General features: G+C 27.8%; 12 protein-coding genes across 12 annotated transcripts; 4 read left to right on the top strand and 8 right to left on the bottom strand.

Moving 5' to 3' along the window:
* Positions 1-12739: 12739 nt before the first annotated feature.
* Positions 12740-14024, top strand: OCT59_001581 (uncharacterized protein; the record flags this gene model as incomplete). Its single annotated transcript, XM_066139681.1, has 3 exons — positions 12740-13075; positions 13146-13287; positions 13477-14024. The coding sequence occupies 3 exons, from the start codon at positions 12740-12742 to the stop codon at positions 14022-14024; spliced, it is 1026 nt and encodes a 341-aa protein (XP_065989069.1).
* A 4453-nt stretch (positions 14025-18477) lies between these two features.
* On the bottom strand, positions 18478-20179 carry OCT59_001580 (uncharacterized protein; the record flags this gene model as incomplete). Its single annotated transcript, XM_066139680.1, has 4 exons — positions 19636-20179; positions 18717-19554; positions 18585-18641; positions 18478-18497 (listed from the first exon to the last, which is right to left on the bottom strand). The coding sequence occupies exons 1-4, from the start codon at positions 20083-20085 to the stop codon at positions 18478-18480; spliced, it is 1365 nt and encodes a 454-aa protein (XP_065989068.1). The 5' UTR covers positions 20086-20179.
* Positions 20180-22477: 2298 nt separating this feature from the next.
* OCT59_001579 (uncharacterized protein) lies at positions 22478-23902 on the bottom strand (the record flags this gene model as incomplete). The annotated part of the gene is made up of 1 exon (XM_025332098.2): positions 22478-23902. One exon carries the CDS (start codon positions 23900-23902, stop codon positions 22478-22480), a length of 1425 nt encoding a protein of 474 aa, XP_025177216.1.
* A 1792-nt stretch (positions 23903-25694) lies between these two features.
* OCT59_001578 (uncharacterized protein) lies at positions 25695-26517 on the top strand (the record flags this gene model as incomplete). Its single annotated transcript, XM_025332099.2, has 4 exons — positions 25695-25733; positions 25802-25920; positions 26020-26045; positions 26123-26517. 4 exons carry the CDS (start codon positions 25695-25697, stop codon positions 26515-26517), a joined length of 579 nt encoding a protein of 192 aa, XP_025177217.1.
* A 3285-nt stretch (positions 26518-29802) lies between these two features.
* On the bottom strand, positions 29803-30213 carry OCT59_001577 (uncharacterized protein; the record flags this gene model as incomplete). The annotated part of the gene is made up of 3 exons (XM_066139679.1): positions 29803-29861; positions 29941-30043; positions 30127-30213. 3 exons carry the CDS (start codon positions 30211-30213, stop codon positions 29803-29805), a joined length of 249 nt encoding a protein of 82 aa, XP_065989067.1.
* Positions 30214-31044: 831 nt separating this feature from the next.
* On the bottom strand, positions 31045-31971 carry OCT59_001576 (uncharacterized protein; the record flags this gene model as incomplete). Its single annotated transcript, XM_066139678.1, has 7 exons — positions 31045-31208; positions 31298-31340; positions 31416-31435; positions 31479-31564; positions 31647-31660; positions 31821-31901; positions 31969-31971. The coding sequence occupies 7 exons, from the start codon at positions 31969-31971 to the stop codon at positions 31045-31047; spliced, it is 411 nt and encodes a 136-aa protein (XP_065989066.1).
* A 5251-nt stretch (positions 31972-37222) lies between these two features.
* On the bottom strand, positions 37223-37528 carry OCT59_001575 (uncharacterized protein; the record flags this gene model as incomplete). Its single annotated transcript, XM_066139677.1, has 2 exons — positions 37223-37426; positions 37499-37528. The coding sequence occupies 2 exons, from the start codon at positions 37526-37528 to the stop codon at positions 37223-37225; spliced, it is 234 nt and encodes a 77-aa protein (XP_065989065.1).
* A 5343-nt stretch (positions 37529-42871) lies between these two features.
* OCT59_001574 (uncharacterized protein) lies at positions 42872-44551 on the bottom strand (the record flags this gene model as incomplete). Its single annotated transcript, XM_066139676.1, has 1 exon — positions 42872-44551. The coding sequence occupies one exon, from the start codon at positions 44549-44551 to the stop codon at positions 42872-42874; it is 1680 nt and encodes a 559-aa protein (XP_065989064.1).
* An 825-nt stretch (positions 44552-45376) lies between these two features.
* OCT59_001573 (uncharacterized protein) lies at positions 45377-45751 on the top strand (the record flags this gene model as incomplete). The annotated part of the gene is made up of 1 exon (XM_025326214.2): positions 45377-45751. One exon carries the CDS (start codon positions 45377-45379, stop codon positions 45749-45751), a length of 375 nt encoding a protein of 124 aa, XP_025177221.2.
* A 1334-nt stretch (positions 45752-47085) lies between these two features.
* On the bottom strand, positions 47086-48664 carry OCT59_001572 (uncharacterized protein). Its single transcript, XM_025317955.2, has one exon. It carries the CDS (start codon positions 48636-48638, stop codon positions 47247-47249), a length of 1392 nt encoding a protein of 463 aa, XP_025177222.2. The 5' UTR covers positions 48639-48664; the 3' UTR covers positions 47086-47246.
* Positions 48665-50990: 2326 nt separating this feature from the next.
* Positions 50991-51821, bottom strand: OCT59_001571 (uncharacterized protein; the record flags this gene model as incomplete). Its single annotated transcript, XM_025309329.2, has 3 exons — positions 50991-51013; positions 51086-51399; positions 51481-51821. The coding sequence occupies 3 exons, from the start codon at positions 51819-51821 to the stop codon at positions 50991-50993; spliced, it is 678 nt and encodes a 225-aa protein (XP_025177223.2).
* A 10148-nt stretch (positions 51822-61969) lies between these two features.
* On the top strand, positions 61970-62239 carry OCT59_001570 (uncharacterized protein; the record flags this gene model as incomplete). The annotated part of the gene is made up of 1 exon (XM_066139675.1): positions 61970-62239. The coding sequence occupies one exon, from the start codon at positions 61970-61972 to the stop codon at positions 62237-62239; it is 270 nt and encodes an 89-aa protein (XP_065989063.1).
* Between the last annotated feature and the right edge of the window lie 824 nt (positions 62240-63063).

Here is a 63063-nt window from a genome sequence, read left to right as displayed (position 1 = left end):
TAACCCTAACCCTAACCCTAACCCTAACCCTAAACTCCAACTCCTAACCCCAACTCCAACCCTAACCCCTAACCCTAACCCTAACCCCAACCCTAACCCTAATCCTAACCCTAACCCTAACCCTAACCCTAACCCTAACCCTAACCCTAACCCTAACCCTAACCCTAACCCTAACCCCAACCCTAACCCTAACCCTAACCCTAACCCTAACCCTAACCCTAACCTAACCCTAACCCTAACCCTAACCCTAACCTCCCAACCGCTTAACCCTTAACCCTAACTCCTAACCCTAACCCCTAACCCTAACCCTAACCCTAACCCTAACCCTAACCCTAACCCTAACCTAACCCTAACCCTAACCCTAACCCTAACTCCTAACCCTAACCCTAACCTAACCCTAACCCTAACCCTAACCCTAACCCTAACCCTTAACCTCCTAACCTCCTAACCCTAACCCCTAACCCTAACCCTAACCCCTAACCCTAACCCTAACCCTAACCCCTAACCCCTAACTCCTAACTCCTAACCCTAACCCTAACCCTACCCCAACCTTAACCCTTAACCTTAACCTTAACCCTAACCTTAACATTAACCTTAACATTAACCTTCATAAGGGTGTGGTAATTTTGATCGGAATGATGCGATCTCACCTCTTCGGAAAATTTTTTACAATCCATTACTTCGTAGCTATTCATACAAGCAGCAAATAACAAGTGGTACGAAATAGTAAATAATAGACCAAACATTCAGGATCGATCACGCAACAATATAAAATAAGAGTACCAGCTATAACTATATGCATAATACAAGCTGATGTATACGATAAGAGTTCAAAAGATCAATTAATATACCCACACAATTCTATTATCTCTACGTGTGGATATAATGGAAAAATCTGAGCGATAGTAAAAATTAAATTACCTGGTATGAGTTATATATCAATATCAGACGCGATAACTCAAAGGTGCCTAAAACAGAATAAAAGAGATGCGATTTTTGGTGTATTTTTCTTTCTTCTAATTCAAAAGATCCATCAAAAGACTTCAAGATATAATTGAAAGATTTTTAAATCATTAGAAAAAACGCATTACAGTGGGACATATTGCGTATCTTATTAATCACGTTCTTATTCCAAGAGAGTCAAGATATATGTACCCAATCCCAATGACATTACAGAAAATGAATGGAATCATTTATTTACCTCGAGTGATTTCAAATTAGGTTAGGAGCAGGCGATAGGCTTTAAGCTATCCAACATCAGCATTATATCATCGATATATTTTAGGAATTAATAATCCATGGGATCAAATATGTGCAAATCGATCACTGCTTTTACATATCTAATAAATAGTAATTCACGCATCTAGATCTATAATGATAAGATGTGGGCTGCACAGTCGCGCAACTGGCCATACATGATAATATTTTTGAACATGATTCAGGGATCATTATTTCTGGGACATCGAGAAGCAAAATCTAACTGCCTTACATAATATTATTACAGCCTAGAAATTAAATATTATCATACAACAAGATTACATAAATAGGTCAACGCATCATTAGTGGTGAAATATCACTGTAAATATTATAACGATGTCGTACGTTCTAATTTACTACGAAAAATTGGAACTTCAAATTCATATCCACTCATATACGCTAGCCAATTAATACTGCCTTCTGGACATACTATGAGATATGGACGTGTTATCGTTTCATTGCAGGGCTATCAGCCAAAGGGGCGCATAGCTAAATGGTTTCAATTATTAACTCGATGCCGACAAGAAATATCAGCACCAGAAATGTCTAAACATTCCTTGTTTAATTTTCCGAGTAATATATTACAACCAGTATCAAGTAAAAACAAAGCGAAACACCCAGTTACGTTATAATAAAAGATAAAAACAACGAAGTCTCAATAGGATTTGTTAAGAAAAACACATATTAAGAAAAGAAATGGGAAAAATGAATGTTTAAACATAGAAGTTTGCAATATTGAAATATATTTAGATAACCCTCAAAAAGCAATTATTCAGAAACAGGAACATCCAAAAATGATCACAATAAATCAACATAATCGCATTTATTACCAATTTTTATTCGCTTTTCAACAGGTGCAACCACATATTGACTGGTATTATATAGGGAATCACTAAATAGAGCCCAAAAATATTTCAGAAAATATTGATATACAACAATTGGAAAAAACACCCACAATTAATTGAATGGAGACAATTTAGCCCTAAGAGATTAATCGTGGATAGTAACAAGATACACTTAAACAAGAACTTACAAATATAAGACATCAGTTTAAAGATGTGCCTGTAATTGATTGGCCGATGCCGTAATATTACAGCATACAGCATTACAGTTATGGACACTTTTCGTAATACTGTATTAGGCCGTAAGCTCGTAATTGGGTCGATGTTGTAATTAGGGTCGCAATGCTATAATTAAATAGAATGTCATAATTTTTAATTACATAAAAATTTAAAATAAAAGTAATGAATTATAAAAGTAAATTACAATGTTTATACGTCGTGTAATTTTAATTTTAGGGGGTAATATAAGACGCGCTAATGCTTTTTTTTTGTATTTTTGTATACGCTCGTTCAAGAAAAAAAATTATATAATCAACTAAAACTTTGCGTAGGGGGCGGGGGGGAAGGGAAAATATTAAGTTTTTTTCAAAAAATTTATATTAAATTAAGATAATATCTTTAATAATTAGATGTATTTTATGCATAATTTACATATAAACTTTTTTACAAAAAAAAAATTATTATTATTATTATTTTTGATATTATTTACCCCTTAAATTGAAATTACACGGTACATATTTCCTAAAATCCGAAACCGAAATCCGAAATATAATTCCGGCCGAAATTAACGTAATTTCACTTAAAACATGTAATTTCAGCCGAAAATCATAATTCAGCCAAAACGGGAATGCAGATCTTCCTTTTTTATGATAGCCGTTCCACGAAAATTGATTTTAGTGGGAACGACACTGGAATTTTGTGTAACAACACTTTCCTTTTTAGGATATTTGTTAATTTCTCGCTAAAATTAAGGCATAATTCCTGGCCGAAATTACATACGTAATTTCGGGAATTACGACATTACGGATTAGTTACGGCATTAATTCCAATTACAGCTAATAATTCCACTACGGCATTACAACCTAATTACAGCATTACAACTTTGCTTTTTAATGTGATAGGTTGTAACCTATTACATACGACACTCGTGTCTTAATATTACAGTTACGGCTAACATCTTTACATCGCTAAAGTCATTAAAAAATATTGAATATTATACGGACATCACTAGTAATCAAACTATAAGTAATAACAATCTTTCACATATAACGGATAATACTACTGTGGATTTAGGAGCAGCATTCTATACAAACAATGAATTAGAATTTTCGTATACCCACGTCTATCTTTATGGCTATCATCAACCGGAAAGTGTAAATAGTAGCTATTTTCTTAGCATTGACAGCGCACTTAAAATTCTAATGTAACTATTTATACGTACAAAATTTTGTGCGCTATAAATTCAATTAATTCAGCTTTTAATTCAACAACTACTGCTTAAAAGACTAATAATTTAATCATTATTAAAATAATTATTGCCATCAAAGAAGCAGCGTGCAATTTAAAGCCGGTTAAAAATAAAAGATCATATTTATTAACAGGCATTGATATAGCTGATAAATTAAAGCAAAGAAAAGGCCAATGCGAAACAATTTATTCAGGAATAATGTAGATTTTATTAATAATATAATATCTTACTTTCCTGTTTTTATAGATAATCCTATCGTTAACATTAGAAGATTTATTTTGAAAATATTAGCTACAGGTGAAGCTACTGAATGGTCATTATTAAAAAATAATCAGGAATTATGGTATGCAATGTTAATCAGATAGACGGAAAGTTACTTGGCTTATTTTCCATTATTGCAAGGGATTTCACTGCATTAGCATGCGACTTAACTATTTATGGACCTTTATAGCAAAATTATTTCACAAAATCCTTCCTTTAGATCTATTCTAGCAATTAGAAAAACCAAGAATTCTCATACAAATGAATACATATGTAATAAAAAGAAAATTGGAATCATTTATTCGAATGTTAGGCATATGGAGGTGGACTGGGAAAAAATATTGGAGATTACAACAAAAGAATCTATAATTATATGCTTGAAACAAAACAAATTAGAGGACAAGGTGAAGATTTTATTAAAAAAGTATTACAAAATATATTAGAGTTACAGCAAAATCAGAAAAATTTCAAAAGTTTCAACAGTTGGCATTAAGTGAAAGTTGAAACTCTTTTAACAACAAAATTACAAAAAGATTTTAAAATATCTCTTACAGAGGCACAGACACTTATGGCTAATATTTTAATTAGATTTATCTTAGCATTTAAAGAATTAATATGGAAACCAAGATATGAACAAGTTATTTTATGGGAAAAAAGAAGAGGCATTTCCAGGACAGATAAAATTACTTCAGAATCCAAGGAAAAGGACAATTCAAATCAACCTTCAGAATCCAAAGTAAAAGACAATTCAAATAAACTTTCAAATAAAGTTAAAAATCTACAAACAGGAAAAATAGATCAATTACAGAGGTCAGTCTCCTTGGTAGAGAAATCAATGGATACCTTTGTAAGGAAATACATATGTACAGGTCATGGATTCCGATAAAAAAGAAAGTTGATAAGGTTACATTATACATAAGCGCAAATTACTGATTGATAGTCTGCAAACAATATTTTATTCTGTTCTCAATTATATTTATAATTTCAGACATATATTCTATTACTAATTTTATTTTATTAATATTTTTATTTTTATATTTATTTTTGTTTTTATTTTTTGTATTTGTTGGTGTTTTTTATTTTTATTTTAATTTTTACGTTTATAGTTTATAGTAGGTTATTTTGGTTTGCTTTTAATTACTTTTATTCTTAATTCTACTAGTAGTATAATATCTAATGTTTGATCGTACTGGCTCTGGGCTGATATCATTCATAGAATATTTGTGATTATTATGTAATCTGAATATATTCTAATAAAATGGTACATGATTCAACATTTAAAAAAAAAAAAAAAAAAATAAATTATAATTGAAAACTAAAAAATAATATTTAAACATACTTCATTTAAAAAATTATTTAAACTTTCATTTGAATTATTAAAATAATTAAGATATTTCATATATTTAAAGTACTACTTTTAAAGCTCCGAACGGTTCCGGTTTAACCCGAAAACCGGAACCCGATCTGAATCAAAATACGGTTCGATTCCAATAATTTTAATCCAAAATTTTCGGTTCGGCCCAGTTCAGTTCAGTTTTTTTTTAATAAACCGAACCGAACCCGAACTGAACTGATAAAAAAATTTAAAAAAAAATTTTTTTTTTATTTTGTATTAGCTTCCTTTTCGTTTTCCTTTGCACACGGAAAGGTAGTTTTTTTCGTTCTCTTTTTTTTGTATTTCTTCTCGCCTCCTTTACTAATGTCGTACGTCTCCCTCTTCTTTTTGGTCTTTGTTTTTTGCAGTTTTTCACGGAAAGTCTCAGGCTTTTTCTTTGGCTCTTCATACGGTTGGTTTTTTTTGTTTCGATTTTTTTTTGGGTTTCTTTTACTAATTTCGTTTGTCTTCTTTCTTTTTTTAGGCTCCAGTTCTTTGCGTTTTTCACGGAAAGGTATGCGTTTCTTTTTTTTAGTTTTTCAGTTATTTTTTTTATTTCCTTTGCTAATTCCGTTCGCTTTCTTTCTTTTTCCAGATCTTCGGTTCTTGTTCTTCGCGCAAAAGGCAGGCGATTGAAATATTTCTTTTTTTCGTTCTTTATTTTTTTTTATATTTCTTTGCTAATTTCGTTCTCCTTCTTCCTTATTTTAGGTTTTCAGTTCTTGTTCTTCGTAAAAAGGCAGGTGATTGAAATATTTCTTTTTTCATTCTTCGTTTTTTTATTTTTTTTTGCTAATTCCGTTCTCCTTCTTCCTTATTTTAGGTTTTCGGTTCTTGTTCTTCGCTAAAAGGCCGTCCGGACAAATTTTGTTTCTTTTTTTTCGTTTTTTCATTTTTTTTTTATTTCTTTTACTAATTCCGTTCTCCTTCTTTTTTATTTTAAGTTTTCAGTTTTGTTCTTCGTGAAAAGGCAGGTAATTGGAAATATTTCTTTTTTTCTTTCGTTCTTTCATTTTTTTTTTATTTCTTTTGCTAATTCCATTCTCCTTCTTCCTTATTTTAGGTTTTCGGCTCTTGTTCTTCGTAAAAAGGCAGGTGATTAAAATTTTTTTATTTCTTTTTTTCATTTTTTTGTTTTTTTTTATTTCTTTTGCTAATTCCGTTCTCCTTCTTCCTTATTTTAGGTTTTCGGTTCTTGTTCTTCGTAAAAAGGCAGGTGATTGAAATGTTTTTGTTTTTTTTTTTCGTTCTTTCGTTCTTTCATTTTTTTTTGTTTCCTTTGTTAATTCTGTTCTCCTTCTTCCTTTTTTTTAGGTTTTCGGTTCTTGTTCTTTACGGTGTGTTTCTTTTTTCGTTTTTGGTTCTTTTTTTTGTTTCCTTTGTTAATTCCGTTCTCCTTCTTCCTTTTAGGTTTTTGGTTCTTGTTCTTCGTGAAAAGGCAGGTGATTGAAATATTTCTTTTTTTTTTCATTCTTTCGTTTTTTTTGTTTCCTTTGTTAATTCCGTTCTCCTTCTTCCTTCTTTTTAGGTTTTCAGTTCTTTGCGGTACTCCACGGGAAGGTAGAATATTTTTTTTTTATTATTATTCTTGCTTCGTTTCATTTTCCTCTTCTAAATTCGTCCCTCTCTTCGTTTAGATCTTTGTTCTTTTTGGCTTTTCACGGAACTATGTGGAATTTTGTGTTCTTTAACGTTTACAGTTGTTGAGTGCATGATTTTGTAATTAAGAAGAGTGGCTTTACATCCATCAGAGAGTAGGTCATCAAATAAGACATCAATGGCTTCGTAAGTACAAAGCCGTGACTTATTTCCAATAATATTTTAATATTTGTTTCTAATTCGTCTTTTTCTTTAATTTTGCAGTTCAGGTATATGTTTAGAACTTTTTTTCTTTTTTTGGTTTCTTTCTCCGTTTCCTTTTCTAATTTCGTCTTTCTTTTCTTTAGTTTCCAGTTTTTTGCAGCTTTTCACAAGAAATCAGGTATTAATTTCATTCTTCGTTTTTTTCTTTGTTCCTTTCTCAAATTTCTAACATCTTCTCTCCCTTTTTAGGTCTGTTCTTTACTGCTCTTCATGGAAACGTGTTTTCGGGATTTTTTTTTTGTTTTTTTTTTCGCTTTTCCTTTGCTAATTTAATTCATTACTTCTTTTAGTCTTTGTTTCTTTACAGCTTTTCATGGACACATGATTGTTAAAACTGTATTCTGCTAACAACTCGAATTAATAATTTGTTAACATCGGAATTCGGAAACTGGGAAAATTTCCAAAAAAAAGTTAAAGCAAATAAAAATTAAACATATAAAAAAATTTAATTTGAAAAATGAATAAAATAGGCATCAAATAATCTGATAAAAAATCAATTTATATTAGTCATGATGATATCATTGTTGTACGTTGATATAATTGTCATTTGATACGTACCATTGTTAGATTTTTGATACGTTGATAACGATCCTAGCCCTAGCATCGCCACTGAAAAATGATAGACAGTTACACATACCGGTTACATGGATAACTTTTGGTATCGTAGAGTTGCAGAATTAAACAATTTATCGAACTTTAAAAAAAGTTACCGAACTTTATTATTGGTTTTTTATTTACAAATAAAAAAGAATTTTTAATTTTAAATCAATACGGGATGTGCAATATTTTAACTTGTTTCTACATTGTATTCTATAGTATGTGTAACTGACAAATAAATCCGGCTACCATTTTTGGTGACGATGCTAGAGTTGTTTTAATATCGTCATTTGACACGATACTGTTATTTATTTTTGACATGATTGATTGAATTAATACATTTACGTATCATTTTTGTTATATTTAAATTCATATTTTATAAAAATAAAATAAAATAAAATAAATCTTTGACACGATACCATGGTTGATTTTTGACACGATATAATGGTTAATTTTGATACGATGATACCATTGGCATCATTAATTTTTTGATATGAAGATTTTTTTGATTAAAATTATATATATAAACAATGGGTATATGGTAAAAAATTTCAAAAAATTTCATAAGAAATCTATTAAATATTTCAAGATGAGTAATATTACTGATATAGATTCTGAAAGTGATAGTATTATATCACAAGATATAACACCTCAAATTAATGAACCAGAAGATACTTCACAAACTAAAAAGAATAGTAAATCATTAGTTTATACCCATTTTACTTTAAATGAAATAAATAATAAATATAATTGTAATCACTGTGTTAAAAGTTATAAAGTGCCTAAAGATGGCTCAACATCTAGTTTATGGAAACATATTAAAAGTAAACATAATGAATTATATTTAGAGGTCAATCAAATAACTGAAGCATTAAATAAGCTTGAAATCTCAGAATCTTTGGTATGATGTATTTTATCTTATTTATTATTTTATACTATATAATAATATAATAAATTATTAAATTAATTATAGGCATTTACTCAAGAATCATTTCGTAATGATTTAGTATATTGGATTATTGTTGATGATCAGCTATTTACCGTAGTTCAAAATACTTTTTTTCAAAAAATGATAATCCGGCTTAATCCTGAAGCTATTATACCATCATCAGATACAATTCATAATGATATTATAAAAAATTTTGAAGATGAAAAGGAATTTCTTAAAAAAAAATTACAGGTTTATTATAAATTTTATATAAATTGTTTCTATTATTTGCAAATATTTTATTTAATATATTTATAAATTGAATTTTATAGGAATTGTCTGGAAAAGTTTTCTTAACTCTTGATGGATGGACATCAAAGAATCAAATTTCTTTCTTAGGAATAACAATACATTGGATTGCCAATGATTGGAAACTTAACAGTACAGTTCTTGATTTTTCTCACATAGAAGGTCCACATTCAGAAGAAAATAGTATTGCATCTAAATTATTTGAAGTTTTAAGAGAATTTAAACTTTTATCAAAGGTAAATATTGGTAAATATTTTATTTAATAAATTTTTGAATTGTAATTAATTTTTTTTTAATATACAGATCTTAGGCATTAGTACTGATAATGCATCTAATATGGATAAAATGTTTAGTAAATTTGAATATATGTGTAATTATGAGAGTATTAAATTTGATGTTAAAAATCAACGGGTGCGTTGTTTAGCGCACATCATCAATTTAGCTGCGCAAAATATACTAAAGGTATTAAAAGGAGAAGCTCCTGAAAATGAAAATGAAATTTTACAAGAAAATATAATTTCTAGTAATTCCTTAGGAGTTGTTGCAAAAGTAAGAATATATTTTAACATTTAAATAATAAAAATTAATATATTTATTATTAAATTATTAATTAATTATATTAATTATATTTTTATTAATAGCTTCGAACATTAATAATAAAAATCTGAGCATCTCCTCAGAGGAAGGAACGTTTTAAGAGACAATGTATAGCTCTAAATATGAAACCATTAGAACTCATTCCTGATATTAGAACTAGATGAAATTCCACTTTCTATATGATAGAAAGAGCATTTTATTTACGTGAGGTAAAATAATATTTATATATAATTTTACATATTTATTAACACTAATTTAAATTAATTTCATTAGCCATTATATAATTTGGCTGCAGCAGATAAAGAACTTTCTCCATATTTATTAAATAGTATAGAATGGAATAAACTAAAAGAAATACAAAGTTTATTAGAAGTAAGAATATAATATTTATTAAATATTATTATTAAAATTTTAAAATTTTATAATATACTAAAATTTAATTATTATTTATTAATTTTTAATTATTTAATTAGTGTTTTCAAAAAGCAACAATTGAAATGAGTTCTGAAAAATCTCCTACACTTGGTCAAACAGTACCTATTTACAATTATTTAATAGATAATATTGAAGATTTCTTTACTAAAAATGGCCAATTTTTTGAAATGATTTTGTAATAATTTTAAAATACTATAAAAATACATTTAATACATCAAAATGTTTTTATTATATTTTTGCTATTATTTTGTAATTGTATTGTATCTAGGTCTATAAAAATAACTCAAAATAATATCACAATAATTTTTTAATGTTTTTGTTATTATTTTATTATTATAATATAATTAACTTTGATATTATTTTAATATTTTAATCTCAAAAATACCTTAAATATATCTTGATATATTTTAAAAATTTTACAAAATAATTGCACAATTGTTTTGAAAGCCATTGTATCTAGGTCTATAAAAATATTTCAAAAAATTGGTCATTTTTAGTAAAGTTTCTTGAAGAAGCCACAAGATCAGATGATATTATAAATGCTGCTAATAATGCCAAAAATAAATTGCAACAATATTATCCAAGCTCAGACGGACTTGTCTATGTGATTGCTACTAGTACGTAAATGTATATATTTGGTTTGTTTTTACCCAAAATTATTAATCAAATTATTTATTTATAGTAATAGATCCACGGCATAAACTTCAGTACTATATAGATAACGAATTTGAAGTTGGGTATATAGATACATATAAAAAACAAATTAAAGAATTATGGTTAACCAAATATAAACCAAAAAATAATGAAAATGATAATCAAAATAATAATAATCAAAGTTCTCTTGCAGCTCATATGTTTAAAAAGCGAAAAACATCTTTTACTGATGAATTAGAAGCATACCTTAGTGAACCACCAGAAAATTTTGATATGGATGTTTTAGCATTTTGGAAGGTAAATCTTAAGGTAATAACTATGACTAACCACTGGTTATTATAACCATAAAATTTAAAAAATTTAAAATTTTTAAAAAATTTTAAAAATTGAGATTTACGTATTAATCACGTGATATGATTATGTGATGTACATTTAGACTATTTTTATACTACCTGATTATCTTTTCTAGCTTACGCTCTTTCTCACGCTCTTTCTTACCCTCTTTCTCACGCTTATTCTCTTTTTTTTACCTTATTTATTTTATCTACCTCATTTGTTTCGTATCATTTATTCATTTATTTCATTTATTTCGTTTACTTATTTTCTATAATAAACTTTTTTCACTCATTTTATATTACTATCCCTTGATATTTATTCATTATGACCGAGGACTCTGATATAGGTGGGTCTTTTTTTTAGTTTTTTTTCGTATTGGAATAGTTTAGGATAGTAAGAAGTTAGCGATTAGGGTTAGGGTTAGGGTTAGAGTTAGAGGTTAGGGTTAGGGTTAGGGTTAGGGTTAGGGTTAGGGTTAGGGTAAGGAAAGTTTGTTTAGGTTAGGTGCGTTATTTATTAATCAAGTTTGTTATTTTTTTTTTAGGTTTCCTTGATAATAGTTCTGAAAATGATCATTATGAAGATTATAAAAATGGATTTGAAAGTGAACATGAGGAACAAGTGTTGAGTACTGGTAAAGAATTTGATTCATGGGAAGATGTTGATAAATTTTTTGATGAATATGCACTATCAAAGGGTTTTGCTATAAGAAAGTGCCGGGGAGATTATGTTACCTTGGGGGATGGTTCACAACGCCTTGTTAGAAGGACTTATTCATGTACTTTTTCAGGTAATTACAAGCCAAATAAAGTAACTGATATATCAAAGCAACGCCAACGTACTTCAAATTCAATTGGATGTCCCTGGAAAGCTAGCTTGAATTGGCCTAAAACATCTCCCCTAATTCATTTGACTTCGTTTAACGATGATCACAATCATTCATTGAATCCATTAATACATAAAATTTCACCTAAATACCGACGTTTTTCTGAGGAAATAAAAGCTGATATAAAATTTTATATGACATAGTGGAGGGACCTTCAATTGGTGCTAAGATTATTCGAAATTTACTCAATGCGAAAATATCCACAACAATATATACATTAAAAACTAAAAAACACTTTATAATTATTCAAGAATGCAAACCTTTAACACCTACCTGTATTACTATCACGTATGCAACAAATTTACTTAATTTGCTGAGAGAACTTCAAACTAAAAATCCAGAATGGTATTATCAAGCTCGTTTTGATGAAACAGATGGAAGGCTTACTTCAATATTTTGGATGTCTCCAATGCAAAAACAGCTTTGGCTACGTTATCATGATATTGTAGTTAATGATTCAACATATAAAAAAAATCGGTATGATTTAACTTTAAATATTATTGTTTGTGTTGACTGTGATAATCATACCAGATTGGTTGCATGTGCTTTGGTTGATGATGAAACTGAAGCTACGTTTAAATGGATTTATGAAAATGTAAAAATTGCTACAGGAAATGTTGTACCACATTCAATATATACCGATGGAGATCCTGCAATGTTCCGAGCTATTAAGGGTGTTTTTGATACAACAGTACATTTTATCTGTATTTATCATATTGATCAAAATATTCAAAAGAAATTAAAGAGTATTCTTGGATCAAATTTTGCTCAATTTCACAAAGAATTTTATAAGGCACGAAATAGTTTAAATGTTGAGAAGTTTAATTTCTATTGGGAAAAATTGAAAAATGATTATCCATTAGCAGTTCCATATCTAAACCGAGTTTTAGATCAAAATCGGGCTGCATGGGCATTTTGTTATAATCGTAAAATGTTTACTGCTGGCATTCAAAGTACTTCAAGAGTAGAAGCGATGAATTCTATTATTGCATCTGATACAAATCGTAGTACTGGGCTTTGTCAATTATTTAATGTTCTGATGGGTCGGTGTGATTTGGAAGCAGAAAGTGTGTTAATTAATCAGCAATTGCAAAAACAACCAAATATTTCATTGCCAACAGTTTATAATACAATATATAAATCAATTGATGAAGAAATTCAGAGTTATTTGTTGCCTAATATGCATAATAGAGTTCGTGATCAAATTTCTGAAAGTTTTTTATATACAGCTCAACAATTTAATGGCAACCTTGAAGAATATATTAATGTGAGTAATAACTTTTTATTTACTTTTATAATTAAGTATATTATAAACTGATTTGTAATCGTATATTTAGTTACAGGGTGATATTGATAATACAACCGAAGGTTATCTTGAAGAAATGTATAAAAAACCGCAAATTAACTTGAAAACACTATTGGAATGTGTTGAACAACAATCTATTACTTCTTTATGGATCATTAGACCTATGGTTTCAAGTTGGAATCATTATATTTTAATTTTAAATGATGGGTCCTTCTTATGTACATGCTTTACAATTATTAACTTTGGCATACCTTGCCGACACTTTTTTTGCTTAATGAGATATACCAGTAATGCACAATTTACAATGGCATTAATTAATCGTAGATGGTTTAATGATGATAAAGTTTTTGATTCAACAATAGATACTTCAATAACAAGATCTATTAGTATTGTTCAGGAAGAATCTTATATTGATAATCCATTAACACCAAAGTGTCAAATTTTAAGTATATTAAGAGGAAAAGTCATTGATACAGAGCCGGTAAAAAAATTATCAAAACAAAAGCAACAGTTTATTGAGGGACATGAATGTGTAACAAAAGCATTAAATTTAGCAATTAAGACAGATTCTGTTGATGAATTAGTTGGGTTGTGTAATAGATTTATGTCTTCTCATATTCATCTTAATACTCAGCAAACTAATGGAACATATCAAAATGATCCTAATCATATTCCAAATCCAATTGTATACAATGTTCGTGGACGTCCACCTAAAAGATTGAAGAGTGCAGTGGAAATTGCTAGAAATAAAAGACCTTTTAAAGAAATTACAAATGTAAGTCATAACGATGAACAAAATGCAGAAACAAGTGCAGCTGCAGCTGAAGTAAATCTTAGTCGTGGACAGCGAAAATGTAAAAATTGTGGGAAATTAGGTCATTATCGAAAGAATTGTGGTAATAATGCATAGATTTTTATTATAGTGTAGAGATTCTGTTGTAATAATATTAATATAAATAATGTAGTAATAAACTAGTGATAATAATTAATATCAGTATAATAAAGAAATAAAATTTACTAACGAGTTTATCGTCGAACGTAATACAAATTTCATAGATCACATGACATACAGTAGAGTGGTGTTTTAACCACGTATATATGGTTATAAAACCATGAAAGATGGTGAAATAACCAGGGTGGTTGTAATAACCACGGTTAAGTTTAGCAATGGTAAAATCTTAAATAAATGGTATTGCGTATAAGAAATTTTTATTAAAATGTTAAATTTCTTTTATTAGGTTCACGAAAATAAATTTCCAAATTTATCCAAAATGGCCCGGGATTTTTTAGCAATTCCTGGTATATATTTTATTTTTAATTGGTTAAATTTAATTATTTTATATTAATTTTGTAATTTCAAATAGGAACAAGTGTACCAGTTGATAGAGTATTCTCTGGTGAAACGGATTTGATAACTCAAAGATGATGTAGTTTAAATCCGGAAACGATTAGAAAATCGATGTGCTTAAAAGCATGGTTAAAACATAAAAATACGAATTAGTTACTTTTAAGGTTGCCTGCCGAAACTAAAAAGGAAATTCTGAAAGGTTTCGGCCAATCAAATCAAATGCCGAAAATGCCGAAATTAGGCCGAAACTCGGTCTTAATTTTGGCCAAAATTAAAATTCGGCCGAAATTATGACATTGTGTCACGTGACGTTACACAAATTCCAAAAAAGGAAATTTTGTTTCCCAGTAAAATCGGAGAAATGTGTCGCACAAATGTTACACAAAATTCCATAAAAGGAAATTTACGTGTCGATCATTATTCCGGCCAGAATTATAGTATTAATGTTGGCCAATAATTTCGGCCAAATTTCGGCCTTTCGGTAAAAGTTTCGGCATTATATAATTTCGGCAAATTTACTTTTAATTGCCTAAACTTTCGGTTTAAAAAAGTTTTGGCCTTGGCCTAAACTACTTGATTTCGGCAAGCAACCTTAGTTACTTTATTATTTTTGTTCATTAAAAATATTTTATATACTTGTAGTATTTTTTTTATATTGCTTAAAAACGTTATATTATTTTATATTTACTTATCGTTAAATAAAATTAAAATTATTAGAAATATTAAAAATTATTTATTTATTAAAATGAATCAAAATCGCTGATCTTTTTTTTTGAAATTTTTTTTTATAGATAAAATATTGACGAAAAATAAAAAAAAATAAATGAAAATTAAACAAAAATAAATGAAAATTAAACAAAAATAAACGAAAATTAAAAAAAAATAAAACAAAAATAAAAAAACCAAAAAAATAAACGAAAATTAAATAAAACAAACAAAATTAAAAAAAATAAAAAAATAAAAAAAAAAAAAAAAAAAATAAATGAAAAATTACGAAAAATCAAAACGAAAATCAAAAAATAACCGAACAATAAAAAAATAGACAAAAAAATAAAAAATTACGAAAAATCAAAACAAAAATCAAAAAAATAACCGAACAATAAAAAAATAAACAAAAAAATAAAAAAAATAAACGAAAAATTACGAAAAATCAAAACAAAAATCAAAAAAATAACCGAACAATAAAAAAATAGACGAAAAAATAAAAAAAAATAAACGAAAAATTATGAAAAATCAAAACAAAAATCAAAAAAATAACCGAACAATAAAAAAATAGACGAAAAAACAAAAAAAATAAACAAAAAATTACGAAAAATCAAAACAAAAATCAAAAAAATAACCGAACAATAAAAAAATAGATGAAAAAATAAAAAAAAATAAATGAAAAATTACGAAAAATCAAAACGAAAATCAAAAAAATAACCGAACAATAAAAAAATAGACGAAAAAATAAAAAAAAATAAAATAAAAAAAAGTTAAACATTAAGTTCATCAGAATAAAAAGCAGTCTGCTGAGTCTATTGGGGAATTGCATAATAAACAACATACTTATGATCGCGAAGCACCAAAAACTTAAAAGTAAAATATGAAATTAGTAAAGGAAAATGAAAAAATGAAAAAAAAGAAATAAAAAAATTTCAATCACCTGCCTTTTCATGAAGAACAAGAACTGAAAACCTAAAAGGAGGAAGAAGGAGAACGGAATTAGCAAAAGAAATAAAAAAAAAATGAAAGAACGAAAGAACGAAAAAAAAGAAACAAAAACATTTCAATCACGTGCCTTTTCACGAAGAACAAGAACCGAAAACCTAAAATAAGGAAAAAGGAGAACAGAATTAGCAAAAGAAATAAAAAAATGAAAGAACGAAAAAAAAAGAAATATTTCTATCACCTGCCTTTTCACGAAGAACAAGAACTGAAAACCTAAAATAAGGAAGAAGGAGAACAGAATTAGCAAAAGAAATAAAAAAAATGAAAAAACGAAAAAAAAAGAAATATTTCAATCACCTGCCTTTTCACAAAGAACAAGAACCGAAAACCTAAAATAAGGAAGAAGGAGAACGGAATTAGCAAAAGAAATAAAAAAAATGAAAAAATGAAAAAAAGAAATAAAAAAATTTCAATCACCTGCCTTTTCACGAAGAACAAGAACTGAAAACCTAAAATAAGGAAGAAGGAGAACGGAATTAGCAAAAGAAATAAAAAAAATGAAAGAACGAAAAAAAAAAGAAATATTTCAATCACCTGCCTTTTCACGAAGAACAAGAACTGAAAACCTAAAATAAAGAAGAAGGAGAACGGAATTAGCAAAAGAAATAAAAAAAAAGAAAAAACAAAAAAAGAAACAAAAAAATTTCAATCACCTGCCTTTTCACGAAGAACAAGAACCGAAAACCTAAAATAAGGAAGAAGGAGAACGGAATTAGCAAAAGAAATAAAAAAAAATGAAAGAACGAAAAAAAAAGAAATATTTACCTGCCTTTTCACGAAGAACAAGAACTGAAAACCTAAAATAAGGAAGAAGGAGAATGGAATTAGCAAAAGAAATATAAAAAAAAACAAAAGAATGAAAAAAAAAGAAATATTTTAATCACCTGCCTTTTCACGAAGAACAAGAACCAAAAACCTAAAATAAGGAAAGAAAGCGAACGGAATTAGCAAAGGAAATAAAAAAAAAATAACCGAAAAATAAAAAAAAAGAAACGCACATCTTTCTGTGAAAAATGCAAAGAACTGAAACTTAAAAAAAGAAAGAAGACAAACGAAATTAGTAAAGAAAACCAAAAAAAAATCAAAACAAAAAAAACCAACCGTGAAGAGCAGAAAAGCCAAAAACCTAAAGGACCTTTCCGTGAAGAACTAAGCCTCCATAAGAAAATTGGCAGAAGGAGGTTACTAAAAAAAAAAGATTATCTTTAGATCATCTAATTGATATTGGACTGAACCGATAATATCGGTTCAGCTCAGATTAAAAATTCGGTTCCAGTTCCGGTTTGGGTCTAAATCAGAAAACCGAACTGAAACCGGATGGGATTTTCAGTTCAGATCCAGTTCCTTACTAAAACGGCACCGAACTGACCCGTTCGGAGCTTTACTTAAAATTAAAATAAAGTTTTATTATATTTTTTTTTATAAAGAAATATATAAGGCTGTTTATTTTATGAAATTGAATTGCAATAAATATTATATATAAGAAATTTGCTAGAATTTGAAGTTTCTCTAAAGTAAATAATTAAACAAACACATTAAAAGTATAATTTTTTTTGTTTATTTATAAAAATTTCAGCTAATTTAAATCATTTTATAAAAGATTTTTATAATCACTTAAACGACACAAAGTAGTAAAAATGGTTTTCATAGTCTGGCTGGGTCAGTTTTGTTAAGTCTTAAAAAAAATTTTTTTATATTAGGGAACTGCCAGAAATGACGTCATTTTCTAAGGGGGGAGGGGGGTTAAGACCATGATGATGTTACACATCTTCCATTTTTAGACACTTGTAGTTAATATAATTCTAGCCAGAATTATGTTTTAATTTTACATTTCCTAAAATGAATGATGACATGGGGAGGGAGGGGGGTCAAAAATCCTAAAATTTAAATTACGTCATTTCTGGCCATCCCCTTATTACTATGCCAGGTGAGAATTTTTTAAAAATTGAAAAAAAATTTCGCATATAAAATTTTTGAAAAAAAAATTAAAAGCCGGGTTGCCGGGTTATTGATGAAATTTTTATATTATGAAAACCATAAAATCAAGTTTGTATGGCCTTATTTAGGTGATTTGTATTTATAAATGCATTTTATTATAAAGATTAACTGTTAACTCAAAAATTACATAGTAAAATTCTGCATGTGATCAGTAAATCAAAAATTAAATAAACAATTTATCTAAATATAAATTAAAAATTTTATTGTTATATTGATTTAAACTTATTAATTTTGTTGCAATATAATAGGTTATAACTAGTAATTTCCAAAAAAAAAATAAAATATAAAATGAAAATAATAATATTATTTAGTTATCATTATCTTCATCTATTAATAAAAGTTAGTAATAAAGCATTAATATATTTTTTATCATTGTAAAATTAATATTATAAATATATAGTAAATTATATTTACCTTCTAATATTAATATGCTAGAAATCTTTAAGTTGATTAATTGAGAATCTTGACAATCTATTATAATAAATAAAATTGGTTATTATTATCTTAATTATTTTATAAAATTTAAAAAATATGATATCTTATTACCTTCTTCATTAAGATATGTAGTACCAATAAAAGATGAATTAATGGGTTTTGACAAATTTTTAAATGTAAATGCTCTACTAGTATAAATAGCATCAGGTTTCTTTTCATATAAGGTTGAAATATTTAGTATTTCTTTATCAGCTTCTTCAAATACAGCTTTAATTTCTTCTCCTTTATATCCATATTTTTCATTATTACTATAACACACCCAATCATCTAATATATTATGTAATTCAATAGCTGTTGGTCTTTGATTTGGATTAGCATTCATACATCTATGAGCTAATTTCTTATAAATTTCAGGAGTTCCTTTTCCAAATCCTGGTCTGAGTCCATTACATATTTCTAATGCTAAACTACTATCATGATTTCTTTTATAAAAAGGTGGTTTTCCAGATGATACTTCAGCCATAACTACGCCAAAACTATAAATATCTGAAGATAATGTATATGGTTTTCCATTTAAAACTTCTGGAGCAATATATGGCAATACACCATATACTTTTTTATCTGATTTTTGTTCATTTGATGGTCCAGATAATCCAAAATCTGACACAAAAGTTCCTTCGCCAATATGTAATATATTTCCACTATGAAAATCTCCATGAAAATATCCTAATTCATGTAAATTTGAAAGATCCATTGCTGACTCACGTAAATAATTAAGTTTTGGTTTCCATAAAATTTTGTTAAAATTACTTGCAAGTTTATTTCTCAAATTTCCATCTGTTGCATATCGCATAATCATAATAAATTCTTTAGTTTTTGGGTCTTTAGTCATTCCATAAAATTTTAAAGAATTACTTTGTGAGCAATTTAATTTCCAATGTGTTTTAAGCTATTATACAGATTAAAATAAATTAAATATATTTTTATAGTTTTTAAAATTATAAATAAATACATATGAAAAAAAAAATACCTCATTTATAAAACCAGGTGATATAATCTGTGATCCATTTAGCCTTTTCAAAGCAATTTCCAAAGGTGCAGGTTCTCTTTTTATCCAATTTCCATCATCTTGTTTAGTGTATTTTGCATCACCATCGGTCCAAGTTGCAGAATACGCTTTTGCAAATCCACCTTCACCTATTTCTTTCATATCTTTAAATCTATCAAATGGAACCCATTCAAGAAATGATGGGCCATATTTATATTCACCAACATATTTCTCACATGCATCATAAATCGTATCCTTGATAAAATTATCAATATCATCACTTCCACTAGTCCATCCTTCAATTATGCAACGAGGAACACATTCTTTACACCAATATTTTTTATTATCTGGGTTATAACAATTTTCATGATCAATTTTTACGGGATTAGAATTTTTATCAGATACTAATTGGTTTTCATTAATAAAGCTCATTTTTATAATGTAAATTCTGTTGAGAACAAGTTTGTGTCAAATCTGTAAAAAACCACGATTATAAAAAAAAATTTGGTGCGGAAAAGAATTCCACGGTTATAAAAAAAAAAATTGGTGTTACCCACCACATAATTTAATTTGGATACTTAATGAGGATAAAAAAGGATCGGTATAAATTTATCCGATATAATCAAGGAGCAAGTTTGTGTCATGGTTATAAAAAAAAATTGGTGTTACCTACCACTTAATTTAATTTAGATAGATAAAAAAAGGATCGGCATAAATTTATCTGATATAACAATCATCGGGAAGAAATTTAGCCGAACTCTGCTTTTGCCAAATTGCTAAAGGATAACTGTCTGTGGGTTGTGTGAATTGTGTCCATGTGGGAAATTGAATAGTATATTATTAGGAGTACTAGTTTTTAAGGTGCTTAAGATCTAGTTTACTACTAACTCAACGGATGGTACAGTACTTTGACACGAAATTTTAACGTATGGTGTACTGCACACAGACATAAAATTAGTCAAAATAAGTTTTTTAGTTAACGCAAATTTAGTTAACGTAAGTTTTGGTTATAATGTAATATATTTTCTAGTAGTTAGGTATTTACTATATAGTTGTATTTTTACAGGTGTATATCGATTGGTACTGCAGCAGTACAAATTGATGGTGATTTTCATACTGAACTTAGACGCTAGAGTTTCACTTTATAATTTAATAATTCCAAATTAAAAAATTTACCTATTAATTTATTGATAAAAATAGGAAAGTTTAATTTATTATACTAGGTAACAGGAACTGTTTGAGCGTCCGAAGCGTTATATTCACATGATCATCTAAAAAAAATATATCACTAAACTAAAAAAAGCAACGGTTTATAGACTGACACTTTAAAAGCAATGGTTTATTTACACTTAAAAGCCAAAGAGATATTTTTTTCGAATTTTTATTTATAACAAATTTTTTTACATAAAATCACAAAAGTATTAGTTTCTTAAAAATATGCCAGCTATTGGGCGTTAGCATTCGTTGAAATGTATATTATATTTAATGCTAATAATAATAAATAACAAAAATTACTCCTAACAGATTTTAGTACAATATTATCTTTTTTATTACATAAACTTTGATGTTCAGTTATTATAAAATACATTACATTGACAGGATATTAAAAGGACTTAGCATTAATGTAATTTTGTTATGTCACTTAATAACTTACTATGTTCACGCAATCTTATAAATGATATTAGATTTTACATATGCTATTCCACATGTGTTACGTAACTACAAGAAGTACATCATTTTTTATCTTTTACAAAATAATTTTTAAAAAAATTTGTTATTTATTTACTTTCGCCAAAATCTACTTCGTCGAAGCCATTTCGCTCGAAGAGATGCTTTGCCAAAAAGGTGTTTCACCGAAAGGAAATACCGTTTTGCCAAAACTCCATCTCAACGAATTCCACTTCGCTAAAACCATTTCACCGCCAAATGAACATTTTGCGTTGCCAAATATAATGTTTCGCCAAAAAATTATTTATTTCACTTGGTTATTTTATTGCCTTAATACTAAATATATAGAGAAATCTTTATATCTAAAAAAATTATTGAATTAGATGATTTATCTCATTCTCATAGATTGGTTGTTTATAATATATTAATCTTTTTTTTTTTTACTTACTTTTTCGTGAATTTATTGCATAAAAAGATTAATATCAGTTACTTGAATGTTAAAATGATAATATCATGGAAAAAAATATTTAAAATAAGAATTTTTATTTTTTATCTTCATTGCGTGTTGATTTTTGGCCATTCGGTGACAATTCGGTGAAATGGATTCGATGAAATGTACTTTCGGCGAAACATCACTTTGTTGAAACATCACTTTGTTGAAACATCACTTTATTGAAACATCACTTCGTTGAAACATCCCTTCGTTAAACATCACTTCGTTGAAACATCTCTTCGTTAAACATCACTTCTTTGAAATATCCCTTCGTTGAAACATCCCTTCGACGAAACATCCATTTGGCGAAATGTACCATAACCGTTCTATTTAATTCTTTATTACTCATATTAATACATCATCGATATGACCAAATTTTAAATGACATACATAAAAAGACACTTTATTTTTTATGAATACAAATATTTATTTATTTATATAAAAATTGAGATAAAATCATAAAAATGATAGAAGAAAAGAATTAAATCATAAAAATAATAGAAAAAAAAAATTTAGATAAAATCATAAAAATTGATAGAAAAAAAAATTTAGGTAAAAACATAAAAGTAATAGAAGAAAAGAATTTAGATAAAAAATACGATAAATTTAAAAGAAAAGATCTTGACAGGATGTCTCCATTTTTCGTTTGCTTCAACCATTCAATCAATTAATCAATTGGATACATTCAATTTCGTCAATACTACTATTAACGCTATAATTTTTAATGATACCTTTTACCTTATACATTTGTAATAGGTCTTTTAATTGCTGCAGTTGATACGATTCATATTTTAATGGAATTGTTTTCAATCTTATAGGACATCTATCCTTCCAACCATCAAGAAATAATTCTAAAGCTTCTATCATATTCTCTACATTCATAGTAAAAAATTTAAACTTGAACAAATTAGTTGAAGAAGAATTCACTAATATTTTCATGAATTTACTCCAATCATGTTTGTTATAAGGATAAAAACCATTTGATTCCATAATTTCTAGTCCAATTAAAAATCTACAGTGAATTAATATCTTTTCAAATTCTGCAATATTTATATCATTCAATGATAATTGAAGATAATTAAGATTTGGACAATTTCTATAAATTGCCTGGATAAGCTTTTCATTATCTTTGGAATGTTGGAAAAGAATTCTGATTTCAATAAGCTTTCCTTTTGTATTTACAATTAAATTGGCTAAAATTCTAGATGGGATATATCGAGCCTTAAGAATTTTTAAATGAGGTAAAAATACATTTTCTAAATATAACCAATTTGCATTGCGAGCACCTTGTATTTTTAAACTTACTAAATTTACGAGGTAAGAAAGATAATTTGTAGTAGGTATCCAATCTATTTTTAAATACTGGATAGTATCTGCACAATTAATTAGTGATTCTTCAAGTGATTTACAATAGAACTCATTACTAAATAAATTATTTGAGTTGACGATAACCTCCTTTAGGTTTTTTTGAGTTTCAATTAATCTAATGATTCCAGGATTTTTCGTGATGTTATTGATTTCAAATCTCAACTTTTTAATTGATGAGTTTATCATAGCCAATCTCTCTAAAACATTACTATTGATTTCAATATCACAAAAAAAGTATTCAAGTTCTGAAATTTCTGAGAAACAATGCTCAGTTCCTGTAATATAAATATGGGATAGCTTGTGGATAGCAATAGAAATAAATTTTGTATTCATATTAAATAGATTCAATATTTCATTTCCTACAATATAAATTTTGGACTCAGGGTATTTGAAAAAATCGTGCATGATGCGATCTAAAAAACATAGATCCAAGTATTTCCAAAATCTGATATAATTAAAAAGAGTTTGCTGATATGGTTGTGCAATAAGTTTAACCCCTTGGTTCATCAAATTATTTCTTGATTCTTCCGACAAATGTGAAAGTATTACATTAAAGAAAACACGTTCGTTAATATCTTGTCTATTGGGATTTTTCCATAAAATTGGAGTAACTGCTTTACACCAAGTCCTATTAATCAAAAGGCATGAATAAAGAGTCTTGTTATCATTTTGCAATTCCTCCAATATTAGGAGCATTACGTCTTTGTTAAGCCTTGCCATTTTTTTTTTTTTTTAAAGAGATGAAACTTGGTCTTTTTTTTGTCTATTTATGCTATTTATGTATGAGATGGAATTATGGCGTAAAATGTACAACAACAAACAAATGATCAATAAAATGAATAAGAAGTCATTCATGCAGTGTGTAAATCTTGAGTCTCGACCAAAAAATTATCGGCTCGTATTTCATAATTTGCCGTGAACGTGAATATATTAACTGGAGAATTGATGAATCAACTAATTTAATAGAATTTTTTTTTAAAAAAAAAAGAAAACAAGAATTTATGAAATTTGGTAAAATTCGGTAAAAAACTAAAGTAGAATTAAAAAAACAACCGGAGATTGGAACGTTATTTTCAAAATTTACCATATGTAAAGCATGCAGCTTGCTTCACATGTAGATGCCACGAATTTCCTTTTTTTAACATTTCTAAAAAAAAAATGTTTCATTCAATTAAACGTTAATATATCTATAAAATACACAAAAGATTTTGGCGTTTCATCATTTCGTTTTTTTTTTAATGTATGTGTTGCATAAATAAGAACTTTTATAAATAAATTTGAACGGTGTTTACTTTCCGAACCAATCAAATTACATTTTATCGTAATACGTTTAAAAAATTTTAAAGTTCAGTGCCTGACAATTCGTGCATGTGTTTTGAATGATGAAATGTGGAATAAAAAAGACCAGGATCGGAGGCTATTTTTTTAAGTTCATTACATGTAAAATATAATAAGCGATTAATAATGCTACTAATTTATCATAAATAACAATAAATTAGCGACCAAAATTGGCAAATTATTTTGTAACTTCTCATTCAAAAATTACTTCATAAGACTTGGCGTTTCAATAATGAACTTCCTAAACCAATTATCTAACGACCAATAAAAAAAAACTAAAAAAAAAAACTAGAAAATAACAAGTATTAATAATTTTAGACGGAAATGTTCTCCGAATCACTAGATTACGTTTTATCATTGTGTAGAATTAAAAATGTGCATGCTTGCGATCTTACTATTTTTGGTCTCATCAATATATTTGATATTGTTTATATGCTGATCATCGCACATGACCCTTACAATTACGGTCTTATTTTTTTTCCAGAAATAAGGTAATTTTGTTATTTTATATTTCAAATCTGGCTTTCCGTGGAATACTCTGTTAATTTATGTTCTTGTTACTTTGTTAAAATGCCAAAACCAGCATATTGACAGAGATGCATGATGTAACATAATAAAAGACATCATGATCAAGTGGTATTCTGTACATGGTCGTACATGGTCGTACACACAACAAACAAAAAAAATTAAAAAATTGTCATTATTTATTTTTTTACGTAAAATAAAAGAAAAAACGATACATTAACACATATCAATGTTATGGCTTGAACTTGAGAAAAAACTTAGTTACTTTATATGACGTTTCCATATCGGAATTTCGTTCTTTCTTATTTTTCAGTTTAATTTTCTTTGATCCGTACGTTATATTGAAGTGCAGAATCCGCAGTACCCCGATTTTCATAATATTAGACAAAAACGTAACAATGCATATTAAAAGAGTTTACAGCCTTTGACAAGTATCAAAGATGATAACTCAAAGAATTATTTCATAATGGCTATTTATCAATGTCATAAAAAAAATCATTATACGTAGTTATATGTTTAGTCAGTTTTAATATCTGCGTGATTGTGTAATAGGTTTTTTTTCATGGCTATATAGAATTTAAGATATAAATATAGTTGAAATGGAACATTCAAAATAATAAAAAAATTAAAATTTTAAATTCATAAAATTATGAATCGTCAAAGCAAAAAATCTAAGATTGATCTTGATGTATGTTAAATAATTAGGAATTTAATTTAATATTTTAATTCTAACTTTTTTTTCATTTTTTTTTTCAGAGCGAGAAGATTATTATTGAACATATGCAGCGATACATCAGTGGGGGAAAAATTGATCGAAAACCGTTGACTCAATTGAGCAAAATTGTTCCCTATAACTCAAAACAAATATATAATCTGTAAGTTTATCAGCTAATGGATTTGAAATTTTTTCTTTAATAAATTTTAATATTACAACTTATACCGAATAATTTCCATTTTATAAATGTAAATTTTAGCTGGGTTAATAAGCTTGATCCTAATTGTAAGGAATTACAACATATATTTTTTTTTATTAAAAAAAAGAAATAATATTTGAAATAATATTTTTTTTTTATATAGTATGTTTACTTAGCGATATACCCATCGCTTCCTACGAGAGGGACTACATTTATGAATGGGTCGAACAACAAATTGACGCTAATGTTAAAAAGATTTCATGGAAAACATTACAAACTAACATGAAAGAAAAGTTTGGGAAATTAAGGCCTCGAAACGACCTAAAGAACATTTGGAGTGCAAGAAAAAAATATAAAAAAAATCAAAAAAATCAAACAAAAAGAGTAGTTAATTGTGAAAATGAAATTGACCCTTTAAATTCTCCAATGTCTGATGATTTTAATTCATTATTTTTTCAACCAACAGAAACAGAAATTTCAACAACAACACCAGAAGTTGAAAACAATATGATCCTGGATGATTTTGAATGGGCTTTAGATTTTAGCTATTTGGAATAATTTTTAATTTGTCTTACTGTATAGTATAGTATTAATTAATTATTGATAAGTTTTTAAATATAAAATATTTGTGAAATCTAATAAATAATACGTTCGGCCGCATTTTCAGGTCACACATGTTTATATAATTTGAAAGAAATTTAGAATATTTATTTGAAGAAAAAAAATTTTTTTTTTCTTTTTACAGAATTCAGGGTTACATCCGAAGTGTTCTATTTACTATTATGGATTAAGCTAGGCCTTGTATGTCTAAGATCTGCTGAACTTTAAATCGTGATTGTTATCTACTTTTGGCAATTTTATTTTTTTTATTATTGATTTTTATTTTAAAAATTAATTTTATTACAAACTCCGTGTGAATTACTTGAAAAATATATTAATTCTTAAAAATAAAGATTGTTATATATATAAAAAATTCAAATATTCTCAAGGAATCCTAATGGTTAACCCTATTTATATATATCAGTAGTGCATCACACCAAATATAAAATTTTTTTTGACAATCATTCAACAAAGAAAACTATTTATAAAATTTTTTTTTACAAATTATTTGTCATACTAAAAATATGGCGTTTTACTATTCCAGATAAATATTTCGGAGTTCCCGGATTATATTCTAACGGGCGTAGTAAGGAAATTTACTTGTTCATATAAATTTTAACATTCACTGAATGTCATAATATTAAGAAACTTATATTTTATATTTTTATCTGTTTATATGATACCGCTAACGAAAATGTTAGTGCATTTACCGACACTAAAATCTTGTCATTTCATCATCAGTTAGCTGCGCCTACTTACTGCGCCTTAATTTCGACTATAGTATGTTTCTTGTTGATTTTTAAGAAGAATCGTTCAGAATATTTTCTTTGTAATTATAATTTTTTTACTGCTTCTTTTAAAAACAATTACAATATAATAAATTAATATTTATTCTAATTACAAGCTCAACTGTTAACAATAAACACTAAATAAAATAAGCAGTGTTACAAAATCATCAGTGTTACAAAAAGGTAATCAAAAAAGGAAAATGTAGGGGTGAATAGGATGACGTAGATGGATGGAATATTACATGGGTTAACTACCAGATACAGGAAATGATTTCAGGTTTTTTCTAATGTCAAAATTATTATATCTTTCAATTCAAATATCTTGACTTTAATTAATTCAACCATTCCATGATTAACTTTCAACCGACATATCTTACATTTGATTGATACCATATCCAAAATCTTGCTTACTGTAAAATATTAATAATGAAGTTTTTCTTTATCAGAAGATCAAATGTGTAATATAATTAACCCACCATTATTTTAGCGTTATAAATTAATCGACATTTAAAAATAATATATATCCGCATTTAATAAGTTTACAGTATGATCATCTGGATCAGCTGGTCATCACTTTAAACGTGGCTCAGCGTCGGCCGAAATGATAAAATCTATTTTTTTGTAAAATATGTTATTTATTTTAAAAATTTTAAATAAAAATTACTATGCAATTAATTTAAATGTATAAATATGTGTGAAACATGACAAGAAATTTATCATGATTTTGCAAATGAATACTGTAGTTATACATAAAAACGGAACGTCATTAGAACCTTCCTTGTTTCTAGCAGGCTTCAAATGAAAAATTTATTATTAATTCGGGAAAGCCAATGTTATAATTGGTCACTTGTCAGTTGTATCAACCTTAATATACTAATCAATGAAAACAAATTTAGGATATTATTTTGTTTTTAGGTTAGTATATTATTAAGGTTTTAATTAATTATCAGAGTGGCGTAGTGTTGTATCACTCCACAACCGAAATTTTCACAATGCAATAAGGTTACATAACCAACAACGCGGCTAAACACCATTGGTTGCTTTTGTTCTCAATATTTACCAATCATTCTAAAATCGACGTAATCAATCTAACTCTTTTTATTTTCATTCGTTTAATCTTGTCTCACTTGTCTCATAATTAATCTACAAAAATTTTTTCCAAAAATATAATTTTCAAACTCCGAAATGTTTACGTATAACAAGTATGCATAATAAATCATTGTAATCATTGTAAACCATATACGATTTTAAATCCCCATTCTTGTGTATCAAAATCCATAACGCCATTTGATTTAATTTCATTGAAATAAATTCTCATGGGATTTAATTTTATAAATGATATATACGAAAATATCATCGGATAAAAATAATATTCTCTAATCTGAATAAATAAATAAAAAATTATCGACCATTAAATATCTTTTTTTTTTATTGTTCTTGAATGATTGAGCATAAAATTAATATTTTATATTTTCTTTATTTTTAAGCATTAAATATGCTAATAGTCATCAATCATAAATAATAAAATAATTCTAATTTGTGACTTGATATCTTATCGTTTTGCTATAATATCACAATTATCACACCATTTTTTTACGCTATTTTTTCGTTCATACTTGATCACATGAAGTTATAAAAACAATTTAAAACTGAATAATCTGCCATTATTTTCTTTATATGTTTACTCATTGTTTCTGAATTCAGTTTTCTGTACAAATAATTAATGATAGTACAAATGATACGGATTAACCAGCTGGTACAAATTATACATGAATAACAATATGCAAGTTGGATTGTCAAAGAAATTACGCAATAAGGTCGGCTAAATAAATTTCCTGAAATATGCTGTATTACCCTGCTAATTTAACGAGTAACCTTGGATTTTTTTTTTTTTTGGTAACAAGACAATTTAAAAATAGAAAAAAATTGTGAAATGTTGAATCAAGAACTGTCAAAGAACCTTTCGGAATTCCAGGGACATTCAAAGAAGAGAAGCCCGCTCTCAAAGAAAAACCAGCTCCGAAAAAGAACCCTGTCGCTTCAGCTCCGAAGATTTTAAGCGCGTGTATCAAATGGCAATCTATGTAAATTTTCAATGCATTATTACATTTGTAAATAAGTTCCATCTTAATTGCTGAGAGATTTGAAATAGGGGCTGCAAGTACTTGAAGCATGAATATTATATTTCTTTAGGTTAGAAAATGTATTCTGATAATACTTACATAAATCTACAAGATATTGATTAATAGATTAAGAAGGTCACAATAAGTGTATATTTTTAAGAAAGACGAAAGTATGTATGACTTAGATTAATTATTTCACTTACGTAAGTACCATTAGGTCAGCTATTTTCATCATTTTGATTTGCTCTTCTCGTTCAAAAAGCGTCGATGACAAAGTTGATTATTGCCTTACCAATGATGAAATAATTATTTCATAAGCTAATTATTATTTCTTACTTTCTGTTGGACTTTTCATTCGAAGATTCATTTGGGATTATACCATAATTTGCTACTACATAAATTGTTTATGATTTGATAAGCTTTGGGGGAAAAAAAATTGTTTTTTTTAATTGAAAAATAAAATCACCAACTTATTTGCGGCTGTACCACGATCCCGATTTTTACGACCTCCATCACGCACACTACATCCGTCGCGATCTCCTCCCCGGCCACTTCTCTACCTACAGAAGGTTTCTTTAATCAAAAAATGATTGCATCATCGTCATCAGGAATGTGAACTGTTTATAATTCTAAAAGTAGACGTTAAAACTACTGACCATTTCATTAGGTTTATAACGTATTTGCTCATCTTTAAATTTCGTGATGGCGTCGAATTGTTCCTTGGTTACTATGTATTGATCCATAATTTATGACACAATCATTCAAATCAATTCTTTGATCAATAAAGAATAGTTCACGAACTTTACTTCCATCATCGGAAATTTTAATTCGAATGTAACTTTGAATTTCTTTCAATTGATGGTGAATCTTTGCTTAGAATTTCGTTCTAGCCAGCTTGAAATCAACTTAATATTCTTTACTATCTTCCACGAGATTTTGATGGTATTTTTTATCCATGATTGTGTGGCGTTTTAACAAATTTTGTAATAGGAATTTTTGATGTTTGTCTATAACAACTATTTCCATTTTCCTTGGTCCTGGATCTCATCCGACTACAGCATTAAGCTAGGCCGTAATGCAATACAACCCTCGTGGCGTTTTACGAAATTTTGAGCTTCATCGCGGTCCATTGATTCTTCACCTGAAGTATTTCTTTTAATTCTGAGATCATTGTACAAGAATGTTGAACAAGTATTATATAAACCTTCTAATTAATGTGCAATTAAACACCCAGATCAAAAAAAAAAACGAATGTGGATGATAATGATGGAAGGAGTAATTAAGTTCAAGGTGAATCAGCAGTGATCAGTATTAGGCGTTTCAATGGTACGATTACTAGAAGATTTATAGAACATTTCCTTTTCATTTTCTTGAGAGGCGAAAGTGGTCTGATTCTTCTCCTGATATAAAATCGGCATCATCATTAATCTTTATTTTGAACTATTGATTTTGCCATTGCTTGCTTCTGTAACATCTAGGAGTAGTAATGTCCGGAGTTTCTGCCTTTCTGAGGTACTTTATCATCAATTTCCATCGGATAAATCATCATCATCATTTACATTAGAACGCTAACGTTAATATTTCAAATTTTGAGATTTTTTGATTAAACCGTGTTGATTGGCGTGTGGTTTAGAATCAGAAGCAGATTTCCTAGGGACGTCGGGTGATGAGGATCCAAACCTCTTCTCATTACTGGACCACCATGATGAGGCGTAATTGCCATCTGATGGGGGAGATCCTGATTACTTCGATCGATTTATAATCTATGCGAGATCTAATCCACCTGCGGCAGGAGGATATGATAGGGAATCAAATGATTGCTTGTACCAATATTGGAGGCCTTGTGATCACCAAGTTCGATATCTGAATTCTGGCCGAATTGGAATTATGACAAGAATTAAGAATTTTTTGTGTTTCAAAGAACATTTGTTTATTTATAACTTACGTCATTTTTAAACTTTAAATCTTAAAAGATTGTGCTTTTTTGACATTCTAAAAACAAAACAACTTTCGTAGAAATAGGGATTGGTCCAGCCAATTCTTGCCATGAAAGACATTGAAAACATGAAAAGCCTCATAATAATGTTTTCGTACCTGTTAAACAACCAATTTAGTTCGAAAAAATATATATAAAATCTCCTTATCTTATGTTTATATTTTTAAAATATGAACGTACCTTATTTTAAGAAGCTAAAGGATCGGTCCAACCTAATCGTTTGTTGAGATTTAATAAAAAAAAGTGTGGAGGAAAACATATGGATATCAGATTAGTATGTGTAACTTTCTTATCATTTGGTGTAATGGTGTATTGATTTGGCAAATATGTACAGTATGAAAGTGTCACCTATACCTGTTGTAGAGTTGTTTTCAAAATTACTAAATTACTACTGTATTTCTTGCAAGAATTCTCTTCGGAAATCGATACCCTTTCCTACCTAAAAATCGCAAATTTTGAAAAATTAATTTCTTTTTAGGGTGACATGCAGTTAGAATAGGACCATGTTTTTTACCTGGTCTATTATTTAACCGTATAAAGCAGATTTTTACTCGTATCGTTTATATATGTTATCACAAATACTAGTGTGAAGCCTATTTTATTTATTTGGCCGTTGACGCATACTTCATGATCTGAGGCACCGTTGTATATTTACAAGTAAGTTTAAATTTTCAAATTAATTTTTAATATTAATTTATTTTATTTATGTATTATCGTAAAGATTCCATCACAAAAATCCCCTCCAGTAATAATTACTCTGATTGCTAAATTACATTATAGAAATTAATTCACAGCTTATCTATCATTCGGATCAGTAGTGCGTGCTATTGTTGAATTTCAATTGCGGCAACAAATACTTTTAAGAACGGCTTCAACTTTGATTCAATGTACGTGATCAGAATCATAAACATGCTATGGAAGGCAACAAAAAGTGCTGTGGATTGGCGGCGCTCATCTCTTAACATTTTGCACAACATCAATTCAATACTTTAGATGCCAGATCCTTAAAAAAGTGATGAACTGTCAAGATGACGTCGCAGCATCGCATACAAAACTTTTTCATCAATGTTTAAATTATAATAATGGTACTACATATTGAAAGGACTCTTTGCCCAACTTTGTAAGGGTAATTATTTGACTACTTATTCGTAATGATGATAACTTCTTACATTTATTGTGATTTCACTATAAAGTAACCTGATTTTATTGAGATTTTCGAGTTAGTGGTAATATTAAACCCTATTTATTGTGAATATTATACACACATACCTTAAGTCCTTGACTCCCTAGTTTTTATGGTACTTTATGGTGCAGAATCTTTGTGAACATTTTTTTGGTATGACCGGAAATCAAATTCTGACTTTGCTGAAATCATCAAAAATGCTTCCTAAAATCATGCAATCCTTAAGAAATGAACAATTTTAAATTGAAACTATAGGAAAATTTGTGTGGCAAGGATTTTTAAACTTTTTATTTTATTGATTAAGGATTCTGGTCACGTGATATGGAAGAAATATCAAATTTCTCATTGATGACAAGAAAACTGCCCTCTGGCTATTTGAGAGATTGAGTATAGGCATCCCCGCCAATAAACCTCTTGACCCTATGGAAGCTGAGTGGATCAGTAACGCGACGATGGGAGGTCAAAAATATTTGGCGTGTAACAAGAATTATTATTTATGTATTTTTTTTTTTCTTTTATATCTTACTATGTAGTTAGGGAGACGGAGAAATGATAGTTAGTGCAAAATAAGGTGTGATCCATTTATTTATTGGTCATAAGAACGTTAAATTTTTATTGATGAAGTTAAGATCAAGAGCATTTGGTGTTGCTATTGTTATTTGATGTATTTGTAGTTAAAGGAGATGGGAAATATATGAGTTAATGGATAGTGCATAATGGGGAAGTGTATAGAACGTGACCTATTTATTTCTTGGTTGTGTGTAAGTGTGAAATTGAGATCAAGAATGTGTGCAACGAGAATTATAATTTGATGTATTTGGATAGTTAAAGTAGCTGTCAGCTCCTAAAGTCGATCGATCCAGGTACGCCTAATAATAAGAAATTCTTATCACTCTTGACGACCATAAAGTCATCTTAGAGTTCTCTCCATCGTATACAAAAATGCCAAGGCCATATGCAGTCCCAAGATGGAGAAGGTGTACGAGTTGATGGATTAGAGGAGTGAATTCCTTGTTGATGAAATTGAGATCAAGAGTGTTTGGCGATTATTATTTGTGTAGGAGATAGGGAAGGTATATGAGTTGATGAGAAGTGTATAATAGAGGAGTATAGTATTGATGTCTAGTTTTGTAGGAACAAGAATGTTTTGATGTGCAACGAGAATTATTATGTAATGTATTTGTGGCTAAAGGTGATCTATTTATTCCTTGATCAGTTTTTTATTGATGAAGTTGAGATCAGGAGTGTTTAGTGTGTAATAAGAATTGTAATTTTTCTTTTTCGTCTTGTGTTGTAAAGGGAGCTGCGAAAAAAAAAGAATTATATATGTGTATATGTTATATGCCTTGTGATGTAGAAGGAACGTTAAATTCCTTATTAATGAAGTTTAGATCAAAAATGCTTGATGTGCAACGAGATTATTATTGATGAATTTGCGGTCAAAGTAGATGAGAAGGTGTACGAATTGATGGATAGCGCGTAATAGAGGGTGTGTAGTATTTATTTCTTAGCTTGTAAGGAACGTTACTTCTTATGAAGTTGATCAAGAGTATTTGGCACGTATCGGGAATATTATTTGATGTATTCTTTTTTTATCTTGTGTAGTTAGGGAGATGGGGATAATATATTGGTGCAAATAAGGTGTGACCTATTTATTTCTTGGTCGCACGATGCGGAAATAACATCAAAATATCAAATTCTTTATTGATGAAGTTGAGATCAAGAAGTATTTGGTATTGCCCACCTTATGGTTGGTGGTCGGTCTTTTTTTAGGCAGATGTGGTAGTGTTTAGATTGTTACGTTGAGTGAATGTTGTACCAATCTTTTAAATAAATAAAGATTTATTTTTTAGGGGAGATAGGGAAAGATATACGAGTTGAATGTAGTGTATTATATAACTCTAGTTTTATTTCATTGAAAAATTACAATTAAATCCGCTTGCTTTTGAAATTTTGCTTAATAAATAAATACATATACTTAATATATATCCATTATATTTAGAGATGTGCCACTTAGTGTTATATAACATACAGTGATGTGCAAAAAAAATGACAATTTTTCAAGTCACGTTAATTTTTTAACCAATAAACCAATCAAAAAATAAAAAGTAGTATTATTTTAAAGCTAAAACATAGTAGACTTTATTAAAAAAAATTAATATGGTATTCGTTCACCATTTCTGTCAATAACCTCCCTACAACGTTGCGGCATTGAATTTACAAGATTAATTAGGAGGTTATTTGGAATTTTTACCCATTCTTCATGCAAAAAAACATCTAATTCATTAAGATTTTTTGGTCTACGCAACTCTGTATTTCTCTTAACAATTGCCCAAAGGTTTTCTATGGGGTTTAGATCTGGACTATTGGATGGCCAGTCCATAACCTCTGGGACATTATTTTTGAGAAATTCCTTAGCAACCCGACTAGTATGTTTAGGATCATTATCTTGTTGCAGCTGCCAACTATCTCCTAACATACTGTACACCTCTGGAATTTGTCTTTCTAATATTTTTGTGTAAAATTTTCCATCCATTATACCCCTAAAACAAAAAAGACTTGTTTTACCTCTTATGCAAAAACCACCCCATGCAAAAATTTTACTTCGGTCTTTTGGTATGGGACGAATTGGCCGTTGTTTTTTATACCAATGTCTTACTGTGTTGCGGAATAGCTGGAAAGCTGTCTCATCACTAAATAAAGTATTTTGCCAGTCATCATTCATGTGATTTTGTGCCCATTCAATACGTTTATGCTTATGGGCTGGAGTAAGCATTGGTGTAGCAAGGGGGAGTGCATTTTTGTATCCGTGACTGGTCAAATACCTTGAAACTGTTGAGCGAGAGACGTTAACACCAACATCTTCCAATTTGGCAGCAATGAACTTGGCGGTAATTGTGGGTTTTCTTCGAATATATTGTCCAATTTCACGAGCAGCCTTTTGCGTTATTTTACTAATACGTCCATTGCCACCTCTATGTTTCACATCTCCGGTTTTTTTGATTTTTTTAAGGTTCCTATATATTGTCCTAAGTGGTATCTTTGTCAAAGAATGAATTTTGGCGGCAGTACGTATTCCTTGCCTCCAGAATTGTAATATCGTTTGTCTTTGAGTTTCTTGCTTAGATAGTGGCATTTTATACGGTTAATAAAATACAATTTTATTATATATGGGAAAAAATTTTTCGTTAAAAAATATAGTAATCACGGGGCTTTCATACGCATATTTATTTGTGTAGATACGACTAAAATCGGATAAGTTATGCCTGCTGATCATTACTCAAAAAAAATTGTCATTTTTTTTGCACACCACTGTATATAACACATATATATAATTAAAAAAATACATACAATATGAATAAAAATTTTTATAAATACAATATATACTTTTATTATTCTATATTAAAAATATACCATTTTTGCTATATAATATTTATAACATTAAAAACAACAAATATAACAAACATAACATGTTATATATGTTATTTATGTTATTTATGTTATATATATCATTAATCTCACTTCACGTGACCAGTGACAGATAAGGGATGAAAATTTTTGTGACTTCAGAATATACAGCCTGGTAATTGATTGATCAAAAAAATTTTTATTCATATTATATGTATTTTTTTTAGTTATATATATATGTTATATATGTTATATAACACTAAGTGGCACATCTCTAATTATATTTAATAAAAAAAAATTTTGATCGGGTAATGATGAGGCTTCAACGCCACAACAATGAGTTCTTAAGCCAGTTACAATCTCGACATTCTTAATTTTTTTAAACGAGCGCGTAAAACTATAAAATATAAAAACTTAAAGCATCAAACAGTCAAACAGATCAATACTACATCATAAATTTATCAACACATTAAATTAAAATATTGTTTAAGGAATTTTTATAAGAAATTATATTCTAAATAAAATTATGCTAAATTACCAATTAATTTATATTTAATATTAATTTTCTTTTTTAAAGTTTCATTTCTAATTCTATTAGGATTAACATTCAAAGTAATTCCATTCAAGGGCTCTTTAGAAGCCCAATCAATCATCGTTTCGTATACTTTGCCATCAAAGTGGTCGGGTCACTGCCAAAGCGTCATAATTTTTCTGTTTAGCGCTGACATAAATTCTGACATGTAAATGTATCAACACTGTATCAACCACATTTGGTCTGTTATAAAATTTTTACTAAAAGATGGTAAAGATATTGAATTATTCCATGATTTCTTTTGTGATTATCGATTTGATCGTAACTAGGTGAGCTGACAATTCTTTTTAATGTGCATTGCTTAATAATGGGTATTGATTTTCTTCATTATCATCAAAATATAAAAAGACAGCTGAAACTAAACCTTCAGAATCTTCATTAAAATAATTTACTTTTAAAGTTTTTATATTTTAACAAATAGTGGCAAGTCGAGTAATATTTAAACTAATTTCAAGAGAAATTAGGTTTGAAAAAATGATTCCTCACTCGGATATTTATCAGTATCCAAATAAAAAAGATAACTTCTAATTTCAAAATTTTTTTTGTACAAAAAATCCATAATTTCTTCCTTTATTAAAAGTCGTACCATATCTTTAATCCAACTTGGCGCGAAACGAGTAAATAATTCACGAATACAAATGTTGGTTTTCTTGGTAACTTATATGAAGATAATATAATATTATTTTTAATAAAAAGGTTTACTGATTCAATCGGTTGATTGAGAGGCATAAATTTTTGGATTTTACTTGACATCACTTCACAAATGGTTTTTAGAAGCTAAATAATAAAAAAATTGTCAAAAAAGAAAATTGAAAAAAAAAGAGAAAATTACTAAATTTTTTTACTTACATAACGAGCAGTTTGATGTGCAAGTTGCATTTGGTAAATAATTTTATTAAAATATAACGAACCCGCTAAAATTTGAATAATCATGGCCGCCACATGTCTTTCTACAATCTTCAATTGAATCTACTGCCATCATGGTAGTTAAGGATGTTAATCCTGATGTAAGTCTGCTAACAGAGAAAAATCACTTTCGGAACTCCGTTTAAGGTATTTCATATACAAATCAATCATGGCTTTTACTGTGTGGTATAAGCTTGGGCGATTATTGGGAATAATCGATATTGTTGCATTGTATAATTAAGCACTGAAGTTTCTACTATACGTCTAAATTATAGAAATTACACATTAATAAAAACCAAAGAAAACTAATTTAAAATTATATGTATTTTTAACTCACCAGTCTTTCGATTTTTTGGTTGATCATTATCAACAAATTGTCTTCATACGGCCGCTGCAATCGTTGCAGTACGTGCAAGTGAAATTCGAACATTTGTGACAATCATGGCACGAACGAATACCATGGCACCATAAGATAATTTGTTATTCGGCAGATTTATGTATTCGCTTGTAGCTTTTTTTAATTTGTAAAAGCATATTAAAGCGTGGAATTCTCATATGGTCAAAATCATCAATCGATTATCAGTAGCGTTATAGAACCGATATCTCGTAATTGCGTCTCTAAATCTCTAATTTGAACGATAAATGGACGAAGATCATAGTCCTTTCCACTGCTCTTTAATTTTTCCATAACGATAGCGTGGTTGCTGCGTACATTAAAAAAAGTTTAGTATTCAGAAATTTCGTGATATAATTATATCAATATAAATTAAACCTACGCTGTTCTTCCTAGACCTCCAAATCCACCATTTTGATGCGGTCAAATATGATAAATATATTTCGATTCTGGAATATATGTTACAGTTATTCCGAGCCACGTTAGACCGTGATCCAACTCCGTTTGAGCATAACATCCAATATTTCATATTTAAGTGCTGGGATTAGGGATTTTTTATTGTTCTTCGGATCCTTGTCCGAATACCGTAAGTATTCCCATAGCGTGTTTAGACTTGACCTACTGAATTTTCACGTCATGTTTAACCATCAGTCTCTCATAATCTCCCTTAAACTCAAGCCGTGAGTTAATCCATATAAAATGTTTCTACATTAGAAATAAATATAAGGAATATTTAATATTCTAATAAAAATAACATTAATATCACTGTATTCATCCCGCTCCTCGCACTTGGAGATAATCTAACACTATTTTTGAGCAAAAGGTAAAAAACGTGTAAAGTTTTTGAGTAGATGATAGGATTTTGTAGGCGTGAGAAAGATATTTCCACAGCATAGGTACCACCAGACACTTTTAACTAAAATGCATGAATATAACCGTAACATATTATGCGAAGATAGTATATATTAAATCCTAAAAATAAGAATAATAAATATCTGTGCGAGTATATAAAATATGATTAACTTTTTTTTTTAATAATTATTTATTAAACTTTTTACCTGCTTGATTATCAAAATTCTTGGTTAATTCCTTAATTTTTCTTTCTCTGTCTTTATTTATTTATGCATTAAGCATTAACGTCCGTAGTTAACCTCTTTATCTTTGGATAATGTTTAGATATCATTTTAAATAGTTGTCCACTTTCGATCGGATAATCTTTGAGATTCAAGTAAATGGGTTCCCATCATTCAATACTACTTGGTTAGAATGTAGTTTCAAGATATTGGAGATCTGGAAATTCTCAATTGTCCCCAGTCTACACTCTCATAATAAAATTCATCACTATCATTAATTAGTTTCAAATGTTAAACTTGTAAGAAATGTAGGATCAATAAATGTAACAAATGGTGTTAATATAATTTGTTTTAATGTGGTAGCTTTTTTTCGCTTAATAATGGGTATTGGTTTTCCATTTCATCATAAGATGATTTGAAAGTTCTCTTTTCATTATTTAATGGTTTAAGTTATTTGGGAGAATTCTAATTTATGGAGGTTAGGACAAGGTATTAAATAAGATAAATGAAAATTTTTTTGACGTGAATAGGGAATTTTAATTTTTTTTTTTTTAAAAAAAAAAAATCCAGGGTTTAAATAGAAATGGTTGTGTGGCGTTTCGAGCACGTCTGCCAGGTTAGTGTCGATCACGGTGACAAATAACGGTGACAAATAAATTTTTGGCACGAAAAAAATTCTCTGTCCCTCAGATACAGTTCACCCTCGCTATAGTGAAGCTCATAGGCTGAAGGTTAAGATTCACTATAGTAAGGGATTCACTATAGCGAAGGTGAACTGTATTAAGAATTATTATTTATATAGAAAATCCGTACCTGAGCTTTTCTTTACTATAGCAAATTATTCACTATATAAAAATTCACTATAGCGAGGGTGAACTGTACTTAGTGTTTTTGAACTCGTGGCTGCACGTGATCAAGTGACGCGTAAATATCACCCCTTCCTATTATAGAAGTGATCGACACTAGCCTGGCACAGATTTCAGACCAGCGCGTTTCGAAATATGTGACTAGAGTTTCGATCCGTAGCGGTTTTATCCGGTTTTTATCCGGATACCGGCTCGGTTAATTTAGGCTGGGACCACCAAAATTAATAAAATTTATGAAATAATATTATTTTAATTCTGGCCGAAATTATAGTCCACTCAAAGCCGAAATTTGTAACCTTTTTTAATTATAATCCCACGTTAAAATATTTGAGGTTTTATCCGGATCGAAACACTATATGTGACACATTTCTTAAATACTGTGATACAATGTATTCGTGCTACGCTACGTATCTCATCAGGAGTTGGTCAAGTTGATGTTCAAGTAATTTCTTCACACAAACGTAATATTTAAAATACATTCGGAGAATCGATTAAATGAAGAATGTAAATTATGTAATGGATTCTTGTTATAATATGGAAGTCAGAAAGTGAAACTTTTAGCAATAGAGCTTATTGCCGTGGAACGCCTTAAATAAAAGGTGTTAAATAGTTAAAAAATATACTACAAGTTATATCGTTATTACAGTTATTACAATATTATTTTTATATTTGCAAATTATTTTTAACATTGCATTTCCTACTCGAAATTCATAATAATACAAAAATTACGAACTTAGATCTGTTGATAAAGAAGTTGCAGTACTATATAAGCAAGAAATTCTCTTGGTTCGTAATATGAAATCTACAAATATGAAATTTTTTTGCATCTCACTTACAGTACAATAATTGATTAACTATATTATACCAAAGAACACGATATAAAACGGTCTTAATCCAGATATTTAATAATATAATTCCCGTAATCCGTAATCGTGAGGATTCGTTGTGATGATAATATACAGTATGATGTAAAACTATTTGAACATTAACCCTAAACGTCTCGAAACTTCCTATTGAAAATACATCATTCAATCCATTTATAAATATTAAGAACAAAATTTATTAAATAATAAAAAATCCTTTCAAAAAAAAAAGTGCAGATTCGATGATTTTACTTACAGAAGGAAATCAAAGTTTTGGGGATATGGCAACTCGGAGCGTATATGAACTGATGATCCTTATTCTAAAGCTGATTTCTATCAAATTCCAGTAAAAAGTCACAAAAGATAAACCTAGAGTTTTGATCAATGGTTGATTCAAGTGTTACGTTGATACGGTCAACCCTCGATATAACGAACTCGGATTTTCCAACACGTCCAATTAAATACGTTAAATATCACCGAATGTGAGGTAAAAAAAAGTTTTGCGAAAGAGGCAACATATTAAAAATTGTCTTTAGATAATTACAGATGGGATTCGTTATCGAATTGATTCTTTTTTAGGAAAGGTTCTTTTATGTTCAATTCAGCTGATATTACATTATAACAGCCAAGATTTAAATATTAACTCTCTTATTTTATCTTTTGTTTTCTCATATAATAGTTCGCTTTTTTCTAAAAAAAAAAAGTCAAAATATAAAATAATGATTGTGGGTACAACAATTCTCTAAGAGAAAAAATTTTTTTTGAACCTTCAAAAAATGAGGTATCCTCATTCATATTGTAACCAATTGATTTACTCGATCAAATTTAAAAAATCTAGGATTTTTTCTACTGAGAGAATGCTTCCAGTTCAATAAGTAATATTATCCAAAATTTCTAGGGTCTTTTATGGTTGTAATATACCCCGTGTAAATTTCTAATACTATTACCAAATATTCCGATTCACGATGATTAAAAAATAGTAAGAATCTCATTTCGCCGAAACCATTTCGCCGCCGAAGGGACGTTTCACCGAAAGGACGTTTCGCAGAAAGTGTATTTTATCGAATCCATTTCACCGAATCGTCCATTTCGTCAAATGGACAAATGGTAGCGATTAACATTTTTATAAAAAATATTCATCACGCAATGAAAATAAAAATTAAATTAAATTATTTTTTTTTCCAGGATATTACTACTTCAACATTCAATGAGTAACTGATATTAATAATTAAGCAATAAATAAATAACTCTATTTTCTTTGAAAACATTTATTCACGAAAAAACAAATAACGAGGTAAATTTATAAAAAAGTCCGGATACCGAGTTTTATTATGCAGCAAAAAGGCTCAGTTTAGCAATTTTAAATTTATTATTAAAATTAGTTTAGGCGACACATTGTTAAAAATTGGTTCTCGTTTCATGGATTCAAAATTTTGGGCTGGCGGTCGGTATTTTTATTTAAAAATTTAATATTACTAAAATTTTTTCCGTAAATTTTCACAAAATTAGGTCGACGGGTGAAAATCAGTTCTAAAAATTTAAACTTGGGTCCATTTTTATGGAAGTTTATAACGTCACGTGACACAAATTGACCTTTGGGATTTCGGCAACGATTTGGAATTTCGGCAACAATTTGGGATTTGGGCAATAGTTTAGGATTTGGGATTTGGGTAAAATTCAATTGTTTATCGAATTATAGCAATTAAATGAATTATATATTATAATAATTTAATAATTTATCAGTTTAGCCAAAATTATCTATTAGTATTTATTGTATTATCGATATAAGCAAAGGTATATAAAATTTTATCAATTTAATACATAACATAATGGAAAAATAATAAGACACTGTAAATGGTAACCATATAATTTTATTTTCACCATTATTTTCAATAGATTTCAATGTATTCCCTAGCAAAAAGTGTATAAAATTTTATCAATTTAATACATAACATAATAGAAAGATAATAAGAGACCGTAAATTGAGGACATGGTTACCACTATTTTCAATAGATTTCAATGTGTTCCCTACTCTAAAATATTCATATCATCATTGCAAATAAAAGATAATCTGCCATATATAAAGACAATACACACTAATATGACAAATTCATCAAAATTTAGAAGATTGGTTCAATAAAACTTCTTTTAAAAGGTTCAGGATTATCATCAATCGTAAATAAGCTTCTGGCTTCTTCTAAAATATGTTTTGAAAGTTGGGGATAATAATAACAGTATGGGGGTGTATTTAAGTATCTAAAAACTATTAAGGAATTTTTGCATCTAGCATAAGCTATGATTATTTCTAATATATCATCATTAATAAAAGAATCCATACAAATACCAATTTCCTTGAGTTGACATTGCATATTACGAAATAAAGCTCCCAACATTTCAATAATCATAGATGAATCAATCTCCAAGATTTCCAAAATTTGTAAAGAAGAAGAAAATGAATGAGCCAAATCAGCAATTTGATCAATCCTAAGATAATTATTATCCCAATCTAATTTTAATAAAACAAGATGATCCAAACTTTCCAAAAATGAAATGATAGTATAAATATCATTTTGAAATATTCTAATGAAAAGATGTGTAATATTTGTACAAAAAGGCCAAATTAATTCCGTAAAGTTATTAGCATTAGAATGAACAATATATTTATCATAATAAAGTGTTTTAAGATCATTATTTGACATTAAAATAATTCTTTTGAATAGAGTGAGAACAGGAAAATAGGAGATTGTAATATGAAAATTCTTGAGATTATTAAATTTTGAATTAATAGGTTTATTTAATTCTGAAAGATCAGTATTTTTATTACAATAAAAACTAACAAGTTCAATTGTTTCCAGATTTGAACAATGATCCAATATACTAATAATTATATTAAAATTACGAATTTCATGTAATTTTAAATGAGTTAAAGAATGAGAATGTTTTTTAACAAAGTTCTTATCATTCCTAATAAAACAAGGCATTTCCAATGATTTCAAATTATCCAATGAAATAATGAAAGAACTTAAAATATCCAATAAATCATTAAATTCGGGATTAAGTTTTTTCAATTTTTGTTGTTTAAATTCTTTCTTTGTAAATATTAATCGAACATGGTTTATGTTATTATTATGATCAGAAATGATTTCAGTAAGTTTTGTTGCATTCTTTTGAATAAATTTTAAAATTTCCTTCATTTTTATATCAAATCTAAAACCAAATCCAAAAGTAAATTTGTTGATATTTGATAAAACATGACCGAGAATTCTATCATCAAATGAACTCATATCTATTTGATTTTTTTCATCATTCAAATCAACATTCAAGTATTTAAAATTACTTTGAATATTAAAAAATAACTTTTCCATAAAAGGGTTAAGAATATGAACAACACTATTAATTCGATTCTCTGTAGTTGAAGCAAAATGATATTGATAAAGAAAGGATCTCATTGATGTTTGTATATTTAATATTTCAAATTCTTGAAGAAAGCTTGGATAATTAATAAAAGGTTTTGGAAAGTCAATAACAGAGTTATGAAAGAATGCCGTGATCTGTTCTTTTTCTTGATCATCAAGACAGGAGAAATATGTTCGAAAGATGAGAGCTTTTTTCGTCTCATCTTGTTTAATATATTTAAATGGGTTTCTCCAAAGTATACGTACAACGACTTGACAATAATCTTGATTTAAAACGACACATGAATATAAAGTTTTAATATCGTGAATAACATACTGAATAATTTCATATATACAGTCGGCTGTTAAATTTACTGTACTGGTGATATCTTGATTTCGCGACATATTTCGTAAAAAAAAAGAAAGAAAAAGAGATGTAAAAAAAATTTTTTTTTTAATCCGAAAGACTTATTCCTATTTATGGCGCAAATTCTGTCACACAAACATGAAATTCAATGAACGTTACACGTTTCACATGATCTATTGCTGATATATTATTAATTTTCGAAAAATCTTCCAATATACAATTTTGAAGATAATTTCATTTCTTATCGTTGTTGCTATGATTTTTTACTCCTGAAAATCTACTTAAATTTAAATAATTCAGTTGATTAATATATTAAATTAAATTTATTAAGAACAAACAAATTATTTTATAATAAATTATTATAATTACGAATTACGATAAAAAAACTATTAATCATCAATTTGTTGGCATCAGATCACGCCTTAAGAAATTTGTGAAACACGATATTTGGAGATCCATTAATACTTTTTATTCCTTCACATTATATTTATATCCGATGTATAATAATTAATCCTTTCTTAAAAAATTGCCTCCATCATGAGGTTAATTAAGAGGATAATATGTTATGTATAGCTTTGGGACAATATTTCCGTTATTCAAAGTGTAGTCTGGTTGTCGATCATGTAAGATTGATTAGAAATCACGTGACATTTGACATCTCTTAATAGATTTTGTTACTACCTTACATGTCCGATATACCCTAACATTCTCAACATTTTGATCATCAAATTCGAGTACAAGCGTCGCTTTTTTAATGCACAATTGAACTCTTGCTTAACTAGCGAACTTTTTATCAAATACGAATAGAATAACAGCATGGCGATTGAACGAACCACATATCACAAATCGCACTACCGCGTTCAATGATTTTCGTATTAGAACTTAATCATATTCAAGGAAACGACAATAATATTTCCAGAGCACCAACACAACCTATTACATTAAGATCAACTGCAGCGTCGGTACCACAAAACGCACTCTCAATCAAATCATTATTATTACCCGCTACCTTACATGATGACTTTATTGAAAAAGCTACAATTCTAGCAAACAACCAACATTTAGAATTTTTCTCGGATGGATCATTATGCAGACCTCCAGACAATTTAGCACCGTTAATGGGCTTTGGTTGGCTTTTATCTTCACCACCAGATATCGCTATGAGCTTCTATGCTCGGATAACCAATTGGGCGAGTTCATCTGGAGCAGAATGTTCGCGATTTTCAATTTACTTTTAATTTGTCCACTCCGCAGTAATATAGATTCACAAGCTACTATTCAAACCTTTAATGCTTTATATTTATATACTCCTCGATTAACTGATAGACGTTTACAAAAATTGAATAACTGCCATCTATGCCAGTCCATCAAACAAATTATTGACACCTTACAGCTTCAAGTGACACTTTCAAAAGTCAAAGCGCACTCTAATAATTTTTACAATGACCAAGCGGATGCGTTAACGAAGCAAGGATCTCGTAATCTTATAAGTGACGTTAATCACAAAGACCTCAAACGTCAATAAGGTTCACTTATTTTTAACAAAGAACATATTATTGATAGAAATATTCGTTCCACTCTCAAAAAACCCTTACAATATAGAAACCTAGAAAGACATTTATCTCACGATTTGATTCAGGACCTTTCATTCAATGAAATCGTCAATTGGGAATTTACTAAATCCTGTGACTTACAACCCTTTCGATCGACCTACATCTCGTCAACTGAGTAAAATTACAAGTTGGAAGATGAAAACTTCGACTTTAATGTTACCTACTTTAGATGGTGTAAAAACGTGTTTCTTATGTAATATGGAAGACGAGTCTTATCTTCATCTATGGCAATGCCGGAAGCCATCACTTCATTAATACCTATATTCAACAACTTTTCTGGCAGGGCGCAATCAGATTTGCGCTATATTTTCTTGGACTCGAAAACCGATGTCAGAAATTTATTAAACAAATATTTATTAATTTTTTTACTTAATTATACCCCAAACGACTTTTAGCACCTTTTCAAGCGGCTATTAGATCAAAGGAGCGTATCAAACGTTTATTATTATCATTCGTTCATGATCTACATGTTGAAATCTACAACACTATTTGGAAAACACGCAACTCAAAATTTAAAGAATGGAAAATTTTCAACAACATATCTAAAAAGACCTTCCAAAACTACCGACGTAGACAAACACATAATTCGCCACCCTCGAAGATCACTCACGACGACAACCTACACAATCGTCTCAGTATCGATGTCCGTATAGCGATGATAGACGCACCCTTGTCATTACCGTCATGTGGATTTATTTTACCTCTTCAAATTTCCTTCATAACTTACCGTGGTATCATTCGCTAGACTTTTCTGTTTTCGAAATTGGTAGAGCTAATATCCCCGATTTCATAATTGAATGCGCTTTGTATCAGATTTATTTTTCAGGATTAAGTCAAAATTTCTGATATAAATCAGCATTTATATTTATTACCTTTACCATATTAAAGATTAAACAAACTTGATCGCTCGTGAACATGAATAATGTTGGGTAAAGACTCAAAAGAAATACTATTAATGTCTGAATTATATTAATAAAACCTTTATTTATTTATATTAATACATTTGATTATAAAAATATGAGAAAAGAATAATATTAAATATTTGCAATAAATATATATAAATATTTCGCTATAAAAAGCGTAGTTTCAAACTAACATTTCCCACCAACCGCCGCGTTGCTCACTCTTTCTTATTTACTTGAAATACTTCATAATCTTCAAGTTCAAAATCCCCATCTTCACTAATTTTAGTTTCATAATCACCATTTCTACATTTTCTCTTAAATATTTCAAGATCATATTCACCAAAACTATGACTATTATTAATACAATCATATATTGCTTTTCCTTTATTTTTGACTCTACTTAGTATAACAGTTGATGAATTTAAAGTTGATTGATTAAATGAAAAAATAAAACTATCATTTGTTGAAAGATATCTACCTGAACCATTCCAACTTATTGGATTATATCCTCCAATGACATTATTTCCTTTCAATTTAATTGCTACAATTGTAGCTCCTTTATTATAACATCTTTCTTTAAAAGTTTTAACATCAAATCCATCTCTATTTCCATTTAAAAGCAATTTAAATTCATATTGTGGTACTCTTGAATAATTCTCTTGTTTTTTATCAATCCAATGAGAAATTTGATAAATATGATCTAATTTAATTATTTTAGAATATTTATTAACACTACTTAATTTTCTTGGTAAAATTTTTGTATTTTGAGAACTTTCTGGAACAAGAAAATTTAAAATAATATCTTCATCAAGTTCTTTTGGTAAAAGTGCTGATAATGGTCGTATCTTATAATAATAATTTTGTGAAGAAATTTGAAAAAATCTAATATGTGGAATAAAATCACGAATTGTTAACTTAATAACTTCCATTTCTTCTGTTTTCCAAAGTGTTGTATTAGAACTAATGGTAGAATTTTTTGAAATAGCCCATTTCAATAAATTATTCCAAATTTCAATTTCTTCCATATCAAAATCATCATTTTGAATAAGTGAAAGAAAAGCATCATTTTCTAATTCTATAAATAAATTAGATTCATTAAAAAATCTTCCAGGATTATTACTAATAATATCTCTGAAATAAACATAAAGTGTATTAAAAACTTCTTGACGACATGATAAAATATTAAATAATTTAATAATATCTTTCTCGGACCATTCTTTTTTTAATTTAACAATATGATTTTGAATATAATTAATTAATTCTACAAGATTAATTTCATCCGCTGCAATAAGTAACTCCCCAATCCCTGTAATGCTTGTATCTAAATTTATAATCCCGGTATAAATATATTTTAAAATGATCTTAAATGTGTCAGCTTTGATATTTGGTTTTTTAAAAATAGTAACATTCCCTTCTTTCCTCGTCCAATTAGACGATAAAGCGGCCTTAAAATAAGTTGACCTAATTCGTAATATATTAGAATGTGCTTTAAAATCGTCTGAATTAGATCCTTCTCCAGCTTTTATTATTACGTCGTAATCATCTGCTTCATTATATAATTTATTTAAGTCTTGTAATAATGAATTTATTAATGTTTCAGAAGTCATAGTAATTAAGAAGAAAGAATTTTGACGGTATGTTGTATTTGCATATGTTGTGTTATAAAATAAATTTTTTTGCCGATATTCTAACGCAAATTAGTTTAATTGTTTAATTAATGTTACAAGAAACAGGATGATCCCTTTGTTTGTGCAACTGAACACATGGTAAACAAAAATTTAATTTCGTGAAGATCGCGAAGATTAAAGCCATAAAAAACTATATTTTTTATAAATATAATTTAATTTTTGTAACATTTATTCATATAATTCGGAGTTACAGTATTATTTTTTGGAATTTTTTATTTCATTGATAAATCATGAAGTATTTGATAATAAAAATACGTGAAATTTGCCATAGTGAACAATTTCCATCATTATAATCTTTAGAATTAGCAGCTTCACTCTATAAATTTTTTTTTAGAAAATTGATCACACGTCAGCAGCAGTGTTCGAAAAGACCTGGTCATTTTACCATTATCAAATTTTTATTATTTTTTTTTTTTTTAAAAAAAAAGTATAATGTAGGCCAGAATTATAACGCTAGCCAACATTAATCTCAAAATGACTCGGGTCGTTTGTCATTTGTCATTTGAATTTCAAGTCATTTGCCAAAGGAAAATCTCAGAAAATTTCTTATATAAGCCAAGTACAACTTCACAGAAAAAAAATTTAATAGAAAAATAAATAAAAACAAATAATTTTTTTTTTTTACGTGGTTATTAGTTTTATTTGTGATTCCGGTCAACGCTATTTATTATTCTCTTTTTGACCCGCACTTTAACTATATGGCAAAAATTTTGAAATAATAAAATTTATTATAACGTGCGTCTAATTTCATAACCCTAATACACCATATTTTCATAATTATTACTATAACGATCTCTTTTATGCAACAAATATTGTGAGGCAATAGCGTAGCGTTGGTTCGTCAAATAATGATACATGAGAGAATATCAATTTTTCGTCGACTAAAACATTTTAATGGGAGATAATGCAATATATTCATCATTTATCACCTTTTGGACTAAGATTTAATCTTGTAATATTAAATTACGTTAGTTCGTATTAAATAAATTCTGATAAGGTTTATCTTTATCTCTCTTACGAAATTAAATAAATGCACAATTTATTACGTTCTTACATAGTTTATTAATGATATTTGTAAAAAACTTTGCTCATTAATGAATTATTTCCAATTTTATTGATGAAAAATCAAGGTAATACCGATTTCTGATTTTATTAAGTGATTAATAAAAAAAATTTTTTTGTGCAAAAATTTTAAAAAGATAAAAAAGGGCGCGAGTTAGGGTTAAGATAGGATTAGGGTAGGACTGGAATTAGGGTTAGGATAGGGTTAGGATTTGAGGTAGGATTAAGGGATTAAGGGTAGGATTAGCGGAAAATTAGGGGTAGGATTAGGGATTAATGTAATTTCTATTAAAGTGTTTATCGACATTAAAAATAAACATCTGAGAGTTTCTTCGTCAATTTGATTTGCTGTAATAGATTGTAAAGGTCAAATATATGTCTCTAATTTACCAACAAATCTTCGCTTCGCTCCGTACAATAAAAGGTGGAACTCCAGATATAATTTCCACTTTCACATGATCATTTAAAGACTGCATATGTCACTGAATCGAGAATAAGGGCTGCCTCTTAATGTATTCGTGAATTAAAATATTTCCATCGTGATTCGTGAAAATCGCGATGGACAAGATCTTGTCTATGTATTTCATTAAACTATTATGCAACATATATATATATATTTTTCCAATTGTTTTTATATACTGTTGATAAATTTCTTCTTAGGTTGCCCTTATTCGCTTAATCCATTATTACTATAGCCCAAAGAACCAAAAATTTATAATTGCAGATGGGCTCGGATCAATTGTATTTTCTGTTTAACAAGAGTTTTTATTGAAAGAGGTGAGGTGAAGGAGGAGGTGTAGGAGAACGTGTAGGAGGAGGTGTAGGAGAAGGTATAGGAGGAGGGGTAGGAGGAGGGGTGGAGAAGGTGTAGGAGAAGGGAGTGAGGGGATTTTTCAAAAATTGATTTTTTTTGTTATCTAAATTTAAAATTTTTGAGAGGTTTTGTTAAACAGAAAATCAAATTGGTCCGAAATGAATCATAATTAAATAAATTTTCTTTAATATTATTGTGGCATTGCAGCATTTCAATATCATGCCGGAGAGGTTGATCTAATGTTGTATTCTCAATTTCAGTCCTTCTTTCTTGACGCTTGTTTCACAAGTTTTTCAATAACCTCGGATCAGGTCTAGGAATGAAACCGAACGATCGTTTTTTACTTTGTTTATTATTAATGATATCCTTGAAATTATCCGCGAATGAGTCGATATCTACAACTGCTTTCCATTTGAATCTATATAAACCATCATAATTAGTTACTGCAAAAATTCATGAATTAATAATGATTAAATAAATATGTACTCACCAGAAACCTTTTCAAATATATCAATGTACTCATTTAGAGACATGTTCGCGCCAGCAACAGTAATTTCAGAATTACGAGCTTCTGGCGTTTTAAGTGACTCTACGGTATATTTACCAAAATCGGAAAAAGAAGTGGTGGGAATCTTTTTGCTAACATCATCATAGAATGTAGCTTTCTTCTCTTTGATATCAAATCCACACCGAAGAATATGTTCTTGGAGTAGTCCGAAATAAATATACGTATATTCGAGACCACTTTCTTCTACATAATCTCTAAATTTGTTTTTATTATCCGTGATTGGATGAGCTTTAACCCTTTGTTAAGAAAAAAAAATCATTATAAATTTTATCATAAACATACAACAAAAAAAAGAAAAGAAAAGAAAAAAAACATACTTCATCTTTACGGATGGGATGAACCTTTTTACTGAGGCATCTTTGGCTGGTGCTTGAGTATTACAATAGGTCGCACCGTCAAGATCGACATTTAAAGCACTAATAAGAACATCGGTTCCTTTAAGTGCTTTAACAAGATTATAATTTTCATTATAATCCACGTATACGATTTCTGCTCCCTTGGAAGCCAATGATTTAGCCATTTTATTATCATTTTCTGGCTTCCGTCGAAGAATTTTAATTTGATAGGAGCCATCATCCAAAAATGCCTCAGCTATAATATGGTCTACTTTATTCGTACCTCCAGCTATAGTTACGGTTTTGAATTTGGAGATACTCATAATGAGACAGTTTTTTATTTAAAAAGGTTTATAAATTTTAGATATTATTTGAGAGATATTTATCAATACCATATATAGTGAAAGAGTATTGATAAATTTTAAATATTATGTGAATTTTAGATACTAAGTGAGAAGTTAACAATATTTAATAGTTCCTTTTCGTCAAAATCCACCCTATTTATATTTAATGTTTATATTTTGTTTACCATATAGAGTTAATAAATATCATTGTTCGGATCAGAATATCCAGAATATTCCGTAAAAATGAAACATTATCCTTAGCGAAAATTTTTTTTTTTATTTGGCATACACATATTTTATTGACTATTTGCTGATTATTGAATATACATATATGGAATAAGCATACGTACATACGTTTTGTTTACATAAAAAAAAAATGCCAAAATTCTTTTTTTTTCACGAAATAAATCAGGAACGAAAAAAATATCAAAAAATATAATAACTTGTCCAAATTTGTTGAATTTGTTGTATAAAAAATTTCTAAAAAAAGAGACTGGATCCCAAATCTAGAACGCCAACATGCATAGAAGTTTCCAACCCAATTATATTATGCAGTTAACCATTGAATATGTTATATCATTATATGCGACATGTTTCCTTTGTATGCACATGTTTCAACATATGTTAAAAAATTTTCTAATCGCTTTCATGATTTTTCCTTTTACAATTCATTATTCGTAAGAGTTGCATATCAGATGATTGTTCTATCTGCATTCTTTTTGGTGAGCTAGGCCCTGTATATTTAAGATCTGCTAACTTTAAGATTGCTATTGTATTCTACTTTAGGAAATCGTATTTTTTTTTAGTTTTTATTTTAAAAATATATTATTCGTTTTTTTTTTGAAAAAATTGTATATTATTTTCTTTAAAAAAAACTCTGATAAATAATATACATAAAATTTATTTATATATCCTTACAATCTTATCTGAAATATCTCAAAAAAAAAAAGAATAAATAGTTTTTCTTGTATAAGTAAATAAAAAAAAAAGCAATGCGTTGCTTTTTTACCTATAATAAGCATTTCGGTAATATCTGTATGTACTCCTGAGTTTTTTGATAAGGTTTATTGGTCATATGTTCAAAACCTATAATATGTAAATGATTAAAAATTCTTTGAGATGCCAAATATGATAATGGATCGCTGATCGACATTTTTTTAGCTGTGTATATTCATGGCGTAGCATACAATAATTTGCATTAAAGTAATGATTAACCATCAAAGAATTAATTGTTTTGGGATAAATATTTCGGAGTTCCGTATTTTTTTTTTTTGCTCTTTTCTAACGAGCGCAATAGACAAAGGCGATTTCTTTTTACAAATTATGTACTACTATTCTAATTGTTTTTGGATAATATTTCGGAGTTCTGTATTTTTTTTTTTTTGCTCTTTTTTAACGAGCGCAGTAGATGAAATTTATTGTTTGATTTGTTTGCATATTTCGATAGGTTGAAAAAGATTTTTCCAATGAAAAAATTTGTAATTAATTGAACGTTAGTGATGTACTTTATAATTAAGTACAGTATATAGTATATACTACTACTATAAAATAGCAAAAATTTTAGTATTATACACTAACTTTTTATTAATTAACAACTTGCGCAATTATATTAATATATAAAAAATTGATGTCACTTTGATCGGTGACACAATAAAACTTGTACTCTTAATTTTCGCTAGCTCGGAAGGCGTCACTTAACAAAATTATTTTCAGATAAAGACTGAAAACCGTTATTAAGTCCGAAGTGGTGTCTGTTATCTAAGGAACATAACAGAATAATGATGGGCAGAATAACGGACATGACGTCATCAAACGTAGTGGAATGTTTTCAGACTTCCCGCAGCATCACCATTGATTTACTAAATTATTTAAGATATTATTTAAGCGTCTAAAATTAAAAAATATATATAACAGGAAAAATCTTGCATGTCCTGATTAAAACAGCCAATTTGGATGGAATCCACTTCCTACTTGCCACCCATATTAATGGGATTGGGAAATCCCATATCCCATCCCATATCCTATCATCCCATCCCATATCCCATAATCCCATTCCAAAATTCCAATCCCATATCCCATATCCCATATCCAATATCCCATATCCCCATATCCCATATCCCATATCCATATCCCATATCCCATTAATTTGATTTTTTTTTTATTATAAAAATAAATATTTTTTACTACAATAATTTTTTTGTTATACTAAACAATTTTATAAAGCAATAAATAAATAAAAAATAAAAAAACTAATTACAATGATCTATCGAGTTCCATAACGTATAACGTATAATATCATATCATAAAATTGTTTATAAGCACTAATTGCATAATGTATTTATTCTAATAAAAAAAACCGAAATACTTAATGTTTTGAAATGATACTCTTAACATTAAAATTAGTTATAAAAAATATTATTATTAAGAAAAATCAGTTTAATAATTTGTGAAATCGGTGAATTCTGTCAGTAAGTAAGTTGACTGTCGGTGAAATACTGTAAGCTGAATCTGATCTCTGTAAAATTAAATAGTCATATAAACGAACGCGGTATGAATTTCATGCGAGAAAAACAAAATTGTCAAATCGATTTTACGAATGTTCTCAATAAAAAAATGTTAACAGTCAGTTCGTGAATTTGATGTTGACGTCTTTCGTATTTTTTTATTAAATTGCGGCTTTCAGCAATTCAGTTTGAGTCGTCGTTCTTGTTCTTTGGCCTCTTCCGATGTTGTAAACAATTATGACATTTGGATGCTTCAAAAAGAATGGTAAAATATATCTTCCAATCTTCTTCATAAGTATCATAGTCTGGAGTATACTTGCAACCCATTTAAAATCCCATTCCATTCCAATCCCATATCAGTCCCAAATCCCAAACCCATCCCATCCAAAATCCAAATCCCAATCTCAAAATCCCATTTAATTATATAGAAAATATTTATGATTTTTAAATTTTTTTATATATAGTATATAATATTTTTATATATAATATTTTTATTCTTTAATATTTTTAGTAATATTTTAGATAATTTTGTCTCATGATTACCATCTCGAATTATCATCAGTAAATAAAATTTCACGTAAAAATCTCACGTGATGAAAGAAAAAAAATTTTTAATATTGAAACAAAGTTCTTTGTTTTAAATGCAATAAACCATATTGTGATACAGATATATATTACGTTAATATATATAATATATTGTAAAATTTTGCCCCCAAAACCTAAATTGCATATATATTTGATAAATAAATATGAAGATCATCCCCCTTTTTTTAATTCTGGGCAAGATCATTAATAATGATGCAGATCAAAAAAAATCTTAATGCAGGCCGGATTGTTAAATTTTCTATTACCCTTTTGGGTTTTTAACGACCAAAGGCAATGAGATTCCATATGTTTATTCTAGGCTTCTAAAAAGGAATTATGCAATCCATAAAAAGAAAACAAGGGGATCGTCATAATCGTATGATATGCAACTAATAGAATAATGAAATTCTACAAAAAGACAAAGAATAAGGGTCAAAAAACCCATTTTTGTGTCGTTATTATAAAAATATATGAAATTTTTTTTTTTAAATCAATTTACAGAATTAGAAATAAACAATTATGTCATTTAAACTTAAACATGCCAAGAAATGTATTGAATAGTTCTACAATTTTTTTTTCACACAAAAGAAAGGTGTCATGGGAACTTTGAAAAATCTTTATTTTTTATCGATTTTAGCTAGTTCAAAATTACAATCTACTAATAATATTTTCTTAAAGGATTGTTAAAATCGAAAATTCCAATAAATGCATATTGGCGTTTTTCGGAATTAGTCATCTTTTGTTGTTTAAATAAATTTTTTTTTTTAAATAAAAAAAAAAAATTAGCCCAAATAACCTAAATGAATCATATGAAAAATGTATCTTTTTTTCTCTTTTCTCAAAAGAAAAAATATTGCCGATTTTTTTTTAAAAAAAAAGAATTTCAGAAGTTGTATCGCGGAATTCCGAAATTTTTTTCAATGAAAATTTTACGTTTACTTTTGTATGTCGTCATATGTCATAGTAAAAGATCCACAATGAAATTAAAATGTAAACGTCACTGGCCAACTAAATATCGATCGTACTTCAATAAATCCCAAAATAGTATACATTATTGAAATTTTTTTGTAATAAATATTTTTATATTATCGGTTAAAATGTTACCTTATTATATCTCGTGATTTGCCGATCAGTAGCACAAAATGATTAGCGTTATGGACCAATTACTAATTAAATTAATTAAATTTGGAAAATTGCCATTAGCGTTAGGAAACATGATTTCCAGCCACTTCCTTTTTGTAAGTACAACACCATATCCACACGCTTTATTTGAAGTGGTTTTTTCATAATTTTATATTTTTGTTTCAAAATTTTTAGTAGTGGGCAACGTCAGATTGTTGTTTTATTACATAGCCACATCCCATGATCGGGTTGATCGGCGAATCATGAATTAATAATAATTGAATTTAAAGAAGCTTTTTTTGTTATATTTCAAGTCATTTTTGTCAAATACCAAGCCATTTTGTTAACTGTAAATATCAATACAATTAAAATACTGATTTTAGGCTGATTTGGCTAATGGCTTTTTCGTTAATATTTAATTAATGGTTTCTTTATTAAGTGTTTAACTAATGGCTTTATTTCTAAATGTTTGATTAATGGCTTTTTTGTTTAATATTTAACTAATGACTTTTTTGTTAAGTACTTAATAACTAATAGTGGCTTTTTGTTACTAAATATTTAAATTATGGCTTTTTTATTAAATATTTTGATTTGTGGCTTTTTTAAGTGCTAAGCCCATTAAGAATTAATATAATTTTAATGTTAGTATTTCATTAATTTTTTTTGCATATTTAACCTTTTGCATTATTTTTTTTTACATATTTAATTAATAATAAATAAATATTATCTAATATTAAATTATTTATTGGTTAAAAATGTTATAACTTTAAATTTCAATTATTATCTATTTACAGTATATATATACAATATAAAGTCTTCTGTTAAGCTTTTTTTGTCAAATACGAGCCATTTTCATCAAATACTAAGACATTTTGATTTGGCTAATGGCTTTTTTGCCTAATGTTTTTATGGCTTTTTAATATTTTGATTGAATGGCTTTCTTAAGTGTTAAGCCTTTTAAGAATCTGTATAATTTTAATTTGGTATTTAAACCTTTTGAATTATTTTTTTTGCATATTTAATCAATAATAAATAAATAAAATTATTTGGTTAAAATGTTACACTTTATATTGTCCTTATAAAAAAAAATTCTCCTCAAAGACTCAGGCACGTGATCATTTTTTTTTGTTAACCAATTGGTTAACTTAGAAGGAGCGAATGATAATGAATTAGAAGTTGAAAATATTATCGATTTATCAACAAGCTCCGTATTATTACCCTGAATGGCTGATTCTGTAAGCTTAAAGCACTTTAAAAAGAACTTTATATTTATTATATTATCTGTTCTGTTTGAAAATATATACATCTTTTTGATATTAAAATAGTTTGAAATGGAAATGATGATATTATCGATGCTGTGCGCCATCAAAAAGGTTTTGTATTGGTGTCAATTCGTGGTGTTGATACCTGTATACTAAGTAACATATGCTAAAATATTTATTTTTTAATTTTTTTTACGTTATCTCTACAATTTACGTTTTCGGTTATTAAGAATTGAAATTTGTTGTACAATAGGCAGCGCCGCAGCGGTACAACTTTTATTTCGTGAACGATAGGTTAATTAATATGATATAGTAAACACGAATGTAGTTTATAACCGCAGACACAGTAACATTACGTATTAATTATCTAAGTCTAATAGCGGTAATGCTTTCAGTCTCGGGTTACTGATTGTTAAGCAACTTGGCGTACATAACACGATCTTTAATATACAACAACTATAAATTTCGTTTCAAATTTATATTTATTACAAGTTGATGAATAAATTACTTCCCATTTTATACTTCCCTGTATAAATTTTTCATCAATAATTGTACGGATTATATTTTAACTTTATGTTTTCATATTTTCGTTTGCCGGAAATTTTTATATTAATTTTGTAATTCTTTTATGACATGCATTCATACTAAAGCTAACCAGCTACATAATATTTGATCTGTTTCACATAAAACAGGAAATTTGTTTTATCGATATCCGTTATTTCAAAATAATTTATATTTCATTATTTGAATATTAAAGAAAATATAACAGAAATAGTGATAAATTAATTATAAAAATTAATATATATGTATGTATAAATATAGTTAATATACTGTATATAAAAAAAATGATTATCATGATAATAGATTAAATTTTTTTATGATAAAGAATTTTATTGGTGCTAAGTTTTGGCTGTGAATTGTGGCTTTCTGTACTGTAATTCTGGCTTTGATATTATATTTGACTAAATTTCTGGATGTTTTTTTAATTGGAATAATTAATAATTGTATGACATAATGGGGCTTTGATGTTTATTTTTATAAAATTATTTAAATATAAATGATTTGGAATTTGATGAAACTATTGAGCCTCTTTTCTTTTCCTCCCTTTTTTCTTCTAAATTCAAATGATAATCTATAATGTTAATTAAACTTAATATTTTTTAACCTTTTAAAGCTATTTATCACAAGAAGCGTAGCATATATAAAAAAAAAATGTTTAATTATAATAGTTAAACTGTAAAACAATCCAATTTTGGATGCTTATAGAATTACTATATGAGTATTCAGAGAAGGGATTAGTAATATAGAACAACTGTCAACACTATAATTTATGGATGGCCATCAATAGTATGGAAAATAATTTTGTTTATGGAACATTTAAATACCGTAAATAAAAGTATTGAAAATAATATAGTCCTGTAAAAAAGAAATTACATCAAATTCCAGTACCACATGATTCTTGATACAAGTATTGTCAATAGACCAGTAATCACCTTATTTCCACTTCTGATACTTCTAATGAATGAAATCGGTCACATTTTCATCGGATTTTATATCAGAATATAAGGAAAAAAAGGTGTTTAATATTAATAGTTAAGGGATTAGTATGATTGCATAAACAATTTCATCACTAATATGGAGAAAATATAATATTGATATCGATCAATGTTATGAATTCATTGGAAGTTTAGAAAAGTTTTTCACGAATTCATATGAAATGATGGAAATCTACATTAGGATACAATGTTGATACCATGGCACGAGAAACAGAACATTATCATGCACAGATTATGCAGATGATATGGATTGTCAATCATTGCAGTAATATTTATAGAACAACTATTCATATAGATGCAAAAATCTACATAATATTGATTCACCATAGTCTACAAGATAATTATTCTGATGGATCATGAAGTTAACTAGTCTAAATCATAAATACTTTAAATAATAGATAGTTAATTTTAAAAAATCAAATGTTTTTGATTTGTAAAAAGAAATAAATCAATTCAGTACCACAGATACAAGTATTGTTAAAAGACCAGTAAACACCTTCTTTCCACTTCTGATGAATGAAATCAGTTTCCTTTTCATCGGATTTTATATCTGAAAATAAAGTAGAAAAGGTGTTTAATATTATTAGTTTATGAAACAATGGAGGAATATTGATTCACCATTATTAAATGATGCTTTTTGATTATGAAGTTATAACTCCCTTAGAAGATGAATTAGAAAAAGAAAAATTTCGTGCTGATGCGGCTGCAGCATGATAAACCTAAGTTATGGACATTATAGAGATATATTATTACTGATCATGATTTTACTAAATGTAGCTTTATTCCATTTGTTATAATTTGCAATAAATTAATTATTTCACAGTAGTAATATTTAAAAAATTCATTTTTTAATCTTACTTATTAAGCATATAGTTTACATATCCATTAAGAGGCCATCTTTAATTTATCCAGAATTATAAATGCTTTGATAATTTTAATCTAACAAATAACATTAAGAAAACTAATTTGGATTACATAATATAAAGACCAGAGATGTTTATTGAAAAAAATGGAAGGTCATTAAAATGGCAAAAGTGTAAAATAGAATATACTTCAAGGTATCAAATTCAGTACCATTCAATTAGAAATAGTTCTTCATTATCTCCAATCCACCTTCTTTACATTCATAATGATGGGATCATATTTATATTCATCAGAATTTATATTTAAAAATAAGATAAAAAAGGTGTTTATAATAATAATAATGAACCTACTCATCAAACTTCTGAAATAAGGGAATTCAGAGAAGAGATTATTAGTAGTATTTATCGAACAACTGTGATAATACAAATGAATATACAGTGATGATACCAATATGGATGATGATACTCATGATGACATAAAACCACATGACGTCGATTAGCTAACACCTGTCCAATTACTCAATGTGAAAATGTATTATCAAAGCCTGTCCATGATCGTTTCAAAGCACCAAGTATTACAATTGCTGGTCTTCCTATGTCAAATACAAGTATACAACTCTTACTGGATACCATCATTAAAGCAACCAGTATACTATATTGGTTCATCATAGTGATACAATCCTACAGATTGATTGCTCTGGTGGATCATAAAGTTAATCAGCAACATAAGTAATGCATTTATAATATTTACTCTTAATATTGTTTATTGAATATGGTCTACACATAAATTAACACACTATTCAATTATCCCGAGTCATATTATATTAAAATAATATGATTAATTTTGACTTGACCAATAACATTAAAACTGGTCAATTTAGATAATATTTTATAAATATAAGAGCTTGTATAATAATAATAGTGTAATATATCAGAATAATGTAAAAAAAGTACAAGTATTAAAAGAGTAAAAGATATAGATATACACCATTTTATTTAGTGTTAGATAGAAATGGATTACTTTTCTGGAAAGAGACTATCAAAGGATACAACAACCTATAAGATGATTGACTTTTACTTCAATTAGTATCAAACTTTAAGATAATATTGCTTTAGAATAATATTAAGATAAATAACTAATACTACTGATATCTATGAAGTTTGACATCTTTCACTATTACTCCTTCCGTTGAGATTACACTAATAAACTGTTGTATCATGTATTAAATTATACGTATATGAAGTTTGGCATGTTTTAACTATTAAACCATTGCCATTTAAAAATTATCCCCAAGTAACGGAAATTATTAAAATTTTAAATAATAATTTTATTAGACAAAGAGACAAAGTATAATGAGATAATTTCACTAGACAAAGAAACAAGGATAACGAGATAATTTCATTAGACAAAGAAACAAAAATAATAAGATAATTAACACGAATCATAGAGGAAAATGAAATATAATTAAATTAAGATTATAGTAACAAATATCTGAGAATTCAGCTAATTGTATCATTATTATACGATTTATATGATACAATTTTTTTAAAGGTCCTACATTTAATATAACCATACCATATCACTATTACTCAGAAAGATTAGGGATACTACATCTAAAAATAAATCAGAATCCTATAGGGTATTTCTACATTACTTATCTATTATTCACAAAGTAATTAAAACATGAGATGGTAGCAAATTTTCTCACCAACAGATGAGGGAAAAAATTAATTAGTTCTTTAATTCCTAATCCAATAGAGTTTGTATTTTGTAAATAAAGAACATACAAACAATTATTTTCAAACAACTGCTGGATTGGTGACATTAAAATTTAGATAATATTATATAAGAATATGAAGATAACTAAAAATACCAAATTCCTTTAAAAAATTGATATTATATAATTAATTGATTGAAATTTAAATCATCTCATTCAATTACCTAAAATCAATGAGTTTTAAAAAATCATAGATTTCAAAGGAATTTTGTATTAAACAAAATATTACCTATTACATCCAAATTTAACAAAGAATAATTTTATAATATTTATAACACGCTGTAGTTCAATATTCATTAGAGCCCATACTTTAAATAATTTTACTCCCGAATTCGAATATCCATTGAAAGTCTGGACTCTAAGTATAGAAAAGTTTAACTAAAAAATTTAATTATCTCCGGTGACTTTTCAAAGATTTATTAATTATAGCCATTATAATATCTCAAAAAGCACATTGATGAAGAATCAAATGAAACAACAACTTCCAGCTATCAAAGAATGGATTGAAAATATAAGATTGCCCTCAAATGGAAAAGCAGCAGGACCATCCCAAATTTCCATAAAAAGGGACAAGGAATATGCAGAGGAACTTTACAGCCAGAATACGATGAAAGATTATTATTATGATATTGATAAATGGATGATAAAGATTAATAATTTCTGTAAGTCATATTTATCAATTATAGAATTATTCTTGATTACAAGAAGAGTTATGACATTACTTTAAATGAAGAAGAGAGATGCAACAGAGATAACTTATTTTAAAGCTGGCAATGATTTTATCATTAATAATATTTCCTAAAGAATCAAATGCAATTAAAAGTATGAGCAGTTAAAGAAAATCAATGTAGTTATTGATTCTTCAATCAAAGAAATTACAATTATGCCATTCCAGCGAAGTTATCTACTGAAATATTTTGATACACCCAAGGATAAATGTAAATACTGGATATTTATTCATTTATTATTATCCAGATTTATCTATTTTATTTATATACTAGTGATTTAATTATAATATATGGTTAATAAGATCTCTTAGATGAAGAAACCTTTCAAAAAGGATTTAATGCAAATTAATTTTAAAGTTGACACAATATAATACTACTATATTAAACCAGTAATATTGAAAATGTTGGAAGTTGACAACATCAATCTTCGATTTGTAATGAAAGAACCACTAAAGAATTTTTTATAAAGAGAACAAATATGGTAGCAAATTTTCTCACCAAGGGATTAGGGAAAATTAATTAATCCCTAATTCTTAATCGAATGAAGCTTGTATTTTGTAAATAAAGAACATACAAACAATTATTTTCAAACAACTGCTGGATTGGTGACATTATTATTTTATGCTCAAAATGTGGAGAATGTGAAATCTGAATATTTTAGATACATATATATAAGAATATGAGGATAACCAAAAAAAACAAAATTCCTTTAAAAATTTAATAAAAAACTTATAACTTACGTTCTATTAAATAAATAAAGAAATTTAATTAATTGAAAATTTTAAATCTTCTCATTAAATTATTTAAAATCAATGAGTTTTTA

This window comes from Rhizophagus irregularis, chromosome 1, assembly GCF_026210795.1.
Source record: "Rhizophagus irregularis chromosome 1, complete sequence".
In the NCBI taxonomy this organism is placed as follows: Eukaryota; Fungi; Glomeromycota; class Glomeromycetes; order Glomerales; family Glomeraceae; genus Rhizophagus; species Rhizophagus irregularis.
The sequence above is the reverse complement of the archived record's forward strand: the minus strand, read 5'-3'. Positions and strand labels throughout refer to the sequence as shown.

Excerpts from the sequence above, each read along its gene's own strand:
- OCT59_001572 (XM_025317955.2), bottom strand. The coding sequence starts at position 48,638 with ATGACTTCTGAAACATTAATAAATTCATTATTACAAGACTTAAATAAA.